This window comes from Xenopus laevis, chromosome 6L (genome assembly GCF_017654675.1).
Source record: "Xenopus laevis strain J_2021 chromosome 6L, Xenopus_laevis_v10.1, whole genome shotgun sequence".
In the NCBI taxonomy this organism is placed as follows: Eukaryota; Metazoa; Chordata; class Amphibia; order Anura; family Pipidae; genus Xenopus; species Xenopus laevis.
In genome coordinates, this window is record NC_054381.1 from 57,358,621 (window position 1) to 57,430,709 (window position 72,089).

General features: G+C 40.5%; 1 protein-coding gene and 3 long non-coding RNA genes across 16 annotated transcripts in view; 2 read left to right on the forward strand and 2 right to left on the reverse strand.

The window, feature by feature from the left end:
- Nucleotides 1-5,728: 5,728 nt before the first annotated feature.
- LOC108705484 lies at nucleotides 5,729-26,594 on the reverse strand. Of its 3 annotated transcripts, none has more exons than XR_005961866.1 (6): nucleotides 26,463-26,594; nucleotides 24,514-24,613; nucleotides 22,251-22,345; nucleotides 21,160-21,321; nucleotides 19,782-19,856; nucleotides 5,729-6,297 (listed from the first exon to the last, which is right to left on the reverse strand). It is a non-coding gene; the product is annotated as an uncharacterized LOC108705484 (long non-coding RNA). The 3 variants fall into 3 exon arrangements; XR_005961868.1 differs by lacking the exon at nucleotides 26,463-26,594 and adding an exon at nucleotides 26,214-26,451 and having other exon boundaries at nucleotides 5,738-6,297; XR_005961867.1 differs by lacking the exon at nucleotides 26,463-26,594 and adding an exon at nucleotides 26,182-26,451 and having other exon boundaries at nucleotides 5,738-6,297.
- Nucleotides 26,595-30,024: 3,430 nt separating this feature from the next.
- LOC121394861 lies at nucleotides 30,025-34,758 on the forward strand. Its single transcript, XR_005962043.1, has 3 exons — nucleotides 30,025-30,693; nucleotides 32,353-32,396; nucleotides 34,252-34,758. It is a non-coding gene; the product is annotated as an uncharacterized LOC121394861 (long non-coding RNA).
- A 31,568-nt stretch (nucleotides 34,759-66,326) lies between these two features.
- Nucleotides 66,327-69,889, forward strand: LOC121394633. Its single transcript, XR_005961879.1, has 2 exons — nucleotides 66,327-66,675; nucleotides 69,792-69,889. It is a non-coding gene; the product is annotated as an uncharacterized LOC121394633 (long non-coding RNA).
- Nucleotides 68,470-72,089, reverse strand: part of LOC121394632 (CCR4-NOT transcription complex subunit 10-A-like) — an 18,531-nt gene continuing 14,911 nt past the window's right edge. For 10 of the 11 annotated variants that reach the window (XR_005961871.1, XR_005961878.1, XR_005961875.1 and 7 more), the window contains 2 exons: nucleotides 70,141-70,252; nucleotides 68,470-70,053 (listed from right to left, as the gene is read on the reverse strand). Coding sequence is in view for 1 of the 11 variants with exons in the window: in XM_041566085.1 (XP_041422019.1) it covers nucleotides 70,196-70,252 (57 nt within the window). In the remaining 10 variants the exon portion in view is untranslated. Of the gene's footprint in view, nucleotides 70,253-72,089 lie in introns of all 11 variants that reach the window. The other variant, XM_041566085.1, reaches the window with a different exon arrangement.

The window sequence follows — 72,089 nt, forward strand, 5'->3', positions numbered from 1 at the left end:
AATGGAGTTTGGATAATTCACAATTCAAATTTGAGAGTTTTGACCATAAAAAAATTAGAGACTTAGAATTTTTTAATTCAACCCTTAATAAATCTGCCCCATAGAATCGATTTATGGCCCATCAGTTACTCAGACTATAGATCTACAAGTGACCCTAAACAAGATAGTAAACACAATACAAGGGGCTTCAGAAGCATTGGGGGCCTAACAGTGATCCTAACTGTTCTGATAATCTTACTGAAAGGTTGGCAATAGAAAAGGACAGTAGAATTTTCCGTGGGGCCCAGTACCCTTTACTTTTGTCACTTCTGCACTGTTATTCCACTGTTGGACTGGTCTGCAAGCCAAATAAAATTCAATTTTATTTCTAAAATATGCCTATTATACCTATAATATTTAACACTAACTGCATCCTATTGTCGCAAGGGTGGGCCTTTATTTCAGGTTCTTTGGTGGGCCATAGGAGACCCAGTTTAACACTGGCAGTAACGTAACTAGAGGGGGGCGGGCCCTGGCGAGGGACACGCAGCCGGGCCCCCCTGCCCCGTCCGTACACTATTTTCTGCCGGAATCCAGTGGCGCGTGAGCTGCCGGGGGGCCCTGAGGGGGTGTGGACCCAATTGCACCCCCTGATCCTCCGGTAGTTACGCCACTGCTGATAGGTGTTTATTCTGAAAGAATTTGTAGTGGTAATTCATGGCCATCTACAATTTATTGTGTTATAACATCAAAAGGTCGTAAACAAAGTAATTTTAGTTACGTACAGCAGCAGTGCTTGATAAGGAACAATCATGTAATAAATAATAATGTCATTTGTTAGAAATACTGAATGTGTAAAGTGCTTTGCATATTTACAACAGAAATTTACTGGAACACTGGGGGCACATTTACTATTGGTTGAATATCGAGGGTTAATTAACCCTCGATATTCGGCCGTCGAAGTAAAATCCTTTACCGCAATTTGTTTGTTCGAATGATCGTAGGAAAAATCATTTGCGAAGTAGGTGGTCGAAGTTTTTTTTAAAGAGACAGTACTTCGACTATCAAATGGTCGGATAGTCGAACGATTTTTAGTTCGAAACGTTCGATTCAAAGTCGTAGTCGAAGGTCGAAGTAGCCAATTCGATGGTCGAAGTAGCCAAAATTTGAAGTATTTTTTATTCTAATACTTCACTCGAACTTAGTAAATGTGCCCCTGGGTGTGTTCAGTAAAACTACATTATATAACTATTTCTAGAAGTTTGCATCTGTGGGCCTTTAGGTGAATACGTTAAAGACTGAGATCACCCTAAAACTTTGTTTAGTGAGCAAAATAAAAAAGACTCAGTTCTACCCTATAGTTCTATATAGATTATATGTCTGTGATAAAAGGATTGTACTGGCACTGAGTGAATCCAATCCAAAGTACAAAGTGTGTATAAGGTTGACATCTAGTGGTAAAGAAACCACCACAAAATTGCTAACATATGCCAAGTCCTGCCTGTATTTATAGTAATCTTTTAACACTAAGGAGGTTATTTACTAAACTCTGAATGCCAAAATCACGAAAAATTTATGATTTTTTTCATACAAAATAGGACTTTTAAAAAATCATGAATTTTTCTAAATTGATAAAACCCTGATGATAGAAAAGTCCAAATCAGAAAATCTGGCATCTCATACCGGTCGAGGTTGCATATAAGTCCCAATGATTTTTTGATGTGCACTGGGTTTCGTGCAATACCCCAAAGTTTTCCATGTGGAAAAAAGTTGCTAATAAAGTGCTGACGATGGTGTAAAACCAAGGGGAAAATGTGATTTTCAACTTTGATGCTACAGATCTTACTGATTTCTACAGCATCTTTAGATGGAGTAATTTTGATTGGTTGCTTAAAGTTGAGAGAGAATTGCAGTTGAGTGTGAGTTTACTGAAAGAGGTGTGTCTGTTGAGGAACTAAATAAGAGTGCCAACAACCAATCAGAATATTTATGTTTGGCAAAGGGCTATTGCCAGAAATGGACCACCTGTGCAATTTCAAGCTTGGGAGATGGAGTGCAAAACACTAGGATTCTCCATTGATGTTAATCATCCTTGCCGGACCCTACTGGTGCACTTTCGGGTCAAGAGATTACTGCTTGGAAACATGACAGTGAGCATTACAAGGCAATAATCGTCTGGCCCACTAGTGTGCAGGTGCAAAAAGATTATCATCAAAACCAATACCTAGCATTTTCTGCTTATTTTATAAGCAATATCTAGGTATATCTATAAAAATGTACAGTGGTGTGAAAAACTATTTGCCCCCTTCCTGATTTCTTATTCTTTTGCATGTTTGTCACACTTAAATGTTTCTGCTCATCAAAAACCATTAACTATTAGTCAAAGATAACATAATTAAACACAAAATGCAGTTTTTAAATGAAGGTTTACGTTATTAAGGGAGAAAAAAAACTCCAAATCTACATGGGCCTGTGTGAAAAAGTGATTGCCCCCCTTGTTAAAAAATAACTTAACTGTGTTTTATCACACCTGAGTTCAATTTCAAAGGTTATAAAGCCATTTCTAAAGCTTTGGGACTCCAGCGAACCACAGTGAGAGCCATTATCCACAAATGGCAAAAACATGGAACAGTGGTGAACCTTCCCAGGAGTGGCCGGCCGACCAAAATTACCCCAAGAGCGCAGAGACAACTCATCCGAGAGGCCACAAAAGACCCAAGGACAACATCTAAAGAACTGCAGGCCTCACTTGCCTCAATTAAGGTCAGTGTTCACGACTCCACCATAAGAAAGAGACTGAGCAAAAACGGCCTGCATGGCAGATTTCCAAGGCGCAAACCACTTTTAAGCAAAAAGAACATTAAGGCTCGTCTCAATTTTGCTAAAAAACATCTCAATGATTGCCAAGACTTTTGGGAAAATACCTTGTGGACCGACAAGACAAAAGTTGAACTTTTTGGAAGGTGCGCGTCCCGTTACATCTGGCGTAAAAGTAACACAGCATTTCAGAAAAAGAACATCATACCAACAGTAAAATATGGTGGTGGTAGTGTGATGGTCTGGGGTTGTTTTGCTGCTTCAGGACCTGGAAGACTTGCTGTGATAGATGGAACCATGAATTCTACTGTCTACCAAAAAATCCTGAATGAGAATGTCCGGCCATCTGTTCGTCAACTCAAGCTGAAGCGATCTTGGGTGCTGCAGCAGGACAATGACCCAAAACACACCAGCAAATCCACCTCTGAATGGCTGAAGAAAAACAAAATGAAGACTTTGGAGTGGCCTAGTCAAAGTCCTGACCTGAATCCTATTGAGATGTTGTGGCATGACCTTAAAAAGGCGGTTCATGCTAGAAAACCCTCAAATAAAGCTGAATTACAACAATTCTGCAAAGATGAGTGGGCCAAAATTCCTCCAGAGCGCTGTAAAAGACTCGTTGCAAGTTATCGCAAACGCTTGATTGCAGTTATTGCTGCTAAGGGTGGCCCAACCAGTTATTAGGTTCAGGGGGCAATTACTTTTTCACACAGGTTTGGATTTCTTTTCTCCCTAAATAATAAAAACCCTCATTTAAAAACTGCATTTTGTATTTACTTGTGATATCTTTGACTAATAGTTAAATGTGTTTGATGATCAGAAACATTTTGTGTGACAAACATGCAAAAGAATAAGAAATCAGGAAGGGGGCAAATAGTTTTTCACACCACTGTATGCATCTAGAATTAAATGGAAATGGGGGAATAGCCTATGAACCTCCCCCTAGCCTATGTCCTAAAGCCCTGCCTCCCATATTCCCTAAATATTGTTCTTATCTAGTGTTATACTTGCTGGCTTTTAATTGTCACATATTCAATTTCGTTTGTTTTTCAAATTTTGTATGGAAAGCAGGGGGTACAGCCATGATTTAGATATGGATACTTTGGCTACAGAGAAGTTACTTTCTAGATCAGGGCACAAAGTTCCAAACCAATATCAAATTGCTGTAATACATTGCTACCATATATTTAGGACCATGCACTCCCTGCAATCCCTGAAATATAAACTATGTTTATTAGTTGTGGTGCAATTAGCTTGGTCCAGTATTTAACTTTGCTCCATATAAATACTGTATCGGTTTTGGGGGAAATCTATTATCAGGTGTCTTTAACCATTGGGACACACAGGGCATATCAGACTGCCTCCCTTTTAAAGTCCTCACTCTTTCACTTTCTATCTAGACCAAGTCAGGGGACAATATATTTACAATTCTTACAGTAAAGGTTTGAGGATCCATCCTGAGTAGGCATCACAAACATAATTAAGAGGATAATAATCATCTGTTTAGGCAATACATTTATCATTATGTTTATTATTGTAAGTCTACAGATTTTGCAGATACAGTAATCAAACATCAGAAGAATAAATACTTAGTTCTGGTAGAAATAAGTTTCATGCTTCCAGTGACCATTGCATAAAAAAAGAAAAACTAGTAGCCTCATTGGCGAATTGTCTTGCATTAAGTGGCACGCTGGCTTTAGAGAGCTGGGAAAGGGATTATGGAGCATCAAATGAAAAATCCATCCCTGATGTTGCAGGACTAGAGTTCACTCTATTTAACCTTTGATAATACTGTATGTTGATATATGTTGTTGATGTATAGTGTTCAGCAACATTTGCCATAGAAACTTTTTTGTCACCTTTGATGAAAGGAGATAGGTCCATTGTTCTCTCTCTACTGAAAATGCAGTAGAACCCCCGTTTACATTTTCAGGGGACCAGAGAAAAATCCAAGAAAATGTAAAATCAGGGAAATACAATATGCAATACATATTAATGGGACTTCAAATACACAGTGTAAAATACGGCAAAACTTAAAATGAATGTATGTAAAATGGAAGTTTCACTGTATTACTGTAACCCGCCCCGTCGGTCGCCCTTCTATGCCTACCTCAGGACACGCTGACTGGCGGGTTCGGGTTGAGCTTACTGCACATAGACGCCCAGTGAATATGCACTCTGAGCGTCTCCTTTCGGCGCATGTGCACCAGGCGAATAGACACACAGCACGTTCAAACTCTGCGCATGTGCACCTGGTCCCTCTGATTTTGACTCCTGCCTGCCTTTGACTTTCGATTCTGCTAAACCCCATTCGTCTCCGCTAATTTTGGTTTTGACTCCTGCCTGCCTTTGACTCTGGGCCAAATTTACTAAAGTGCCAAACTGCTAACGCTAGCACAAATTCACCAGCGTGACGTCATTTTGACGATTTACTAAGCGCAAATTCGCTAGCGAAGTGGACCTACTCTAGCTTTACTTCGCACCCTTACGCCAGGCAAAGTTGCGCTATGGCGAAGGGACGTAACTACGCTAATTCACTAACTTGCGCATTTTACTGAACATTACCTCTTGCGCCAGACTTTACTTCGCCAGGTCAGACCAGGCGAAGTTCAATACAATAGATAGGAGTTTGTCCCAAAAAATGCTGGCGTCTTTTACTTTTTTAAGGGTGATAGTATGAAAAATAGCATAAATTTCTCTGGAGGTACCCTCCTTCCCCAACATATGGCAACTCAACAATACAGTGGGAGAACACCTTTATTTTATTCTTTAAAGGTTTCCTGGGCTTGTGTAGTGTAATTTAGTTGCTGCAGCATATACGTCCATTATATTTTAACTTTGCGCCATATGCAAATTAGGCATCGCTAGCGTAACTTGCTTTGCTTGACGAAGTAACAGTAGCGCAACTTTGCTACCGTTCGCCTCCCTGAGCGCAACTTCGCATTTTAGTGAATTTGCGTAGCGCTGGCGAAACTACCCCATGCGAAGTGCAGCGAAGCTGTCGCTGGTGCAACTTCGGATCTTAGTGAATTTGCCCCTCTGATTCTTGCTGCCTGTCCTGAACCTTGCCAGGCCAGCCTTCATTCTACGCCTTATCCTTGTCTGCACTATTGGTATCCTTGACGTGTTGAGGTTTCCTGTTGATTCTGCAGCAGAAAGTCCGGGACCCTATAGAATAGAATAGAAACACAAAGAATGAAAGACCAATGGTTCATTTGTAGTGATGAGTGAAAGGCAATCTTCTTTTTGCAAGCAAAGATTTCAGGCATCTTCGGCTTTCAAGTGATTTGCATCCCATAGTGGTCCACGGTGCTGTCTCCACCCACACGGGCTGGAAGTTCTTCAACAAGATCAATGAGCCTATTTGTGTCAGTAAAAGTTGGAAATCTTCGGACACCTCGTTTGTTTATACCATCTTCATCTGCAAAGCCTCCTGGCTTTGCCATTGAGTTTGCAATGAGCACAGCAAAGAATACACAAAGAAATTTTCCCTTGAACATGCTGAAAGGAAGAGTAAAAAGTCAAAATCTATAACTTAAATAATGTTTATTTGTGCTTTCAATTTAAATCAATAAGACTTACTTTGCATGCATCATGCTTCATAATACTGACTTTTTCATTTTTACAAACCCACAGACACGTTATATGCTGATTTTACATTGTCAAATGCAGTTATTAAATCCTCTACTCATAGCAGTAGCACCAATCCATTTCTGACTTTAACCCAGTTAGGTGAAAGATGTGAAAATGGGGGGAAAATCACAAGGAGAGTATTATAGAGCAGGTCTTGGTAGTTCATCACATGAAAACACAATGTCCACTGAAACACTTGTTATCATTCATATATACTGTATACACTTGATCAGATTCTAGAGGTACAAGTAGATTATATTTGTAAATGAATGAAAATTATATTTTCATTTAGATTTTCCAGTCTGATTTAAACACTATAGACAACCTGCAGCATGTGACAGAATTATAAGAAAACACTTACGTTACCAAAGGTTATTGCTTTTCAAAAACAGCTTTGGCCAGGTGCACAGGACAGATAATAATACTGCCCCTTTGCTGGTTTTAAGGCCTCCATACATGGGCCGATAAAAGCTGCTGACAGACCGAGTCGGCAGCTTATTGGCCCATGTGTGGGGCCATCCGACGGGCTTTCCCGATCGATATCTGGCTGAAAGTCGGCCAGATCTTGATAAAGGGCACGCAACTCCCGAAACATTGTGTAGTCCACAAATAAAATTGAATCACATCAGTATTGCTTGGAGTGCTCTCCTTAATTACTGGATTTGAGATATAATTTAAGGGATAGTGGCTCCCTGGATAAGGATTGATGCACTTTTGCGTGATTTCGTCAGAGGCAGAGCGTTAGAATATCCCCCTGGAAGTTTCATGTTGAAAAATCCCGTCAGATCACGGCGCATCTGTTCGTTTATGCGGTCCCGGCAATCCTAACGCCTGTATCAGATGCATTACGATCGTATCAGCCCGATATCGCCCACTTCAATGTGGACATATCAGGGAGTGATCCGCTCGTTTGACGACATCGTTTTACTTTGAAAACAGCAAGTAAGTTGCAGGTAAAACTTAGTCCCTTTATAAAATGTATAATGAAGCAATAGAATTCTTAATGAATCAGATGAAAATTGAGCGTAGGACTGGCCAGATATGGGATGACTTTGACGTAGTTGGCCAGCTTAAATATATTGCAATATATGGACAAACAATCCCTTTTTTGTTTAAAGGGTAAGGTATTTTTCAGTAGCAGTATGCACAAAATGTCTCTGTCTTAAATATATTGATAATGGGTGAGTGCAGACTGCAGAGGACTCTTGTATTTGTCTTTACGTCTATGGCCACCGTAAGTCTTATATAGTATCTTATATTTTAATTTATTTTCACAAGCACAGGCAGATGAGAAATCACACAACACACATTGCTTGATTAATGAGGCATCACCCAACACACTAATAGCTTGAGGCTAGCAACTCATGACAAAGTAATTTTGCTCCATAAAAAAAGAGAGCTTCTTCCTAATTCAGAAGTTTGTGGCAAAATGACTTTTTTTGTGTATGTGTGTACCACTATCTCACTGTCCCTATCCTTAAGGCCAGTTCTCTATTCTCTTTACACAGGTATATCCTTATTTGGAAGCCTCAGAAATACGGGAAGGCCTTCTTTTTTAATCAACGTGTGTCCTCTAATTTGTCAGAGATAACTCCGAGAGCAAGGGTCATATATAGCATTCAGTAAGGACCCTCATTATAGAGAAAAATATTTTCTAATAAATTAACACAGATTCTCCTAGAAACTGTTGTATATGCTATATCCATGATCTGATACTAAAAAAAAAAAATGGAACAAATGATAGATCCAAAAAAGCACAAACCTGGCTCCAACTTTTTTGTGCTCACATTAATCCATGTAGTCTTTAGGAACTAAAGGAACTTTAGGAACTATACTCTTTAGTACAAAAAACTAGTATAACTTTGTGTTTAGCACAATGCAATTTGCACCAAAATGGAGCACAAATGTTTGCCTCTCCGTGTATGCAGTGATACCAAATCCTATATACAGACTATTCCACTATCCATCAAAGAAGAGTCTTGTAACAAGACACCCCAATGTTTTGCAATAATATGTTTGATGTTTCACACTTCCTTAGAATACGTAATACAAAAATCCAAGTACCTTGGATTCAGAAATGTTTGTATGCTTCAAATGGTTAGATTTAATATTATACTGTACCTCAACAGGTATGCTCTATCTAATGTCACAGCTTTATAAAATACTGCCTTTACCAGTGGTGGATAAATGACATGTGGGGCCCCTAGGCTACATCCATACATTCTTGGTCACTGCTGGGTCTGGATGCATACAGATCCAGGCACGCGTGCATCCAAGCTCTGTATACTATGCCAGGCTTTGGCACATGCCAGTGACAACACTGAATGTACACGCATCCAAGAGCATACATGCACGTGCCTTGCCTGCCTTCTTCTCCTAGCTGGTGCACCAAACCAGACCTGTTAAAGGAGAAGGAAAGGTCTTTTTACTTGGGGTGCCAAAAGTTAAGCACCCCCAAGTGATCACATGCTCTCACCTGATACCCCAGTCCAGTGCACTTATTGGGAGAAAACTGAACTGGCCCAGGATTCTTCCAGCAAGCACCACAGAGCGATCATCTTCTGGCCTCTTGTTTTTTCTCGCAGCTGTGCATGCGCAGTAGAGAAAGAAGCCAAACTTTTTTTTTAATGGAAAAAGCCAGCTATTTCGTTCTACTGCACATGCATTTGCCCTGGGAATTTAAGAAAAAAAAGCCAGAAGACTATCGCTCCCTGGTGCTTGCTGGAAGAATCCCAGGCCAATGCAGTTTTCTCCCGATAGGTTCACCGGTCTGGGGTGTCAGGTAAGTACATGCGATCACTTTGGTGATCACAGGTTTCTATAGTTCTTTATGTTCTTGTATTGGTCATCTGAACTTGATGCGGTATAGACATAGGTGCAAATTGGCAAGTTTAGAGTCTTATTGCACATATAGGGGAGGCGAGGGGAGGCGTCGGTGGGGACGACCCGTGTGCCTGCTTCACTTTCTTGGCACACAGGTCGCTCCATTGCCCTCTTGCTTGCTCTAGGTTCATCCTGGAGCAAAGTGAAGGTACCCACTGGCGATTGTTTTTTAATGCTGACTTTAAATAGTTTTGCACTTTGTCTACATCCACATCTTTTTTTACACATGACCAAATATATTGAATGTTTTAATTATTGTCTTTGATATATTTTATGATATAACTGTGTTATGGGTATTTTTTAGCAAAAAAGGTTTTTGCATACCAGGTTTATTTATTGTGTGTTCCATTTATTGATGTTAAAAAGTATGGAGAGTGTGCTGGATTGCTCCTGTAGCCAATTTGATGCCATGTATTGGGAGGTCAATCTGGTGGTCCTCATGCTACCGTGGATTGACTGCCAGTCAGTCTGGGTGTGTGACCGTGCCATCCTGTACTGACTAAGAATAGGGACGGTGCTGGGTTAGTGTTAGGGAGGTCAATACCACACCCCCATCCCAACCCCAATCCTTAAAACAATCCCAATCCCACAGCCAGTCTGGGTGGTGAAGCCAGCCATCCGCAAAGACTGTCTTAGAGTTAGGGACTTGAATTGGGCACAGTGTTAGGGGCATGGCATCAAATTGACAGGAGTCACGCACACTTTTCGTCCCCCAATAATTCAAATTTTAGATGCAGAGTGTATCCTTTTGAGGTTTCTATAGTTCTTTATGTTCTTGTATTGGTCATCTGAACTTGATGCGGTATAGACATAGGTGAAAATTGCCAAGTTTAGAGTCCTATTGCAGATATAGGGGAGGCAAGGGGAGGCATCGGTGGGGGCGACCCGTGTGCCTGCTTCACTTTCTTGGCACACAGGTCGCTCCATTGCCCTCTTGCTTACTCTAGGTTCATCCTGGAACAAAGTGAAGGTACCCACTGGCGATTTTTTTTAATGCTGACTTTAAATAATTTTGCACCTTGTCTACATCCACTTTTTTTTTACACATGACCAAATATATTGAATGTTTTAATTATTGTCTTTGATATATTTTATGTTATAACTGTGTTATGGGTATTTTTTTGCAAAAAAGGTTATTGCATACCAGGTTTATTTATTGTGTGTTCCATTTATTGATGTAAAATAGTATGAAGAGTGTGCTGGATTGCTCCTATCTTATTGCACATATAGGGGAGGCGAGGGGAGGCGTCGGTGGGGGCGACCCGTGTGCCTGCTTCACTTTCTTGGCACACAGGTCGCTCCATTGCCCTCTTGCTTGCTCTAGGTTCATCCTGGAGCAAAGTGAAGGTACCCACTGGCGAATATTTTTTTAATGCTGACTTTAAATAGTTTTGTGCCTTGTCTACGTCCACATCTTTTTTTACACATGACCAAATATATTGATTGTTTTAATTATTGTCTTTGATATATTTTATGATATTACTGTGTTATGGGTATTTTTTAGCAAAAAAGGTTTTTGCATACCAGGTTTATTTATTGTGTGTTCCATTTATTGATGTTAAAAAGTATGGAGAGTGTGCTGGATTGCTCCTGTAGCCAATTTGATGCCATGTATCGGGAGGTCAATCTGGTGGTCCTCATGCTACCGTGGATTGACTACCAGTCAGTCTGGGTGTGTGACCATGCCATCCTGTACTGACTAAGAATAGGGACGGTGCTGGGTTAGTGTTAGGGAGGTCAATACCACACCCCCATCCCAACCCCAATTCTTAAAACAATCCCAATCAAACAGCCAGTCTGGGTGGTGAAGCCAGCCATCCGCCAAGACTGGCTTAGAATTAGGGACTTGAATTGGGCAAACTGTTAGGGGCCTGGCATCAAATTGACAGGAGTCACGCACACTTTTCGTCCCCCAATAATTCAATTTTAGATGCAGAGTGTATCCTTTTGAGGTTTCTATAGTTCTTTATGTTCTTGTATTGGTCATCTGAACTTGATGCAGTATAGACATAGGTGCAAATTGCCAAGTTTAGAGTCTTATTGCACATATAGGGGAGGCGTCGGTGGGGGCGACCCGTGTGCCTGCTTCACTTTCTTGGCACACAGGTCGCTCCATTGCCCTCTTGCTTGCTCTAGGTTCATCCTGGAGAAAAGTGAAGGTACCCACTGGAGATTTTTTTTTAATGCTGACTTTAAATAGTTTTGGGCCTTGTCTACATCCACATCTTTTTTTACACATGACCAAATATATTGAATGTTTTAATTAATGTCTTTGATATATTTTATGATATAACTGTGTTATGGGTATTTTTAAGCAAAAAAGGTTATTGCATATCAGGTTTATTTATTGTGTGTTCCATTTATTGATGTAAAAAAGTATGGAGAGTGTGCTGGTATGCTCCTGTAGCCAATTTGATGCCATGTATCGGGAGGTCAATCTGGTGGTCCTCATGCTACCGTGGATTGACTGCCAGTCAGTCTGGGTGTGTGACCGTGCCATCCTGTACTGACTAAGAATAGGGACGGTGCTGGGTTAGTGTTAGGGAGGTCAATACCACACCCCCATCCCAACCCCAATCCTTAAAACAATCCCAATCCCACAGCCAGTCTGGGTGGTGAAGCCAGCCATCCGCAAAGACTGTCTTAGAGTTAGGGACTTGAATTGGGCACAGTGTTAGGGGCATGGCATCAAATTGACAGGACCCACGCACACTTTTCTTCCCCCAATAATTAAAATTTTAGATGCAGAGTGTATCCTTTTGAGGTTTCTATAGTTCTTCATGTTCTTGTATTGGTCATCTGAACTTGATGCGGTATAGACATAGGTGCAAATTGCCAAGTTTAGAGTCCTACTGCAGATATAGGGGAGGCGAGGGGAGGCATCGGTGGGGGCGACCCGTGTGCCTGCTTCACTTTCTTGTAAATGTATAGGGTACAGAGCCTTAAAGGAGAACTTAACTCTAAAAATAAATATGGCTAGAAATGCTGTACATTATATAATACATTTATTGCACCAGCCTAAAGTTTCAGCTTTGCAATATCAGCAATGATCCAGGACTTCAAACTTGTTACAGGGGGTCACCATCTTGGAAAGTGTCTGTGACACTCACATGCTCAGTGGGATCTGAGCAGCTGCTGAGAAGCTAAGCTTAGGGGTTGTCGCTAATTATCAAGCAGAAAATGAGACTTGGCCTGTAATATAAGCTGATGCTACAGGGCCAATTTTTAAATTCTGATGCTAGTTGCACTGGTTTCTGTGCTGCCATGTAGTAATTATCTGTATTAATTACTAATCAGACTTATATTGTGATATTTGATATTTATATTCTGTGTGTACAGTATATTATGAGTGGGTCCCTAAGCTCACTAAGCTCAGTAAGTGACAGCAGCACAGAGCATGTGCAGTGAATCAGCAGAAACGAAGATGGGGAGCTACTGGGACATCTTCGGAGGCACAGATCTTCCCTGATAAAGGGCTGTGGTTTCCTTGGGCTGGTATAAAAGCCCAAAACATAATGTACAACATTTCTAAACTACATCTTTAGTTACACTCTAATTCTCCTTTAAGTTGCCTTGTCACAAAAAGAGGCAATCATTAAACATGTACAGTGAGAAATAATGAGCTTTATATTGGCTGCATTCCCTTTGACATCTGAATAGATGGCCCGTCCTGTTTTGATGCTCATGCAGTTTTATATGCAGTGGGTATTAAGTTGTTTACAGGCACTTCTGTGGTGCTGGTGTTGTACCAATTTCAATCTTGCACCAGAAAGCATAGGAAACGCCCATGTCTAGAACAGGTATGGCATTTTCATAGTGCTAGGAGTGTACTTAATACCCCCTGCTCTTGAAATGCAGCATTCACCATTACCCTAATGTGCTTTAAGTTGCCAGAGGTTCCTGTTATTTTTGTTACCCGTAATGGAGCCTTGTGTAACTATAAAACACTTTAGCAATGTCTAAACAGCGACTGCTGAACAACCTTCTGTTCATTGTTTGTGGGGTGGGAGATGCGACTGCATGCATAAAGTACAGCTTGCTATACATTTACTGATAAAATTGTACAACGTTTGGTATGATTTTAAACATGGGTATGCTAACCTGATGATCCTAACCAACAGCCATGTACTGTGGATATTGGTCAGTGTGAGGATTTGGCTGGTTTTAAAAATTCCAGCATGTCAGCTGTGACTCCTCTTCACTTCCAACTGTTAGTGCAAATGAACGGAAAAAAATAATTGAGGCCATACCACAAATGGCCCCTTGTACAGAATGTGTTTGTATAGCCAATGAGCGGATCTGTCAGATACCAAGCAAAATCAACCTGTGTGCATGGCTACCTTAATCCGAGCACTATTGAACTGGAAAATGAGTATAACTGTGGGATTGTGTACATGAAAATAGTACATGGTCCCAATAACACTTTCAATAAGCGCTGCTTATTGGTCACTGCCTGGTAACCAATCAGTGAAAACCAGGAGAGCTGCAAAGCAGGAAGTAGTGCTTTGTTTTGTTACACATCCAGTCCCACCAGCCTCTATACATTACATTTTTGGCTAATTATATTAGAAACATTTTTTTATTTTGCACAGCCTATTTATTTACACAGTTTTTTTTTTTTAATACTGAACTGTTCCCAAGAATACACAGATTGTTGCCTAACCGGGCTTAATCCGACACCAAGTCCATGCAGAATTTTCTTACACTCCCTCCTGTTCACTTAAAGGGATTCTGTCATGATTTTTATGATGTAGATTATATTTCTAAATTACACTGTTTACACTGCAAATAATTCACTCTACAATATAAAATTGAATTCCTGAACCAGTACATGTATTTTTCTTCATTGTAATATTGTTGTGTAGGCAGCCATCTCAGGTCATTTTGATTTGTCATGTGCTTTCAGAAAGAGCCAGCACTTGGATGGATGGAACTGCTTTCTGGCAAACAGTTGTTTCTCCTATTCAATATAACATGGATTTTATTATTGAGTGCTGTTCTTAGATCTACTAGGCAGCTGTTATTGTGTGTTAGGGAGTGGTTATCTTGTTACCTTCCCATTTTTCTGTTGTTAGGCTTCTGGGGTGAAGAAGGGAGGAGATTGATATTACTCCAACTTGTAGGACAGCAGTAAAGAGTGAAAGAAGTTTACCACAGCATAGATCACATGACTGGGGGCAGCTGGGAAACTGACAATATGTCTAGCCCCATGTCAGATTTCAAAATTAAATATAAAAAAATCTGTTTGCAATTTTAAAAAATGGATTTCAGTGCAGAATTCTGCTGGAGCAGGACTATTAACAGATGTGTTTAAAAACAAAACAAAAAAAAAACATTTTTTCACAACAGTATCCCTTTGAAATAATTCAATAGGGCCATAGCAATAACCATTGTCTGTTTCAGACAATGATCGGATCATCCCTATCAAACAAGCATATCTTAAACTGTATGTCCATTTAAGAATGGCAAACAGTCATCAGTCAATGCTTTAGTTGTACTCTCAATTCTGGGGAAAAAATCAAATATATCCCATTAAAGGCTGTGGAGCTCTACTGGGGGAACCAAAAACCCAAGGTGGCCGTACATGGGCAGTGCATGGAGAATTGTGCAGAGATACACTGGCACACAAGGCAATTAAAGTGCAGGGTTACCCCTTGCGGTTTATTTTGTGCGAACGTGCACGTTCGCACAAAATAAACCGCAAGGGGTAACCCTGCACTTTAATTGCCTTGTGTGCCAGTGTATCTCTGCACAATTGTCGTATTTGGGGGTTGCCGTACCCTCTTACACTGTGCACCAGGCTATCTGAACAAAAGAAGGAGTGTGCTCAGCTTTACTCTGTTCCAGTGCATGGAGAATCCAGAGGGCCTCTCAGACAGCTATCTGCCCAAAAATCATCCAGATCTCGATTGGGCAGGTTTGATTTTCCCGCCCGATCTTTGCATATGCAAATTAGGGTTCGGATTCAGTTCGGTATTCTGCCTAATTTTTCGAGAAGGATTCGGGGGTTCGGCCAAATCCAAAATAGTGGATTCGGTGCATCCCTACCTCTTACATGCTTTTAGAGACTTCATTTGAATGTAGGCTCTCACCTTATACTGTGGTAAATTAATTTTGAATCAGTAAAATATAGCAGTCAAAAAACTCCCCCCTTTTAAATATGCAAAAGAACAATATTGCAGGTAGTTTCCTACCACTAGGAAACTGTAGTTCATAGCAGTAACAAGCACCAAAGGCAAACCACATTGCTTATTTAGTAGTTTATGTTACTAAATTAATGAACCTAATTCAATTACATAATTATAACTTTGTGTTTTTGAATAGATTTGCAAATACATTTCCCTGATGGACCAAAGAATTACTGTTAAAGAAACATTTCCCTACATGTGCAGATTGTTCTTGATAATAAAGTGCTTAAAGGGGAAGGAAACCTCCTCGGCGCTAACCCCCCACCCCCCCTCCCGTGTATTGCCCCCGGGAAAGAAAGAAAGAAAGAAAGAAAGAAAGAAAGAAAGAAAGAAAGAAAGAAAGAAAGAAAGAAAGAAAGAAAGAAAGAAAGAAAGAAAGAAAGAAAGAAAGGAGGATTAGCACAAGGAGTGTCCAGTAGGGGTGTTTTTCAAATTGAGGGTTGATTGAGAAGTTAAGTATAACTCAGATATATTCTATACAATAATGTTCTGTTATACCTGTACGGTTATATAAACTAGTAAGGAAAATAGGAAATGAACTGCCTATCAACTAAAAATGTATTTGCCATTTGTATTTCAGTATTCTAGAAAAAATGCTACTGCTTCGGTTTAGGAAGGCATTATTTAAATTCAACAGAAAACCAAAACATTAAAATGTTACTATGTAAACATTGTTTTTGGGTGGAGGACCCCTTTAGTTTGTATAAAGAACAGGTCAGGTTCTGACAAAATCAAAAGTAATGAAGACTAAACCTAGGCAGAATAGCACAAACGTATCTACTAAACAGGTTAACATATATAAATATGATGAAGAAAATACTGTATGTGTGGCATATATGAACAAAGCAAAAGCTATACCACAATGCCACTAAGCTGAGGCCTGTAAATAGAACAGCCTTGTATTATTGCCATTTCGGGTAAGATATTTATTAGTGTGTAAGGAAAAAAATCAATTGTGCAATTCCATGCAAGGAAACAAACATACCATGTCGCAATAGCTTTTCCTATGCCTGCCATGCAATTAAATTAATTTATGAGGTCTTTTGTCAAACAAGGATCGAGACCTATTATGACTGTTCAAGGCTTTTTTTACACTATGTAAAATAAAAATAAAAGTGGAGAAGCAGGAGAGACAATATTTGACCCCCCAAAAATTTGACATGCATAAAACTGCCATTTGCATAAACCACAGTATAGCTAGCAGAATTACACACATTTTTCATAGTTGGATTACAAAGAACATGACGATTCATGCACACAAGGTTCATTATATTTCCAGCTGCTTCAAGATATTAGCAACACATTCTTTCAAAAGTCTTGTGAAAAATCTGTTTGTTATATTCTGTTATAGTGAACATTTCCAATATTACTTTTCTAATACTGATTATTAAAGGGAACCCTCCACCCGAAAACTCTTCTTTGCACAAAGAAACAAAATGTGTATCTAAGAAAGCTTCCAATATACATTCATTTAGGGGCAGATTTATCAAGGGTCGAATTTCAAATTTGAAAAACTTTGAAATTCGAATTCAAAAAGACCAACAGAAATTAAATCAAAGTTTTTTTTAGCCAGTTTAAGGTGAACCAACTGACCCTGGCTGCAAAAAAATAAATAAAAATATTGCTCAGTGTGGCTGTTACTTTTTATTACTTATTTTTCTATTCAGACCCGCTCCAGAATATCACTCTCTGCATCATATTAAAGTTAGTTTAAAGGTGAACAACCCCTTTAAAACAAATCAGAATGGGTTCTACTCGAGGGGGCAGATTTATCAAGGGTCGAATTTCGAGTTTATGGGAGTTTCTAAAAACTGCCATCAACAATTTATAAACGGTGAATAGGATCGACCTGCAACTTTTAATCAAATCTAATTTAATTTTTTTTTTTTTTTTCAAAAGTCCACCAAATTACTCCAAATTGATTGTAGAAGGTCCCCCATAGGCTAAAACACCAATTCGGCAGTTTTAAGATGGCAAATAGTCGAATTTGAATTCTTAAAAGGTACACTACATGATAAATTGCAAAAATACAAATTTGGACTATTCCCTAGTCGAATTACACTGAAACAAACTCGAAATTTTCAATTCGACCCTTAATAAATCTGCCCCTAGATCTTTTGATCTCTAAATCTAGATCAGTTGACCTGCAATATTGCTTCACGGGTGCAGAGAATATAAAGTCAGACACATATTGTTTTTTGCGTGTAATAATTTTTTTTGTTATTCATTGTTATATAAGAAGTTTCTCCATTTGCTCCCTCAAAAGCCATGTAACCCCATAAAGGTTACTTAGAGGTTCGCCTATTCTGTGACATGATTTTGTGACTCTGCTTGGTAACTGGTTTTGCTGAAGCTTAAATACAAAAGTAAAAAAATAATATAACTAGGATGACTTAAAAGACTGCAGAAAAGCAATAAGAGTTGCTTGACTGATGAGCAGTACTAAAACGTTTTTGGTTTTATCTATACCAATATATAGTGAATAAAGTAGCCCTACTGTAAAATATAAGGATATTATAAGTTACAGAGGAGTTCCATGACCATATAAAAGCACAAGGCCGAAGCACAGGTCATAGAACTCCCAGGTGACTTCGAATACCCTCAAATTTTGCAACAGGGGGTACTTTATTTATTATAATACATACGTTTCAGTGAGTCATGTGACAGAAACGACATCACTAAGCCCCAATTATAACTGATAAAGTGCCGTTTATAAGGATAAAATTTACAGGATATTCATGGATCTTGTGTACTATATATAGTGGATAATGCACCCCCTACCGTAATTTATAAGTCACCGAGGAGTTACGTGACCATATAAAAGCACGAGGCCGCAGGCCGAGTGCTTTTATACAGGTCACGTAACTCCGAGGTGACTACAAATATCTTTATAAATTTCGGTAGTGGGTGCATTATTCATTATAATCTACACACACACATAATCTATGCACACTTCAGTTTATTTCCGTTCCATTTTCCCCTATGCTTTACATAGTCCCTGTACCTGTGTTGTAGTTGCATTTTTGTCCTCCTTTGATATGAGTGACTGTGGCATGCTGACTATATATGCCATATTTCTGCAGGCTGTTGCAGTGGAGGAAAGGGAAAAGAGATAGAGGGTGGAAAGTGCACGGGCACAGAAGAACAAAGGGTTAAAGCAGCAGTGTGAGCAATACAGACAGGAGATTGATGGTGAATGTGGGAGTTGGAGAGGCAGAGGGACTTTGGGCCGGTAGGACAGAGTGAGCAAGACATGTTGTTGACCGGAGATTTATAGATGGAGGTGGGGAGCGACCGGTAGAACAAAACCATAGTGACGTGGGAGGAACAGAGGGAGCGTGACAGGAGATGGAGGGGTGAGTGGAAGAGGGAGAGAGATCGAGGATCACCGCATGAATTTTTTAAAAATTGCAACTGCAAAGAGGAAGCGGCTCTCAAACTCTCAATGGTGTTGCTATGCTCCCAAAGCTAATGTTCTGTGATAGGGGGGTTGTGCACGTGAGCAATATCATGGCAGATTACCTAGCTTCTAGCCTTTCCATGCTTCAAGATAGAGTAACCACCTATAAATCTGTGCTCTCCTTAGAATCGGACCATTTGTTTTCCAGATTTGACATGAACTGTAGTTTCAATGCCGGCCTGTAGATGAGGTGGGGGTTGAAAGACGGAGAGAGACTCTGCCAGTGTAACCGGAGATTAAGGGGGCGGGGCGGAAGAGAGACACAGAGGGAGCGTGACAGGAAATGGAGGGGGGAGCGGAAGAGAAAGACTCTGAGGAAGCATCGGCAGAGGGCGCAAGACCTGGGAGGCAGTGAGAGGGAAGGCTACAGCCGTAGTGAAGAAGGAGTAGCGACTGTTTGAAGTAAGGGAGGGAGAGGGAGGAGGAGGAGGGGGGGAATGTGATGCGAAGCTGGAGGAGAAGCTTCAGGGACAGCACGCCAGTAATGATTGCTGTCTCTTTAAGATATAAACGGCGCGTTCTGACGCAATAACGCGCCGTTTATAAGGATATAATTTACAGTCTGGCCCATAGGGAATTAGCTGGTTTGTAGATTATATGTATATAATACACAAAAGCTATGAATAGCTTGTAAATTATATCCTTATAAACGGTGAGTTCGGATGTCATTTCTGTCACATGACTCACTGAAATTTGTGTATTTTGTGGTGTCAGTAATTTAATCGATTCCATTTCCAGACAGGATTCTCCACCCTGCCCGCTCTGACTGAACATTTGGAGAGTGGGGGGAACGCTCAGATTTAGAATTAGTGAATCTTTACCTTGTCTGTGTGGTGTAAACGGTCCTGTAGGGCTTTGAGGAGACGATTTAGGTGTTTTCAGACAAATACGCCTACCTAGAATGTCAGTGGCAACGAAAGCATCATAGGAAAGAAAGTGTGCAGAAAAACATAGAATTGGTTAAAAAGCAAGATATTAAATAGAATGAAAAGACAATTGAAATGTGTTAAGAACATTTGTACCAACAACACACTATACTGGAATAAACATGGAGTCTTCACATCTATATAAAGCGTATTTATTTAGTGCCATTAAATAAATGGAAACACAGCTGTCCAGAAAACGCCACATGAATCTAAAGCTTTTATCTACCTGACACAAAATTGCCATTGTTGATGGAAAACATTTCAGCACTTCATAATTGTACATCAAAATTACATTTTAAGAATTACTATCAAAGATTAGAAAGGTGAAAAATAAACACACTACAGGATGAAAGATAATGTATATACACAAATAATCCTATAAAATATAAAGATTTATTTCTTAAGGGTCAGGCCACACAAGGTTTTTTTGGGGAGATTTGGTCGCCTGGAGACTAATCGCAATGTTTTTGGGGCGACCAATCTCCCCAAACGCCTTCCCTGAATCTGCTCCGGCTAAAATGAAAAAACGCCGGCGCTAATCACACGCGGCGGTTCGTTTTATCGAAGTCACCTGAAGTCAACTTCCGGAAAATGAACCGCCGCGTGTGATTAGGCTCCCTGCTTTGGAGTCTGAATATTGATCAGGGAGGATACTGGATACTGTACTGCTTGGGAAAAACCAAGGATACACGAGTACTATTACTACATGCGATAACCCTACTGCTATCTTGTGAGTAGGCAAATTTAGCCAAAGATGGTGAAGGTGCCCTTTGGGAAAATACATAATTGTATGTGACACTGGTGGAAGAATTAATTTAGAGGAAACTTTATATTAAATATTCACTTCACCTTTCCAAACACTGGGTGTCTCAAACAAATCAAAAATACTACACCATATTTTCTGTCTGTATTTGTTTCTACTCTCTCCGTTTGCTTTAGGCGCTGATCCAAAAACATTGTGTTTTTTTTTTACAAAAGATTGGCGGCACTGGTGATTATTTCAATATGTCATTTTAAAAGGGGTGTTGACAATTTACACGTTTTGCATTGTAATTACTTAAATCCACTTAGTTTTAAAACAACAAAATTAAATCCAATGTAAATCTAGGTTCTAGCAATAAAACATAAAAACTTTCAAGGGGTAAATACTTAACGGTCTGGAAATTGAACATTTTAAAGAATTTACAAGAAAGTCTACTAATTCTTAAATCAAAACACAAGACTACCTTTCATATGAGTGTTTCTTATTTGAAGTTTAGGTACATTTTATTACCTCATTCCTTAATGGTTAAGTGTTTGCTTCAACAGCTCAGTAGTTGTTTGGCCACTCTTATACAACTCAGCTACAGCAGGAGTTCAGGATTACTTTATAATCATCTTTGTTGATTTCTTTAAGTTCTCCTAGATGCTGTAGACAGGCTTCATAATTACCAGCCTATAAAATACAAATAAAACAAAACATAATGGTGTTACAGATGTTAGCAGACATATGTCAGAATGCATATTTAGTACCAAAACCATCACCGTCTCTCCCCAGCATAATTTAAATTTCTGTTGAGGGTCAGTAACTCACTACAAATCCCCATTCAAGTCAGACTGCATTTTTGGGACAGTAAAGAAGTGCTGTTGCTAGCTGGCATGAGTAGGTACCACTACTTGCTTACTATCTGAAAGCTCCAGGGTGGGAGAATTGCTTTGGTACAGTAGTAATATAATTGGGAACATAAACTGCTGATTGTAGCGCCTCATTTTCTATTTCTCCAACAACTGATCTTCAGTTGTGTTGTTTTTTTTACACAGCGAAGCAAGGATCAAATATTAGTAAAAATTAAAAACGCAAATTAGTTCAGTTTAGATATAGTTTATATACTCCTAAAGATATCATGTACATTTGCAGCACTTCAACTTGGTGGCATCACATACATATGACATTTATATAAGCTACCCATCAACTTAGATTGTGCTGCCAGTGGTAACAGGGTGCGGTAACATAGCATAATGATGGAAACAAAAGAAAAAAAAAAAAAAATCAAACCACGGTGTATATGTGATTTTTAAAACATTTGCAGTAAATCGATAGGTGAACCTTGTTCGAATAGGTATTGTTTTTAAAACCTGTTTTTTTTAGGTGTCTGCTTGTACTACACCTTATCTAACTGTATAAAACAGAGTAACCAAGAAATAAGATGTTTACACATGGAATTAATCTAACTAGGAGAGAAAATATTGTAGACAGATATAGGCAAAATTGTTATATTTTATGTAGATGCAAATTGAAAGTATCTGATGAACACACTGTATATTCCAAATTTTCGAAAATACCAATAGCTGCATTGTGTGTGCGTGAAAATGTACAAGACTTACTGTAAATGCTTGTAATGCACTTCTTGATAATTCCTTCTCAAGGTCAGATATGCTTGACCAATCAGCAGAGCCCTTGTGTTTTTCAACTCCCTGTTCTAAGTATCAAGCAAAGAAAAATCATTTAAAACCCCCTTGATGAGGAAAGAAGAAAGTCCAAATCTTATTCTTTTATACATATAATACAAAAGAGCCATGATTATCCTGTAAATTCTAGTGTTATAAATCATGCTTCATTATATCATCAGTTACAATCAATGCAAGTTGTGTTGTATGAATTACTGAAATTTGTCTATTATAACAAACAATGCACCACGGGTTATAAAATATAAAGATATTAGAAGTCACCTCTGAATACCATGACCTGTATTAAAGAACTCATACTTCAGCCTCCATATGGAACACCTCAGTGACATATTCTTATATTTTACAATAGAGTGTTCTTTATTCCCAGTATATCAAATAGTAAAGTTTACAGCATCCTTCTTAACTGGGAATAGTAAGTAATTTAAAGGACAAGGAAAGGCAAAAAAATAAAATCCCATTTTTACTTTCTTTAATGAAAAAGAAACCGATCTCCAATATACTTTAATAAAAAAAAAATGTGTACCGTTTTTATAAGAAACCTGACTGTATGCAGTGAAATTCTCCCTTCATTTACTGCTGTGGATAGGAATTGTCAGATGGTCCCTAACTGCTGAGCAGGGAAACAATCATACTTATGAACAGCAGGGGGAGCCCCGCCTTACTTACCAGTCATGCAGAATTCAAGCAGCTTTGTTTATGACGATCCCTAAGCAGCCCAGACCACACTGAGCATGTGCAGGGTCAGGAAAAGATGTTTAACAAAGTTACAAGATGACAGCCCCCTGTGGCCAACTTTGAAAGCATAAATCATTGGTTTGATTAGCCTTTGTGGTGCAGTAAGTTCAGGCTTATGTTTAGTATACAAAATACAGCATTTCTAGCCTTATTCTATTTTAGACTTTCCTTGTCCTTTAAAGTTTGTAGTTCACTGTCCAAGCACTAATTTCTGTTTAACTGCTTCCAAATAGTACATCAGAAATATTTTTTCAAATGCTGTCTACTGTTTATTTTTGTATCTTTATACAGGCATTCAATTGGGTGTTTCTGATTTACACTAAGCAAAATAATTATTATCATTATTTTATTAATAACATGTATTTATAGAGCGCCAACATATTGCGTATTACTGTGAAGTAAATGTGATTATACAACTAAATCACATGAATTATATTAATTATGTATGTAACTCCATATGTTCTATATATAGAATAATTATATTCTATATATAGAACATATGGAGTTACATACATCACAATCAATACAGGTACAAAAAGGTGAGGAAGGCCCTATGCATAGGCATAAAGTCTAAAGGGAAAGGAGTAATACACAAGGTGCGGGAGTGGGCAAGATTGAATTAAGTGGGTGAGAAATGTGGTACTGTATGTAGTGTTGCGTTTGGTAGTTAAGCAGAGTGAGGGTAGGCTTCTCGAAAGAAGTCCGTTTTAAGAGATTTCTTGAAAGCAGAAAGGTAGAGAGAAAGTCAGACAGACCGTGGGAGAGAGTTCCAGAGGAGGGGTGCAGCCCTTGCAAAGTCTTGAATGCGAGCATGTGAGGAGGTAATGAGAGAAGAGTTGAGTAGCAGGTCAGTAGAGGAGTGTAGTAAGCGGTTGGGTGAGTATATAGAGATGAGTTCAGAGATGTAGGGTGGGGCAGAGTTATGAAGTGCTTTGAAAGTCATTAATTTGAATTTGATTCTGAAAGGTAACAGAAGCCAGTGCAGGGATTGACAGAATGGCGAGGCAGAGGAGGAGCGGTTACTGAGGTATATGAGCCTCGCAGCAGTGTTCATTATGGACTGGAGAGGTGACAGTCTCTGGAGGGGAAGGCCAATTAAAAGAGAGTTACAGTAGTCTAGACGTGATAGGATGAGAGAGTGAATACAAATTTTGGCAGCATCTTGGGTGATAAATGATTGTATTTTGGATATGTTCCTTAGGTGGAAGTGACATGATTTAATAAGTGACTGGATATGAGGAGTGAATGACAATTACAATGTTAACAACCATAGCTGCTGAATGGCAGTTACAAACATCTAAAGCTCATTGTAAACACACTAAACTTTAATTATAATACTCTGGTTGTGTTATATACAATTGATTTGTGATTATTGCAAATAACATTAGAATAAAAGCAGCAATACCACTTCTTTTATAAATCTTTACAGTAAAAGAACCTGTACCTCCTGCTTTGTCTGCAGCCATTCTTGAATCTTCTCTGATATAGTCTAGGACTCCTCTGTGAGTAACTTCTTGGACTAAGAGGTTCCTTCAGTGTTTTTCCTGAGACAGCAAGCAGAAAAAGCTCAAGAACACACTTTAGGCAGAAATTTTAAATTAACAAAATGTCACATATCTGTTTCAAAAAACATTCAAGAGCTCTCCAGTGTTACGGTTATACTTCCCCCAAATAAACTATTTGTTTACACATAATATAGGAAACTGTTAAAGCAGAGGAGCAGCTTTAAAATAATATTGTGTATCAGATAACTCAAAAAAGTGTACTGAAATGGATAATTATCTCTGACAAATATAAAATAAGGCGATGATCACTAAAAAGAAATGTAACAATAATCCACTTAGTATCTAGATTTTAAATGATGAGTGTGTTTCACTGGGGGGTCTGCAATAGGAACCAAATTTTCAGAATACTTAGCAGGCTCTTAAATAGGAAGTTCATCTAGGCGGGTAAAAAAACATTATCTAACTGGGTTTTTAAAACAGAATATTTTTGTACACAGGCTTGTTTACTTTGCATGATTCTGGAGCAATTTCAGATCAAACTTAGATGTCTGACATAAAGCAGGCATGCCATCTGCTAGTTGATGGCAGTAGTTTGCATAGTAATCCGCTTTTCTGGCTCTCTAAACTATTTAAAAAGGGCCTATGCCTGCACCCCTTAGGAAGGACAATGTCTACTTTCTGTTAAAGTTATAGGCACACAGGCTGAAGGCTCCGGCTGTTGTCAGTCAGCGTATTTTTGCAGGCAGAGAAACAAATCTGCTCCCTGTCTCTGCTCCATTGATTTGAATCTGATCAGCCAGTATGTGCTCACACACAGCGGAGGAGGTCAGCCTGCAAATATCTTCTTCCGTGTATTTGGGCTGAACTCAATCTTAGCTGTGCAGCGTGTGAGCACACACAGACGTATCATCCACTGTTCCCAACACAAACGAGCCAATCTCTGAACTGAATGAAAAATATCAGATGCGGGGAGCAGTTGAGAAGAAACAAGTCGCTTATAGAAGCAAGATCATTTGGGGTAAGGCTACCAGTGTCAGGCAGTTTGGCAACACATATTCATGCAACGTAAAACACATGAATTATTATAATATTATGTATGGAGGCACATAATCACTTAGGACTTGGACCCCCCACGCGAGCATTTATTTAAATGATAATGATGTAACATTCTATATATGCGCTTGAATGCTTGATGCAGATGAAACGCACAAAGTGAAATATAAAAGGAGGAAAACATGGATTTTGACTAGTGTTTTATTCAGGAGGAATGAGCTTCCCTCTCCTCTGTAATTGCCAACACCTTCCTCTCTCCCAAAGCTGATGTGACAATTGCTCAAGTAACTCTTTGGCACGTGGTACAGCACTGATAGCACTTGAGTTGCAGCAATACAGCAGCACACAGCGTTGCACTATTCCCCGGCTGCTCACTGCACACTATATTGTGGGACTGATTTGTATGTCCATAGCTATGCTGCACGCAACTAAACCAATTGCTCTCTTACAAGGGCCCAATTAGCTTTATACATTTTCACTCTCCTTCATGCAACGTCACACTGATCACAGGGTTAACGCTGTAAATAAAACACACAATATATGACAGTACATACACAGAGGCTTCTCTCACTACTGCACCACATACTTTCCAACACCCTGGGGTGTCCGCCATCGGGAGCGGCCCAGTCTACCAGCGCTCGGGAGGTTTTAGGTGTTAAGGGGGCTTGGCTGCATTTACTTGGATTACCGGGCCCACTGCTGTCAGCGAGCTGCAGATTTTGGGAGGGAAGGTGGTTGCTAGGGGCCTGTACGTTCTTTCCCCTAAACAGCCTTCATACTGCCCCCCCAGTCCCGCTTTTCCTAACACAGCCCCCAGTCCCGAATCGCTACTTACTGTTTAGAGCAAGCGCCTAGCTCCCCACGTCTTACAGAAGATCCCAGCGCCGCAAGTCTCATCACGCGAGACTGGCGTCACAACTACACGTAAGCGCAGTGACGCATCACGTAGCTAACTTGTGGGAGGGACTATTCGCCGTAATTCAATTAATACGCAGAAGCTTCCTTCAAAATGTAATCCGTCTCTGCTCGTACCGCCTACTTCTTATTGGGGAAAAAAAAAGAATGAGAACATTTATTTCTATTTCTTTTTTGTGGGGTCTCACACCATGCCCTCTACTGCTACCCAGACTTATAGTTTCTAAAGAAGTCATTTATGTTTTTTGCTCAAAGTTTCGACTTGTGCCAAAGAACTAAAACAAATCCACGGAATGTGTAAGCTCTGGGGTTCAGTGTTGGGAACCCAGTAAAGCCATGTCGCGCCCCTCCCGCGGCCGTGCGCAAACAAGGGCGAGTGTGCGCAACCGGGGACGAGTGTGCGCGGCCTGCGCAAACGAGCGCGGACGCGCCTGTATTAGTCCCCACTTAACCTTTTTCAGTGCTGGGGGTGGGCTGCTTATGAGGTACGTGCCTGGTGCCCCTCAAGCTTGCGGCCTAGTCACGTGCTTCTTCACCCCACCCCCAGTTACAGCCCTGCTGGGATGTGTACAACATGGAAATTTGTCCTCAATCATATTTTCTAGGGTGCTCAGTGTATTTACGTATCACATTATTTAAGAACACAATATATTGCACACCTAAGCAAAATATAAGACCTAACCTATTTTATTTTTTATAAAACCCATTACGGCTCCATGACAAACCAAAAGCTTTTTATTTTTTCCTCAAAAGTTACATTGTGACACTTTATGTCCTTTATCAGTTAAAGGGTTTCACTTTTATAATATCTTTTTGTATGATATAGAGCAGGGCTGTAATGCGGCCTGTGACCCCTCCTTGTGTGGCCCCCACATCAAAGTCTGCCTGCTGTGTCCACTTACCATGTGTAAACTTTAAATCATCACAGAGATTAACTGACCCCTGCATTGTTTAAAACCCTTTAAGTGACACAGAATGTAGAATCTAGGTTCTGTGGAAAAGTCACTTTAAATGCCGCATAACGTAGATTCTGCAGCACTTCTGGGTTTGGGAGCGGAGGAGCGGCTTGTTGTGAAGATTGAACTAACTGTGTTTGGCCTAAATACCTCTTAAATCTGGATGCTGGCGAAAAAATAGACCGCATTGTGAAAAGTCCAGACTGTGACACTATAGGGACCCTGATATATACGCTTAAACATTGTGGAAATGTGAGTGCAATAATTTTATATGTATTTTATTATTAAAGAGGATTTTACACTATTCTAAGCGCATTCCTTTAGAGCTATTGGAACATTGGAGGGAAAAGAGCAGACTGTCTGTGAAGGCCTTAACTATACCTGAAGGCCCATAAGAATTTTAAATGTTTGTAAGTACCCACCTAAAAATCACACTGGTTGGATAAAAGGTGATGGTAACAACTTTAAAGGTGAAGGAGAAGGAGTATCCCCCTTTATAGAGCGTGTGACCACCCAGAAACAAAAAATACTACACTATATTAGTCAATTGTCCCTTTTGTCTATCCTCAAGCTGTTTTTAGTGCTGGTCCATTGATATGCACAATACTTCATTGTTACATCCGAAGGAGAACAGATACTGGGCACCGGCAGAGGAAGTGGTCTACAGGACCCTAGATCATTTCTTATACTTATTAAAGGCGCAGTATTTCAGTTTTTTTTAGCTATGGGCCTTGGCTTGAAATCAACGGTGTAAGTGGTTCCAAAACATTTTTGATACTCTGCAGCTATATGGATCCTAGGATCCCTTTAGTAATCTGCACTGAAGGGACATTGACTAAAATAATCCACTTTTCATAGATCAAAACTTATGGAGCAACAATATACAAGTAGAAAACACTACGGGGCACATGTACTAAGGGAGTGAATTCGAAGTGAATTTTCAAATTTAAAAACTTCGAATTTCGAAGTAATTTTTGGGTACTTCGACCATCGAATAGGCCAAATTCGACTTCTAATTTGATTCGAATTGAAAATACTTCAAATATTCAACCATTCGAAAATTGAAGTACTGTCTTTTTAAAAAACTTCGACTTCGACACTTCACCACCTTAAACCTGCCGAATTACTATGTTAGCCTATGGGGACCTCCAAGAGGGACCTCCATAGAGCAGGTGGAGATGCAACATGCTGCATTTTTCCTGTTTTCGGCGCCTACATGCGCCTGTGTGAGTACAGCCCCATTGGAAAAAATGTAATGTATCTATTCCTGCGCTCCCCTGCGGCTGAACGCAGAAAAACTGAACGCAGGGGAGCACAGCTACAACCGCTCGTTAGTAAGAGCCCTTACTATTTACATATTTGATTGTGGACACCCCAGTCCCTGTAAACTCTTGGTTATTTCCACTAATTTCCTAATTCTGCTTATTCTTAGATATGACATAACCATTATTATCTCTTGAAAACACAGACAAACTGGTTTTGGTATGACTATAACACCCATGTGTCACAGTCACTATACTTTTATTAACTAAAATGGGAAGCAGTCCTTGGAAAGTCCCTGTCTTTTACTACAATACAAGTATTAATAAGCTGCCACAATAAAAATGATGGTTTTAATTATATAAGCTTTAGCTTTAGTCGACACATAAGGAGAGTCAATCAAAGTATTATCAAAGGTCTAGAATATGAAGACTTTACAACTCTAGTTGATCCTATTATTCCAGGGGCCTCAAAAATAAAAGTTTGCTAATGATCAGTAAGTTATTTTTTGTAGTAAAGAAAGCTCTGCCTGCAGGGAGGACTTGACTACAGAAAAACAGGTAACATAGCAGAAACACACTCGGTAGAAATAAACCACTTTTTCCAATTACTTTCTATCTACTTTTTTCCAATATTGAGGTGTATAGTGTAATTTCTCACCTTCTAAAGCACCTCCGGGAGGGGGTCAACCAACCATGTAAACTGTTCTAAATCGATACATTTAGTTGATTCATTTAGTTAATTCATTTTTTATCTTTGTTCCTGCTGAGCAGAATCACTGTGTTTCATTAAAGGCAGCTGTTTGAATTGTTACAGTAGTTGCTAATGCTCCAGAGATGCTGCTGAAAAATATATCAACTAAATATTCCACAATTGTAAAAAAATTCAAAATTCAAAGTAATTGTTTGGATACTTTGACCATCGAATAGGATACTAAGACTTCAAATTTACTTTGAATTAGTTTTGAATTAAAATAGTTGGAATATTCAATTATTCGATAATCGAAGTACTGTCTCTTTAAAAAACTTCGACTTCAATATTTAAACCTGCCGAAGTGCTATGTTAGCCTATGGGGACCTTCTAATGCATTTTTCTTAGTCTTTACACATTGAAGTAAAATCGTTCGGTCATACGCTAAAATCGTTTGAATCGTTCGTTTTGAACGATTTAATCGTTCGATCGAACAATTTTACTTTGATCGCTCAATCGCCAAATTTGGTGAAGAATCCTTCGACTTCGATATTTAAAGTCAAAGCATTTTAATTCGATGGTCGAATTTCGAAGTATTTTTTACTTAGAAATTCGACCCTTGATAAATCTGCCCCTAAATGTTATTTTTGGTTCTATTACCAAAACAGGAGATTGGGCAACAATGGCTCAACCTGTCCCATACTATCTCATACAATGTATTATAATGCCTGTAACACCAAATACAACTTGTTTAGCCAAAAGTTTGAGAAGTTTTAATGTGGCAATGCCTGCCAATGTGTGGCAAATTGGAATGCTTTTTTTTTTTAAACAGCATAATCAATAGACCGTCTGTGTTTGATTGCTGTGGCTTGTGGCAATGGTCAGAATGCAACTACCTACCCTGGATTGCTTCCCATGCTGTTTATTGATTCTAATGCTAGAGGAATTGTGGCCCTTTCCTTTATGAAGAAGCACTGATAGATAATATTCCTTGATATGCCCAAAAAAAGTATATGGTTTATAATGATTTTGATTAGATACATCCTACTATTTTCCTACCGGCTTTTTCTATAATTGATCATGTCACCACTGATGTCATAATGGTCACTCCAGATAAACAACTTGCTTACTCAATGCGTGATCATGTGACCACTGATGTCATAATGCTTGCTCCAGATAAACAATAGCTGATATCTGTTAGTTGTGTCAGTGTGAGAGAGGAAGCTGAAGAGTGCAGATGTGCAGGTAAGAGACCTTCAATATTTTCATATTTTTATGAGATTTTAAATACATGAGGGCATCATGGCAATCCACACCACATAGGTATTGTGCTAAAAGAAGATCCAGTGTTCCCCACACCACAGTTCCTCCAAAAGGACTAATTCAAAACATGGGTTAGTTATGAGTTGAATGCAGGGGAGTTAAACAGCCATTATAGTCAGTTGAATGCACCCGATTATCCCCCCCCCAACTGCTAATATTTAAATAGTATAAACTGTAAAAAAAGTAGTTAAACATGTACAATCTTTTGAGCGCACAAAAAGTGAAGTTTGTAAACATCCTGCAATACTTCAAATGAGTCAGAATAATGACATAAAAAAAGGAAAGCAACAGCCTCTCTGGTAGAGGTAGAAGTAGAAATCACCATGTCTTGTTTAACTGTCTGGGAAGGTAACCTCTTGGGGTAATAACCTTCCTCAGCATGGCAAGTTTTGTGCTTCTGTTTGCTATGTCTGTGATTATTTGGGACCATGTAGTAATTCTGTTACTGACACTTTACCATTAATTTGATCATTCCTATTTGGCCCAGCATGTGGGTGGCCTAATCAGGCTTAGATATGCTCATTCAGTGACCAGTCCTAGTGAGCGGATATTGCAGTGTATGGCCAGCGTAACTGTATTCAGTTGTGTATTCACAGGATTTGCATAAGAGACCAAACAACACACAGTTTACAAGGTTATTTTGTGTTATTTCATAACAGTCTATAATTTAAAGGGTATTTTTTGAAACCCCAGCCTAGGAAAGGTCAAGGGTGTCTGCTCTCTCTGGCATATACATTTACTGCTGTGGCATGTACATTTAGTAAGGCGAGTCAGTCCATCAGATAAAATAGCCAGCAGTGCCTTACATTCAAGAGAAATAAAAATTTTCATGTGGACTGAGAGTGGACAAACTTTTTAAAGTAGCAGGAAGATGTGTACAACAAATTCCTTTACTTTGGCTGCCAACAACCTACTTTATAGGTGGCTGGCAAAGGGGTTAAAATAATGACAAAAGTGTAGAATTTATGTTTAAGCATTCTGTTAGCTAGGGGAAAGCTGCATTATTACCAGAGAAGTGTGGTGGTTTAGAAGGGCAAGGGTTAAAAGATCCAAATAGAAGGCATGATAGTATATTACTTACATTGAGGGGAGGAATAGGCAAAGGTGGGCTTAAAGCAGAAACAAAGAGGTAGCAGAAGGACAGGAGCAGGAGAGGGGCTGAGAATAGGCAGCAAACTTAGCTGAAAAGCTTTGGGATGGTCCATTTTTGAAAGATTGCTAATCCCAGGATTTAAGTCTTGCTTAAATTTGTGGCAGCTTTTAAATGGAAATCTTAAGAAACGTGTTTATATAACAAAGAACAAAACAAAAGAATATATATATATATGAATTTATATAATAATTCTAATGCTAGAGGACTTGTGGCCCTTTCCTTTATGAAGAAGCACTGATCGATAATATTCCTTGATATGCCCAAAACATTCTACTATTTTCCTACCGGCTTTTTCTATAATTGATCATGTGACCACTGATGTCATAATGGTCACTGCAGATTAACAACTGGCTTACTCAATGATGTCATAAGGATGGCATTGATGTCATAATGCTTGCTCCAGTTAAACAATATCTGGTATCTTTCAGTTGTGTCAGTGTGAGAGAGGAAGCTGAAGAGTGCAGATGTGCAGGTAAGAGACCGTCAATATTTTCATATTTTTATCAGATTTTAAATACATGAGGGCATCATGGCCATTCACACCACTTAGGTATTGTGCTAAAAGTGGATCCAGTGTTCCCCACACCACAGTTTCTCCAAAAGGACTGATTAAAAACATGGGTTAGTTATGAGTTGAATGCAGGGGAGTTTAACAGACATTATAGACAGTTGAATGCATCAGATTATCCCCCCTAACTGCTAATATCTGCTATTCCTCCCTGAATTTGCACTATTTCTATTATGGAGTCTGTACATGCCACATACTTTGAATAACCTATGAAATTGGGTATTAAACTGTTCAATGAACCCCATGCATTCATATTTAGGATGTTTAATCTGGTTACTTAATCACCTGTATAAGAAAGGATATTGTAAATTGGAAACTTTAAGGATATTTTTTAAAAATTTCAAAATGTTTTTATAAAAGCTGATCATTTTAGAAAAGAACTGCAACTTCTGGAGTCGAAAGACATATTTACCCATTTTGTATTAGTCAGAATCTTTTCTTTCCAAAAACCTAGTTTCCTAGGGTTAATCTGTGTTCAGTTACAGGCTTGTCATTAGTATTATGGCATGGACACACATGCTGATCTTTGCCAGGGATTTTAAAATATCTGACCACCACATAAATACGCTAGGGTAAGTTACCATCAGTATCTATGCAGCAGTCGGCTTTTATTTATAAACCATGGGCGAACCATGCCGAAAACATGGCAAAGATCTGCATGTGTGTCCATGCCCTTAAGAGCAGTGACAGGTGATGAGGGGCATTTGTCTGCCAGTGCTCTCCCCTGAGAACAAATGCTAAGGGCCTTAATGCTGTACTAGCATTTAAAGTGCCTGCCATTTCTGTGAATTGAACCCCTTTTGCTTCATTTTCATATTTGCGTGTTCTCTAGGTACTAATGACCATCTGTACATACCCCTAAATGAAGTTTATTATGTTCTCTGAATAGGGATACAATTGGGAACCTTTATCAAATGGTAAAAATCAGAGCTCAACCTAGTTTTCCAGATGGAATACACAGCTCTTTATTCACTTGTTTACAGTTTAATGAGCATATTTTATACAGAGCAAATCTCATCATAATCCTGCACAGGTGAATAGAGAGCTGGGAAGTTCCTTTCTGGCGAACTGTGGTTTATTCTATTTGCCCCTAAATTAATTTAAAAACACAATATGGTTATATTTATCAAATAATAAATACAATTTACCTTAGTTCACCAGAAGGGAACACTCCCGTTCTCTATTCTTTTAGGGGTATATTTTTGAAATGGGGGAATAGAGTAAACTTTGTTTTAACCCCTTGATATGTAAGTTCCTAAAAATCCTATATGAGTGAAAAGAGAACTAGTGATCTGTGGCAAGCTTTATTTTTATGCTTTATTATATTTATCCCTATGACTCTCTAAATTGCTAGTTCTTTATACTGATTTAATCAGTGTACAACCTTACTTGTGAGATTTATACACAACTCTGTTAACTGAGTGGGCCCCTTGCTTATCATAAATAGTGATCAAGGGCAATTCAGAGGTGGCTTGCTGCTGCCGCTGCCTCTCTCCCCTCTAGCGCTAGAGGGGTGCCCAGAGTGACCATGATACTAGCGCAGAAACTTAATTATACTCTATGTGCTAGAAGAGCCACATTTCTGGCTTGAAACTGGCTCTTAAAGTTACCAAGAGTGGTAAGTTTCAGCCTGAGGCAAGTTTCTCAACTTGCCTAATTGGTTTAGTTATGATTTTGTTTCTGTTTAGATGTGGGGGCAATATCAGTGCATTATCTATATATTTTCAAATATTGGATACTTTATTTTGTTGAAAATTAGGCTGTTTGAGGAGCATCTGTAAAGAAAATTGAGAACAGTGAGGAATGGTATTGGCAAGGAAAGATGTTTATGTGTGTCAGAACACCCACGCATACCCCCCGGGATGAAGTATTCAACTGCAGGAATATCTGTCCAGCAAAATCATTCCTATTTAGTAACGTTAGTGGTGGTAGCAGGTTTATGATAGTAAAGTTTATGATGTAGTTGTTGTTAGTGTTTTTTATGCATAAACTGTAGGTATGTTTATTCTTTATATATAGAGCATTAGCGCATAGAGGTGTAGTAACTGAATGGATTTTTTATGGGTCACTTTATACCCTTGGAGGGGGTAATACTGCTGAACTGTGTAGATGAGGCTTCTGTACCTTGTTTGATCTTGCAGTTCTGGATTTCTGTTGATGTAATACATATTATCTGTGGTGTTTATATCTTTCTTTATATATATTTTAATAGTTTGCAGAATTTTTAATAGTTTGTAGTATTCTCCTGTTGCAGCCTATAATGTGTATAACTTGTATAGCATTAGTCGAGAGCATACATGCACAGGGAGCGGTGGCATTGGAGGAGAGTGAACCTCACACAGGTCTTGGCCCACTGTAACATGTGGAAGTAAAATAACTGGACTATGCTGAAATTCTACAGAATTTAGCAACTCTCTTTAAAATTCAAAAATATCATCCCATTTGGGGCTGAACAGTCTGGAAACAGATACAGCACTATGATAACATTTTCACAAAGGGCTGCGTCCGTGCTGAAAAAATTACAATATGAATTAGGATTTGTGTTTATGTCTTTGGTCTAGTTTCTGATGAATTTTGTGTATCAATTTTTGTGTTAGAGCAAATAAAATCTATGGATTGTTAATTTCTTTAAAATTCATGAAAGAGCTTAAAGTGATTGTTCAACTTTGACGTAACTTTTAGTAAGATATAGAGAGTGATATTTTGTTGCAATCTACAGTTGAATTAAATTTTTTTACGGTTTGTGGTTTTTGTGTTATAGCTTTTTATTCAACAGTTCTCCAATTTGAAGTTTCAGCAGTCTAGTTGCTAGGGTCCAAAATACCCTAGCAACCATGCACTGATTTGAATAAGAGACTGAAATATGAATAGGAGAGGCCATGAATAAAAAGATGAGCAATCACATTTGTAGCCTTACAAAGCATTTGCTATTTTATATTTGGTTAGTGACCCCCATTTGAAAGCTGTAAAGAGTCACATATATCTTATATCTTTTGATATAACTGTCTTATGGGTATGTTTTTGCAAAAAAAGTTATTGTTTGTCCCATTTATTGATTTAAAAAAGTATGGCGATTGTGCTGGTATGCTCCTGTAGCCAATTTGAGGTCAATCTGGCGGTCCTTGTGCTGCCATGGTTTGACTGCCAGTCAGTCTGGGTGTGTGACCATGCCATCCTGTACTGACTAAGTATAGGGACAGTGTTAGGTTAGTTTTAGGGAGGTCAATCCCACACCCCCATCCCAAGCCTGAAAACAATTCCACACCCACAGCCAGTCTGGGTGGTGAAGCCAGCCATCCGCAAAGACTGGCTTAGAGGTAGGTACTAGAATAGGGACAGTGTTAGGGGCATGGCATCAAATTGACAGGAGTCACGCACACTTTTCACTACCCAATAATTAATTTTCTTTATCTTAAGATAAAAATTCAAAACGTAAGTATATTTATGTTCACTAAAAATGCTTTTAGATGCAGAGTGTATGCTTTTGCGGTTTCTATAGTTCTTTATGTTCTTCTATTGGTCATCTGAACTTGATACGGTATAGACATAGGTGCAAATTGGCAAGTTTAGAGTCTTATTGCACATATAGGGGAGGCGTCGGTGGGAGCGACCCGTGTGCCTGCTTCACTTTCTTGGCACACAGGTCGCTCCATTGCCCTCTTGCTTGCTCTATATTGAATGTTTTAATTATTGTCTTTGATATATTTTTTGATATAACTGTCTTATGGGTATGTTTTTGCAAAAAAGGTTATTGCATATCAGGTTTATTTATTGTGTGTTCCATTTATTGATGTAAAAAAGTATGGAGAGTGTGCTGGTATGCTCCTGTAGCCAATTTGATGCCATGTATCGGGAGGTCAATCTGGTGGTCCTCATGCTACCGTGGATTGACTGTCAGTCAGTCTGGGTGTGTGACCGTGCCATCCTGTACTGACTAAGAATAGGGACAGTGCTGGGTTAGTGTTAGGGAGGTCAATAACACACCCCCATCCCAACCCCAATCCTTAAAACAATCCCAATCCCACAGCAAGTCTGGGTGGTGAAGCCAGCCATCCGCAAAGACTGTCTTAGAGTTAGGGACTTGAATTGGGCACAGTGTTAGGGGCATGGCATCAAATTGACAGGAGTCACGCACACTTTTCGTCCCCCAATAATTCAAATTTTAGATGCAGAGTGTATCCTTTTGAGGTTTCTATAGTTCTTTATGTTCTTGTATTGGTCATCTGAACTTGATGCGGTATAGACATAGGTGCAAATTGGCAAGTTTAGAATCCTATTGCAGATATAGGGGAGGCGAGGGGAGGCATCGGTGGGGGCGACCCGTGTGCCTGCTTCACTTTCTTGGCACATAGGTCGCTCCATTGCCCTCTTGCTTGCTCTAGGTTCATCCTGGAGGAAAGTGAAGGTACCCACTGGCGAATGTTTTTTTAATGCTTACTTTAAATAGTTTTGCGCCTTGTCTACGTCCACATCTGTTTTTTACACATGACCAAATATATTGATTGTTTTAATTATTGTCTTTGATATATTTTATGATATTACTGTGTTATGGGTATTTTTTAGCAAAAAAGGTTTTTGCATACCAGGTTTTTTATTGTGTGTTCCATTTATTGATGTTAAAAAGTATGGAGAGTGTGCTGGATTGCTCCTGTAACTAATTTGATGCCATGTATCGGGAGGTCAATCTGGTGGTCCTCATGCTACCGTGGATTAACTGCCAGTCAGTCTGCGTGTGTGACTGTAACATCCTGTACTGACTAAGAATAGGGACGGTGCTGGGTTAGTGTTAGGGAGGTCAATACCACACCCCCATCCCAACCCCAATCTTTAAAACAATCCCAATCCCACAGCCAGTCTGGGTGGTGAAGCCAGCCATCCACAAAGACTGGCTTAGAGTTAGGGACTTGAATTGGGCACAGTGTTAGGGGCATGGCATCCAATTGGCAGGAGTCACACACACTTTTCGTCCCCCAATAATTCAAATTTTAGATGCAGAGTGTATCCTTTTGAGGTTTCTATAGTTCTTTATGTTCTTGTATTGGTCATCTGAACTTGATGCGGTATAGACATAGGTGCAAATTGCCAAGTTTAGAGTCCTATTGCAGATATAGGGGAGGCGAGGGGAGGCGTTGGTGGGGGCGACCCGTGTGCCTGCTTCACTTTCTTGGCACACAGGTCGCTCCATTGCCCTCTTGCTTGCTCTAGGTTCATCCTGGAGCAAAGTGAAGGTACCCACTGGCGATTTTTTTTAATGCTGACTAAATAGTTTTGCGCCTTGTCTACATCCACATCTTTTTTTACACATGACCAAATATATTGAATGTTTTAATTATTGTCTTTGATATATTTTATGATATAACTGTGCTATGGGTATTTTTTTGCAAAAAAAGGTTATTGCAAATCAGGTTTATTTATTGTGTGTTCCATTTATTGATGTAAAAAAGTATGGAGAGTGTGCTGGTATGCTCCTGTAGCCAATTTGATGCCATGTATCGGGAGGTCAATCTGGTGGTCCTCATGCTACCGTGGATTGACTGCCAGTCAGTCTGGGTGTGTGACCGTGCCATCCTGTACTGACTAAGAATAGGGACGGTGCTGGGTTAGTGTTAGGGAGGTCAATACCACACCCCCATCCCAACCCCAATCCTTAAAACAATCCCAATTCCACAGCCAGTCTGGGTGGTGAAGCCAGCCATCCACAAAGACTGGCTTAGAGTTAGGGACTTGAATTGGGCACAGTGTTAGGGGCATGGCATCAAATTGACAGGAGTCACGCACACTTTTCGTCCCCCAATAATTCAAATTTTAGATGCAGAGTGTAACCTTTTGAGGTTTCTATAGTTCTTTATGTTCTTATATTGGTCATCTGAACTTGATGCGGTATAGACATAGGTGCAAATTGGCAAGTTTAGAGTCTTATTGCATATATAGGGGAGGCAAGGGGAGGCGTCCGTGGGGGCGACCCGTGTGCCTGCTTCACTTTCTTGGCACACAGGTCGCTCCATTGCCCTCTTGCTTGCTCTAGGTTCATCCTGGAGCAAAGTGAAGGTACCCACTGGCGATTTTTTTTAATGCTGACTTTAAATAGTTTTGCGCCTTGTCTACATCTACATCTTTTTTTGCACATGACCAAATATATTGAATGTTTTAATTATTGTCTTTGATATATTTTATGATATAACTGTGTTATGGGTATTTTTTAGCAAAAAAGGTTTTTGCATACCAGGTTTATTTATTGTGTGTTCCATTTATTTGATGTTAAAAGTATGGAGAGTGTGCTGGATTGCTCCTGTAGCCAATTTGATGCCATGTATCGGGAGGTCAATCTGGTGGTCCTCATGCTACCGTGGATTGACTGCCAGTCAGTCTGGGTGTGTGACCGTAACATCCTATACTGACTAAGAATAGGGACGATGCTGGATTAGTGTTTAGGGAGGTCAATACCACACCCCCATCCCAACCCCAATCCTTAAAACAATCCCAATTCCACAGCCTGTCTGGGTGGTGAAGCCAGCCATCCACAAAGACTGGCTTAGAGTTAGGGACTTGAATTGGGCACAGTGTTAGGGGCATGGCATCAAATTGACAGGAGTCACACACACTTTTCGTCCGCCAATAATTCAAATTTTAGATGCAGAGTGTATCCTTTTGAGGTTTCTATAGTTCTTTATGTTCTTGTATTGGTCATCTGAACTTGATGCGGTATAGACATAGGTGCAAATTGGCAAGTTTAGAGTCTTATTGCATATATAGGGGAGGCGAGGGGAGGCGTCGGTGGGGGCGACCCGTGTGCCTGCTTCACTTTCTTGGCACACAGGTCGCTCCATTGCCCTCTTGCTTGCTCTAGGTTCATCCTGGAGCAAAGTGAAGGTACCCACTGGCGATTTTTTTAATGCTGACTTTAAATAGTTTTGCGCCTTGTCTACATCTACATCTTTTTTTGCACATGACCAAATATATTGAATGTTTTAATTATTGTCTTTGATATATTTTATGATATAACTGTGTTATGGGTATTTTTTAGCAAAAAAGGTTTTTGCATACCAGGTTTATTTATTGTGTGTTCCATTTATTGATGTTAAAAAGTATGGAGAGTGTGCTGGATTGCTCCTGTAGCCAATTTGATGCCATGTATCGGGAGGTCAATCTGGTGGTCCTCATGCTACCGTGGATTGACTGCCAGTCAGTCTGGGTGTGTGACCGTAACATCCTATACTGACTAAGAATAGGGACGGTGCTGGGTTAGTGTTAGGGAGGTCAATACCACACCCCCCATCCCAACCCCAATCCTTAAAACAATCCCAATCCCACAGCCAGTCTGGGTGGTGAAGCCAGCCATCCGCAAAGACTGGCTTAGAGTTAGGGACTTGAATTGGGCACAGTGTTAGGGGCATGGCATCAAATTGACAGGAGTCACGCACACTTTTCGTCCCCCAATAATTCAAATTTTAGATGCAGAGTGTATCCTTTTGAGGTTTCTATAGTTCTTTATGTTCTTGTATTGGTCATCTGAACTTGATGCGGTATAGACATAGGTGCAAATTGCCAAGTTTAGAGTCCTACTGCAGATATAGGGGAGGCGAGGGGAGGCGTCGGTGGGGGCGACCCGTGTGCCTGCTTCACTTTCTTGGCACACAGGTCGCTCCATTGCCCTCTTGCTTGCTCTAGGTTCATCCTGGAGCAAAGTGAAGGTACCCACTGGCGATTTTTTTTAATGCTGACTTTAATTCGTTTTGCGCCTTGTCTACATCTACATCTTTTTTTGCACATGACCAAATATATTGAATGTTTTAATTATTGTCTTTGATATATTTTATGATATAACTGTGTTATGGGTATTTTTTAGCAAAAAAGGTTTTTGCATACCAGGTTTATTTATTGTGTGTTCCATTTATTGATGTTAAAAAGTATGGAGAGTGTGCTGGATTGCTCCTGTAGCCAATTTGATGCCATGTATCGGGAGGTCAATCTGGTGGTCCTCATGCTACCGTGGATTGACTGCCAGTCAGTCTGGGTGTGTGACCGTGCCATCCTGTACTGACTAAGAATAGGGACGGTGCTGGGTTAGTGTTAGGGAGGTCAATACCACACCCCCATCCCAACCCCAATCCTTAAACAATCCCAATCCCACAGCCAGTCTGGTGGTGAAGCCAGCCATCCGCAAAGACTGTCTTAGAGTTAGGGACTTGAATTGGGCACAGTGTTAGGGGCATGGCATCAAATTGGACAGGGAGTCACGCACACTTTCGTCCCCCAATAATTCCAAATTTTAGATGCAGAGTGTATCCTTTTTGAGGTTTCTATAGTTCTTTATGTTCTTGTATTGGTCATCTGAACTTGATGCGGTATAGACATAGGTGCAAATTGCAAGTTTAGAGTCTATTGCACATATAGGGGAGGGCGTGACAGGGTCACGGCACACTTTACCCCGATGCCCATCAATCACCAATAATTCAAATTTTCAGAATGCAGAGTGTATCCTTGTTTGAGGTTTCTATTAGTTCTTTATGTTTTGGTATTGGTCAATGTCTGAAACTTGATGCGGTATAGACCACTAGGTGCAAATTTGGCAAGTTTAGAAGTCTTATTGGTACATATAAAGGATGGCTTATGTCAATATTCAGGGGGAGGCCGAGGGGAGGCGTCGTGGGGGACGAGAGCGCAGTAGAGCCTGGACTATCCAACTTATCTCAATCGGCACGACAAGGTCGGCTTACAGTGTACCAGATTGCGACTCTCCTCGCCTTGCTATAGACATTTGTACAACTTAACGTTAGCAGTCGCTCTGGAGTCAACACTGTGTAGGTAACCAACTGTGCGTATTTGTTTTGATCTATTCTAAATGACTGAGTTTTGCGGCCTTGGTCTAACAATCTACATCTTTTTTTTGGCAACATTCGACCAAATATATTGAGATGTTTTAATTATTGTCTTTGATATATTTTTATGATTATAACTGTGTTATGGGAATTTTTTAGCAAAAAACAGGGTTTTTTTGCAATACCAGTTTATTTATTGTGTGTTCCATTTAATTGAATGTTAAGAAAGTATGAGAGTGGTGCTGGAATTGCTCCTGTCATGCCAATTTGCATGCCCATGTATTGGAGGTCAATCTGGTGGTCCTCAATGCTACCGTCCATTGAATGACAGGTGTCAGTTCTAACTCATGTATCCAGTCAGTCTGGTGTGTGTGTGACGTGCCATCTGTACTGACTAAGAATAGGGACGGTGCCTGGGTTAGTGTTAGGGAGGGTCAATACCACACCCCCATCCCAACCCCAATCCTTAAAACAATCCCAATCCCACAGCCAGTCTGGTGGTGAAGCCAGCCATCCGCAAAGACTGTCTTAGAGTTAGGGACTTGAATTGGGCACAGTGCTAGGGGCATGGCATCAAATTGACAGGAGTCACGCACACTTTTCGTCCCCCAATAATTCAAATTTAGATGCAGAGTGTATCCTTTTGAGGTTTCTATAGTTCTTTATGTTCTTGTATTGGTCATCTGAACTTGATGCGGTTATAGACATGGTGCAAATTGCCAAGTTTAGAGTCCTACTTGCAGATATAGGGGAGGCGAGGGGAGGCATCGGTGGGGGCGACCCCGTGTGCCTGCTTCACTTTCTTGGCACACAGGTCGCTCCATTGCCCTCTTGCTTGCTCTAGGTTCATCCTGGAGCAAAGTGAAGGTACCCACTGGCGATTTTTTTTAATGCTGACTTTAAATAGTTTTGCGCCCTTGTCCTACATCACATCTTTTTTTACACATGACCAAATATATTGATGTTTTTAATTATTGTCCTTTGATATATTTTTATGATATACTGTGCTATGGTATTCTTTTGCAAAAAAGGTTTTTGCATACCGGTTTATTTCTTGTGTGTTCCATTTATTGATGTAAAAAAGTATGGAGAGTGTGCTGGTATGCTCCTGTAGCCAATTTGATGCCATGTATCGGGAGGTCAATCTGGTGGTCCTCATGCTACGTGGATTGACTGCCAGTCAGTCTGGGTGTGTGACCATGCCCATCCTGTACTGACTAAGAATAGGACGGTGCTGGGTTAGTGTTTAGGGAGGTCAATACCACACCCCCATCCCAACCCCAATCCTTAAAACAATCCCAATCCCACAGCCAGTCTGGGTGGTGAAGCCAGCCATCCGCAAAGACTGTCTTAGAGTTAGGGACTTGAATTGGGCACAGTGTAGGGGCATGGCATCAAATTGACAGGAGTCACGCACACTTTTCGTCCCCCAATAATTCAAAATTTTAGATCAGAGTGTATCCTTTTGAGGTTTCTATAGTTTCTTTATGTTCTTGTATTGGTCATCTGAACTTGATGCGGTATAGACATTAGGTGCAAATTGGCAAGTTTAGAGTCTTATTGCAACATATAGGGGAGGCGAGGGGAGGCGTCGGTGGGGCGACCCGTGTCCTGCTTCACTTCTTGGCACACAGGTCGCTCCATTGCCCTCTGCTTGCTCTAGGTTCATCCTGGAGCAAAGTGAAGGTACCCACTGGCGATTTTTTTTAATGCTGACTTTAAATAGTTTTGCGCCTTGTCTACATCTACATCTTTTTTTGCACATGACCAAATATATTGAATGTTTTAATTATTGTCTTTGATATATTTTATGATATAACTGTGCTATGGGTATTTTTTAGGAAAAAAGGTTTTTGCATACCAGGTTTACTTATTGTGTGTTCCATTTATTGATGTAAAAAAGTATGGAGAGTGTGCTGGATTGCTCCTGTAGCCAATTTGATGCCATGTATTGGGAGGTCTATCTGGTGGTCCTCATGCTACCGTGGATTGACTGCCAGTCAGTCTGGGTGTGTGACCGTGCCATCCTGTACTGACTAAGAATAGGGACGGTGCTGGGTTAGTGTTAGGGAGGTCAATACCACACCCCCATCCCAACCCAATCCTTAAAACAATCCCAATCCCACAGCCATTCTGGGTGGTGAAAGCCAGCCATCCCGCAAAGACTGGCTTAGAGTTAGGGACTTGAATTGGCACAGTGTTAGGGGCATGGCATCAAATTGGACAGGAGTCACGCACACTTTTCGTCCCCCAATAATACAATTTTAGATGCAGAGTGTATCCTTTTGAGGTTTCTATAGTTCTTTATGTTCTTGTATTGGTCATCTGAAACTTGATGCTGTATAGACATAGGTGCAAATTGGCAAGTTTAGAGTCTTATTGCACATATAGGGGAGGCGAGGGGAGGCGTCGTGGGGGCGACCCGTGTGCCTGCTTCACTTTCTTGGCACACAGGTCGCTCCCATTGCCCTCTTGCTTGCTCTAGGTTCATCCTGTAGCAAAGTGAAGGTACCACTGGCGATTTTTTTTAATGCTGACTTTAAATAGTTTTGCGCCCTTGTCTACATCTACAATCTTTTTTTGCACATGACCAAATATATTGAATGTTTTAATTATTGTCTTTGATATATTTTATGATATAACTGTGCTATGGGTATTTTTTAGGAAAAAAGGTTTATTGCATACCAGGTTTACTTTATTGTGTGTTCCATTTATTGATGTAAAAAGTATGGAGAGTGTGCTGGATGCCTCCTGTAGCCAATTTGATGCCATGTATTGGGAGGTCTATCTGGTGGTCCTCATGCTACCGTGGATTGACTGCCAGTCAGTCTGGGTGTGTGACCGTGCCATCCTGTACTGACTAAGAATAAGGGACTGTGCTGGGTTAGTGTTAGGGAGGTCAATACACACCCCCATCCCAACCCAATCCCTTAAAACAATCCCAATCCCACAGCCAGTTCTGGGTGGTGAAGCCAGCCATCCGCCAAAGACTGGCTTAGAGTTAGGGACTTGAATTGGTCACAGTGTTAGGGGCATGGCATCAAATTGACAGGAGTCACGCACACTTTTCGTCCCCCAATAATTACAATTTTAGATGCAGAGTGTATCCTTTTGAGGTTTCTATAGTTCTTATGTTCTTGTATTGGTCATCTGAACTTGATGCGGTATAGACATAGGTTGCAAATTGGCAAGTTTAGAGTCTTATTGCAATATAGGGGAGGCGAGGGGAGGCGTCTGGTGGGGGCGACCCGTGTGCCTGCTTCACTTTCTTGGCACACAGGTCGCTCCATTGCCCTCTGCTTGCTCTAGGTTCATCCTGGAGCAAAGTGAAGGTACCCCACTGGCGATTTTTTTTAATGCTGACTTTAAATAGTTTTGCGCCTTGTCTACATCTACATCTTTTTTTTGCACATGACCAAATATATTGAATGTTTTAATTATTGTCTTTGATATATTTTATGATATAACTGTGTTATGGGTATTTTTAGCAAAAAAGGTTTTTGCATACCAGGTTTATTTATTGTGTGTTCCATTTATTGATGTTAAAAAAGTATGGAGAGTGTGCTGGATTGCTCCTGTAGCCAATTTGATGCCATGTATCGGGAGGTCAATCTGGTGGTCTCATGCTACCGTGGATTGACTGCCAGTCAGTCTGGGTGTGTGACCGTGCCATCCCCTGTACTGACTAAGAATAGGGACGGTGCTGGGTTAGTGTTAGGGAGGTCAATACCACATCCCCATCCCAACCCGATGCCCAACCCCAATCCTTAAAACAATCCCAATCCACAGCCAGTCTGGGTGGTGAAGCCAGCCATCCGCAAAGACTGGCTTAGAGTTAGGGACTTGAATTGGGCACAGTGTTAGGGGCATGGCATCAAATTGACAGGAGTCACGCACACGTTTTCGTCCCCCAATAATTACAATTTTAGATGCAGAGTGTATCCTTTTGAGGTTTCTATAGTTCTTTATGTTCTTGTATTGGTCATCTGAACTTGATGGCGGTATAGACATAGGTGCAAATTGGCAAGTTTAGAGTCTTATTGCACATATAGGGGAGGCGAGGGGAGGCGTCGGTGGGGGGCGACCCGTGTGCCTTGCTTCACTTTCTTGGCACACAGGTCGCTCCATTGCCCTCTTGCTTGCTCTAGGTTCATCCTGGAGCAAAGTGAAGGTACCCACTGGCGATTTTTTTTTAATGCTGACTTTAAATAGTTTTGCGCCTTGTCTACATCTACATCTTTTTTGCACATGACCAATATATTGGAATGTTTTAATTATTGTCTTTGATATATTTTATGATATAACTGTGTTATGGGTATTTTAGCAAAAAAGGTTTTTGCATACCAGGTTTTATTTATTGTGTGTTCCATTTATTGATGTTAAAAAGTATGGAGAGTGTGCTGGATTGCTCCTGTAGCCAATTTGATGCCATGTATCGGGAGGTCAATCTGGTGGTCCTCATGCTACCCGTGGATTGACTGCCAGTCGTCTGGGTGTGTGAACGTGCCATCCTGTACTGATAAGAATAGGGACGGTGCTGGGTTAGTGTTAGGAGGTCAATACCCACACCCCCATCCCAACCCCAATCCTTAAAAACAATTCCCAATCCCACAGCCAGTCTGGGTGGTGAAGCCAGCCATCCGCAAAGACTGTCTTAGAGTTAGGGACTTGAATTGGGCACAGTGTTAGGGGCATGGCATCAAATTGACAGGAGTCACCGCACACTTTTCGTCCCCCAATAATTCAAATTTTAGATGCAGAGTGTATCCTTTTGAGGTTTCTATAGTTCTTTATGTTCTTGTATTGGTCATCTGAACTTGATGCGGTATAGACATAGGTGCAAATTGGCAAGTTTAGAGTCTTATTGCACATATAGGGGAGGCGAGGGGAGGCGTCGGTGGGGGCGACCCGTGTGCCTGCTTCACTTTCTTGGCACACAGGTTCGCTCCATTGCCCTCTTGGCTTGCTCTAGGTTCATCCTGGAGCAAAGTGAAGGTACCCACTGGCGATTTTTTTAATGCTGACTTAAATAGTTTTGCGCCTTGTCTACATCTACATCTTTTTTTGCACATGACCAAATATATTGAATGTTTTAATTATTGTCTTTGATATATTTTATGATATAACTGTGTTATGGGTATTTTTTAGCAAAAAAGGTTTTTGCATACCAGGTTTATTTATTGGTGTGTTCCATTTATTGATGTTAAAAGTATGGAGAGTGTGCTGGATTGCTCCTGTAGCCAATTTTGATGCCATGTATCGGGAGGTCAATCTGGTGGTCCTCATGCTACCGTGGATTGACTGCCAGTCAGTCTGGGTGTGTGACCGTGCCATCCTGTACTGACTAAGAATAGGGACGGTGCTGGGTTAGTGTTAGGGAGGTCAATACCCACACCCCCATCCCAACCCCAATCCTTAAAACAATCCCAATCCCACAGCCAGTCTGGGTGGTGAAGCCAGCCATCCGCAAAGACTGGCTTAGAGTTAGGGACTTGAATTGGGCACAGTGGTTAGGGGCATGGCATCAAATTGACAGGAGTCACGCACACTTTTCGTCCCCCAATAATTACAATTTTAGATGCAGAGTGTATCCTTTTGAGGTTTTCTATAGTTCTTTATGTTCTTGTATTGGTCATCTGAACTTGATGCGGTATAGACATAGGTGCAAATTGGGCAAGTTTAGAGTCTTATTGCACATATAGGGGGAGGCGAGGGGAGGCGTCGGTGGGGGCGACCCGTGTGCCTGCTTCACTTTCTTGGCACACAGGTCGCTCCATTGCCCTCTTGCTTGCTCTAGGTTCATCCTGGAGGCAAAGTGAAGGTACCCACTGGCGATTTTTTTTAATGCTGACTTTAAATAGTTTTGCGCCTTGTCTACATCCACATCTTTTTTTGCACATGACCAAATATATTGAATGTTTTATTATTGTCTTTGATATATTTTATGATATAACTGTGTTATGGGTATTTTTTAGCAAAAAAGGTTTTTGCATACCAGGTTTATTATTGTGTGTTCCATTTATTGATGTTAAAAAGTATCGGAGGAGTGTGCTGGATTGCTCCTGTAGCCAATTTGATGCCATGTATCGGGAGGTCAATCTGGTGGTCCTCATGCTACCGTGGATTGACTGCCAGTCAGTCTGGGTGTGTGAACCGTGCCATCCTGTACTGACTAAGAATAGGGACGGTGCTGGTTAGTGTTAGGGAGGTCAATACCACACCCCCATCCCAACCCCAATCCTTAAAACAATCCCAATCCCACAGCCAGTCTGGGTGGTGAAGCCAGCCATCCGCAAAGACTGGCTTAGAGTTAGGGACTTGAATTGGGCACAGTGTTAGGGGCATGGCATCAAATTGACAGGAGTCACGCACACTTTTCGTCCCCCAATAATTCAAATTTTAGATGCAGAGTGTATCCTTTTGAGGTTTCTATAGTTCTTTATGTTCTTGTATTGTCATCTGAACTTGATGCGGTATAGACATAGGTGCAAATTGCAAGTTAGAGTCTATTGCAGATATAGGGGAGGCGAGGGGAGGCATCGGTGGGGGCGACCCGTGTGCCTGCTTCACTTTCTTGGCACACAGGTCGCTCCATTGCCCTCTTGCTTGCTCTAGGTTCATCCTGGAGCAAAGTGAAGGTACCCACTGGCGATTTTTTTAATGCTGACTTTAAATAGTTTTGCGCCTTGTCTACATCCACATCTTTTTTTACACATGACCAAATATATGAATGTTTTAATTATTGTCTTGATATATTTTATGATATAACTGTGTATGGGTATTTTTTAGCAAAAAAGGTTATTGCATATCAGGTTTATTTATTGTGTGTTCCATTTATTGATGTAAAAAAGTATGGAGAGTGTGCTGGTATGCTCCTGTAGCCAATTTGATGCCATGTATCGGGAGGTCAATCTGGTGGTCCTCATGCTACCGTGGATTGACTGCCAGTCAGTCTGGGTGTGTGACCGTGCCATCCTGTACTGACTAAGAATAGGGACGGTGCTGGTTAGTGTTAGGGAGGTCAATACCCACACCCCCATCCCAACCCCAATCCTTAAAACAATCCCAATTCCACAGCCAGTCTGGGTGGTGAAGCCAGCCATCCGCAAAGACTGGCTTAGAGTTAGGGACTTGAATTGGGCACAGTGTTAGGGGCATGGCATCAAATTGACAGGAGTCACGCACACTTTTCGTCCCCCAATAATTCAAATTTTAGATGCAGAGTGTATCCTTTTGAGGTTTCTATAGTTCTTTATGTTCTTGTATTGGTCATCTGAACTTGATGCGGTATAGACATAGGTGCAAATTGGCAAGTTTAGAGTCTTATTGCACATATAGGGGAGGCGAGGGGAGGCGTCGGTGGGGGCGACCCGTGTGCCTGCTTCACTTTCTTGGCACACAGGTCGCTCCATTGCCCTCTTGCTTGCTCTAGGTTCATCCTGGAGCAAAGTGAAGGTACCCACTGGCGATTTTTTTTAATGCTGACTTTAAATAGTTTTGCGCCTTGTCTACATCTACATCTTTTTTTGCACATGACCAAATATATTGAATGTTTTAATTATTGTTTTGATATATTTTATGATATAACTGTGTATGGGTATTTTTTAGCAAAAAAGGTTATTGCATATCAGGTTTATTTATTGTGTGTTCCATTTATTGATGTTAAAAAGTATCGAGGGTGTGCTGGATTGCTCTTGTAGCCAATTTGATGCCATGTATCGGGAGGTCAATCTGGTGGTCCTCATGCTACCGTGGATTGACTGCCAGTCAGTCTGGGTGTGTGACCATGCCATCCTGTACTGACTAAGAATAGGGATGGTGCTGGTTAGTGTTAGGGAGGTCAATACCACACCCCCATCCCAACCCCAATCCTTAAAACAATCCCAATCCCACAGCCAGTCTGGGTGGTGAAGCCAGCCATCCGCAAAGACTGGCTTAGAGTTAGGGACTTGAATTGGGCACAGTGTTAGGGGCATGGCATCAAATTGACAGGAGTCACGCACACTTTTCGTCCCCCAATAATTCAAATTTTAGATGCAGAGTGTATCCTTTTGAGGTTTCTATAGTTCTTTATGTTCTTGTATTGGTCATCTGAACTTGATGCGGTATAGACATAGGTGCAAATTGGCAAGTTTAGAGTCTTATTGCACATATAGGGGAGGCGAGGGGAGGCGTCGGTGGGGGCGACCCGTGTGCCTGCTTCACTTTCTTGGCACACAGGTCGCTCCATTGCCCTCTTGCTTGCTCTAGGTTCATCATGGAGCAAAGTGAAGGTACCCACTGGCGATTTTTTTTAATGCTGACTTTAAATAGTTTTGCTCCTTGTCTACATCCACATCTTTTTTTACACATGACCAAATATATTGAATGTTTTAATTATTGTCTTTGATATATTTTATGATATAACTGTGGTATGGGTATTTTTTAGCAAAAAAGGTTATTGCATATCAGGTTTATTTCTTGTGTGTTCCATTTATTGATGTAAAAAAGTATGGAGAGTGTGCTGGTATGCTCCTGTAGCCAATTTGATGCCATGTATCGGGAGGTCAATCTGGTGGTCCTCATGTTACCGTGGATTGACTGCCAGTCAGTCTGTGTGTGTGACCGTGCCATCCTGTACTGACTAAGAATAGGGACGGTGCTGGGTTAGTGTTAGGGAGGTCAATACCACACCCCCATCCCAACCCCAATCCTTAAAACAATCCCAATTCCACAGCCAGTCTGGGTGGTGAAGCCAGCCATCCACAAAGACTGGCTTAGAGTTAGGGACTTGAATTGGGCACAGTGTTAGGGGCATGGCATCAAATTGACAGGAGTCACGCACACTTTTCGTCCCCCAATAATTCAAATTTTAGATGCAGAGTGTATCCTTTTGAGGTTTCTATAGTTCTTTATGTTCTTGTATTGGTCATCTGAACTTGATGCGGTATAGACATACGTGCAAATTGGCAAGTTTAGAGTCCTATTGCAGATATAGGGGAGGCGAGGGGAGGCGTCGGTGGGGGCGACCCGTGTGCCTGCTTCACTTTCTTGGCACACAGGTCGCTCCATTGCCCTCTTGCTTGCTCTAGGTTCATCCTGGAGCAAAGTGAAGGTACCCACTGACGATTTTTTTAATGCTGACTTTAAATAGTTTTGCGCCTTGTCTACATCCACATCTTTTTTACACATGACCAAATATATTGAATGTTTTAATTATTGTCTTTGATATATTTTATGATATAACTGTGCTATGGGTATTTTTTTGCAAAAAAGGTTATTGCATATCAGGTTTATTTATTGTGTGTTCCATTTATTGATGTAAAAAAGTATGGAGAGTGTGCTGGTATGCTCCTGTAGCCAATTTGATGCCATGTATCGGGAGGTCAATCTGGTGGTCCTCATGCTACCGTGAATTGACTGCCAGTCAGTCTGGGTGTGTGACCGTGCCATCCTGTACTGACTAAGAATAGGGATGGTGCTGGGTTAGTGTTAGGGAGGTCAATACCACACCCCCATCCCAACCCCAATCCTTAAAACAATCCCAATCCCACAGCCAGTCTGGGTGGTGAAGCCAGCCATCCGCAAAGACTGGCTTAGAGTTAGGGACTTGAATTGGGCACAGTGTTAGGGGCATGGCATCAAATTGACAGGAGTCATGCACACTTTTCGTCCCCCAATAATTACAATTTTAGATGCAGAGTGTATCCTTTTGAGGTTTCTATAGTTCTTTATGTTCTTGTATTGGTCATCTGAACTTGATGCGGTATAGACATAGGTGCAAATTGGCAAGTTTAGAGTCCTATTGCAGATATAGGGGAGGCGAGGGGAGGCATCGGTGGGGGCGACCCGTGTGCCTGCTTCACTTTCTTGGCACACAGGTCGCTCCATTGCCCTCTTGCTTGCTCTAGGTTCATCATGGAGCAAAGTGAAGGTACCCACTGGCGATTTTTTTTAATGCTGACTTTAAATAGTTTTGCTCCTTGTCTACATCCACATCTTTTTTTACACATGACCAAATATATTGAATGTTTTAATTATTGTCTTTGATATACTTTATGATATAACTGTGGTATGGGTATTTTTTAGCAAAAAAGGTTATTGCATATCAGGTTTATTTCTTGTGTGTTCCATTTATTGATGTAAAAAAGTATGGAGAGTGTGCTGTTATGCTCCTGTAGCCAATTTGATGCCATGTATCGGGAGGTCAATCTGGTGGTCCTCATGTTACCGTGGATTGACTGCCAGTCAGTCTGTGTGTGTGACCGTGCCATCCTGTACTGACTAAGAATAGGGACGGTGCTGGGTTAGTGTTAGGGAGGTCAATACCACACCCCCATCCCAACCCCAATCCTTAAAACAATCCCAATTCCACAGCCAGTCTGGGTGGTGAAGCCAGCCATCCACAAAGACTGGCTTAGAGTTAGGGACTTGAATTGGGCACAGTGTTAGGGGCATGGCATCAAATTGACAGGAGTCACACACACTTTTCGTCCCCCAATAATTCAAATTTTAGATGCAGAGTGTATCCTTTTGAGGTTTCTATAGTTCTTTATGTTCTTGTATTGGTCATCTGAACTTGATGCGGTATAGACATAGGTGCAAATTGCCAAGTTTAGAGTCCTATTGCAGATATAGGGGAGGCGAGGGGAGGCGTCTGTGGGGGCGACCCGTGTGCCTGCTTCACTTTCTTGGCACACAGGTCACTCCATTGCCCTCTTGCTTGCTCTAGGTTCATCCTGGAGCAAAGTGAAGGTACCCACTGGCGATGTTTTTTTAATGCTGACTTTAAATATTTTTGCGCCTTGTCTACATCTACATCTTTTTTTGCACATGACCAAATATATTGAATGTTTTAATTATTGTCTTTGATATATTTTATGATATAACTGTGTTATGGGTATTTTTTAGCAAAAAAGGTTTTTGCATACCAGGTTTATTTATTGTGTGTTCCATTTATTGATGTTAAAAAGTATGGAGAGTGTGCTGGATTGCTCCTGTAGCCAATTTGATGCCATGTATCGGGCGGTCAATCTGGTGGTCCTCATGCTACCGTGGATTGACTGCCAGTCAGTCTGGGTGTGTGACCGTGCCATCCTGTACTGACGAAGAATAGGGACGGTGCTGGGTTAGTGTTAGGGAGGTCAATACCACACCCCCATCCCAACCCCAATCCTTAAAACAATCCCAATCCCACAGCCAGTCTGGGTGGTGAAGCCAGCCATCCGCAAAGACTGGCTTAGAGTTAGGGACTTGAATTGGGCACAGTGTTAGGGGCATGGCATCAAATTGACAGGAGTCACGCACACTTTTCGTCCCCCAATAATTACAATTTTAGATGCAGAGTGTATCCTTTTGAGGTTTCTATAGTTCTTTATGTTCTTGTATTGGTCATCTGAACTTGATGCACTATAGACATACGTGCAAATTGGCAAGTTTAGAGTCCTATTGCAGATATAGGGGAGGCGAGGGGAGGCGTCGGTGGGGGCGACCCGTGTGCCTGCTTCACTTTCTTGGCACACAGGTCGCTCCATTGCCCTCTTGCTTGCTCTAGGTTCATCCTGGAGCAAAGTGAAGGTACCCACTGACGATTTTTTTTAATGCTGACTTTAAATAGTTTTGCGCCTTGTCTACATCCACATCTTTTTTTACACATGACCAAATATATTGAATGTTTTAATTATTGTCTTTGATATATTTTATGATATAACTGTGCTATGGGTATTTTTTTGCAAAAAAGGTTATTGTATATCAGGTTTATTTATTGTGTGTTCCATTTATTGATGTAAAAAAGTATGGAGAGTGTGCTGGTATGCTCCTGTAGCCAATTTGATGCCATGTATCGGGAAGTCAATCTGGTGGTCCTCATGCTACCGTGGATTGACTGCCAGTCAGTCTGGGTGTGTGACCGTGCCATCCTGTACTGACTAAGAATAGGGACGGTGCTGGGTTAGTGTTAGGGAGGTCAATACCACACCCCCATCCCAACCCCAATCCTTAAAACAATCCCAATTCCACAGCCAGTCTGGGTGGTGAAGCCAGCCATCCACAAAGACTGGCTTAGAGTTAGGGACTTGAATTGGGCACAGTGTTAGGGGCATGGCATCAAATTGACAGGAGTCACGCACACTTTTCGTCCCCCAATAATTACAATTTTAGATGCAGAGTGTATCCTTTTGAGGTTTCTATAGTTCTTTATGTTCTTGTATTGGTCATCTGAACTTGATGCGCTATAGACATACGTGCAAATTGGCAAGTTTAGAGTCCTATTGCAGATATAGGGGAGGCGAGAGGAGGCGTCGGTGGGGGCGACCCGTGTGCCTGCTTCACTTTCTTGGCACACAGGTCGCTCCATTGCCCTCTTGCTTGCTCTAGGTTCATCCTGGAGCAAAGTGAAGGTACCCACTGGCGATGTTTTTTTAATGCTGACTTTAAATAGTTTTGCGCCTTGTCTACATCTATATCTTTTTTTGCACATGACCAAATATATTGAATGTTTAAATTATTGTCTTTGATATATTTTATGATATAACTGTGTTATGGGTATTTTTTAGCAAAAAAGGTTTTTGCATACCAGGTTTATTTATTGTGTGTTCCATTTATTGATGTTAAAAAGTATGGAGAGTGTGCTGGATTGCTCCTGTAGCCAATTTGATGCCATGTATCGGGAGGTCAATCTGGTGGTCCTCATGCTACCGTGGATTGACTGCCAGTCAGTCTGGGTGTGTGACCGTGCCATCCTGTACTGACTAAGAATAGGGACGGTGCTGGGTTAGTGTTAGGGAGGTCAATACCACACCCCCATCCCAACCCCAATCCTTTAAACAATCCCAATCCCACAGCCAGTCTGGGTGGTGAAGCCAGCCATCCGCAAAGACTGGCTTAGAGTTAGGGACTTGAATTGGGCACAGTGTTAGGGACATGGCATCAAATTGACAGGAGTCACGCACACTTTTCGTCCCCCAATAATTACAATTTTAGATGCAGAGTGTATCCTTTTGAGGTTTCTATAGTTCTTTATGTTCTTGTATTGGTCATCTGAACTTGATGCGGTATAGACATAGGTGCAAATTGGCAAGTTTAGAGTCTTATTGCACATATAGGGGAGGCGAGGGGAGGCGTCGGTGGGGGCGACCCGTGTGCCTGCTTCACTTTCTTGGCACACAGGTCGCTCCATTGCCCTCTTGCTTGCTCTAGGTTCATCCTGGAGCAAAGTGAAGGTACCCACTGGCGATGTTTTTTTAATGCTGACTTTAAATAGTTTTGCGCCTTGTCTACATCTACATCTTTTTTTGCACATGACCAAATATATTGAATGTTTAAATTATTGTCTTTGATATATTTTATGATATAACTGTGTTATGGGTATTTTTTAGCAAAAAAGGTTTTTGCATACCAGGTTTATTTATTGTGTGTTCCATTTATTGATGTTAAAAAGTATGGAGAGTGTGCTGGATTGCTCCTGTAGCCAATTTGATGCCATGTATCGGGAGGTCAATCTGGTGGTCCTCATGCTACCGTGGATTGACTGCCAGTCAGTCTGGGTGTGTGACCGTGCCATCCTGTACTGACTAAGAATAGGGACGGTGCTGGGTTAGTGTTAGGGAGGTCAATACCACACCCCCATCCCAACCCCAATCCTTTAAACAATCCCAATCCCACAGCCAGTCTGGGTGGTGAAGCCAGCCATCCGCAAAGACTGGCTTAGAGTTAGGGACTTGAATTGGGCACAGTATTAGGGGCATGGCATCAAATTGACAGGAGTCATGCACACTTTTCGTCCCCCAATAATTAAAATTTTAGATGCAGAGTGTATCCTTTTGAGGTTTCTATAGTTCTTTATGTTCTTGTATTGGTCATCTGAACTTGATGCGGTATAGACATAGGTGCAAATTGCCAAGTTTAGAGTCCTATTGCAGATATAGGGGAGGCGAGGGGAGGCGTCTGTGGGGGCGACCCGTGTGCCTGCTTCACTTTCTTGGCACACAGGTCGCTCCATTGCCCTCTTGCTTGCTCTAGGTTCATCCTGGAGCAAAGTGAAGGTACCCACTGGCGATGTTTTTTTAATGCTGACTTTAAATAGTTTTGCGCCTTGTCTACATCTACATCTTTTTTTGCACATGACCAAATATATTGAATGTTTTAATTATTGTCTTTGATATATTTTATGATATAACTGTGTTATGGGTATTTTTTAGCAAAAAAGGTTTTTGCATACCAGGTTTATTTATTGTGTGTTCCATTTATTGATGTTAAAAAGTATGGAGAGTGTGCTGGATTGCTCCTGTAGCCAATTTGATGCCATGTATCGGGAGGTCAATCTGGTGGTCCTCATGCTACCGTGGATTGACTGCCAGTCAGTCTGGGTGTGTGACCGTGCCATCCTGTACTGACTAAGAATAGGGACGGTGCTGGGTTAGTGTTAGGGAGGTCAATACCACACCCCCATCCCAACCCCAATCCTTAAAACAATCCCAATCCCACAGCCAGTCTGGGTGGTGAAGCCAGCCATCCGCAAAGACTGGCTTAGAGTTAGGGACTTGAATTGGGCACAGTGTTAGGGACATGGCATCAAATTGACAGGAGTCACGCACACTTTTCGTCCCCCAATAATTACAATTTTAGATGCAGAGTGTATCCTTTTGAGGTTTCTATAGTTCTTTATGTTCTTGTATTGGTCATCTGAACTTGATGCGGTATAGACATAGGTGCAAATTGGCAAGTTTAGAGTCTTATTGCACATATAGGGGAGGCGAGGGGAGGCGTCGGTGGGGGCGACCCGTGTGCCTGCTTCACTTTCTTGGCACACAGGTCGCTCCATTGCCCTCTTGCTTGCTCTAGGTTCATCCTGGAGCAAAGTGAAGGTACCCACTGGCGATTTTTTTTAATGCTGACTTTAAATAGTTTTGCGCCTTGTCTACATCCACATCTTTTTTTACACATGACCAAATATATTCAATGTTTTAATTATTGTCTTTGATATATTTTATGATATAACTGTGCTATGGGTATTTTTTTGCAAAAAAGGTTATTGCATATCAGGTTTATTTATTGTGTGTTCCATTTACTGATGTAAAAAAGTATGGAGAGTGTGCTGGTATGCTCCTGTAGCCAATTTGATGCCATGTTTTGGGAGGTCAATCTGGTGGTCCTCATGCTACCGTGGATTGACTGCCAGTCAGTCTGGGTGTGTGACCGTGCCATCCTGTACTGACTAAGAATAGGGACGGTGCTGGGTTAGTGTTAGGGAGGTCAATACCACACCCCCATCCCAACCCCAATCCTTAAAACAATCCCAATCCCACAGCCAGTCTGGGTGGTGAAGCCAGCCATCCGCAAAGACTGTCTTAGAGTTAGGGACTTGAATTGGGCACAGTGTTAGGGGCATGGCATCAAATTGACAGGAGTCACGCACACTTTTCGTCCCCCAATAATTCAAATTTTAGATGCAGAGTGTATCCTTTTGAGGTTTCTATAGTTCTTTATGTTCTTGTATTGGTCATCTGAACTTGATGCGATATAGACATAGGTGCAAATTGCCAAGTTTAGAGTCCTATTGCAGATATAGGGGAGGCGAGGGGAGGCATCGGTGGGGGCAACCCGTGTGCCTGCTTCACTTTCTTGGCACACAGGTCGCTCCATTGCCCTCTTGCTTGCTCTAGGTTCATCCTGGAGCAAAGTGAAGGTACCCACTGGCGATTTTTTTTAATGCTGACTTTAAATAGTTTTGCGCCTTGTCTACATCCACATCTTTTTTTACACATGACCAAATATATTGAATGTTTTAATTATTGTCTTTGATATATTTTATGATATAACTGTGTTATGGGTATTTTTTAGCAAAAAAGGTTTTTGCATACCAGGTTTATTTATTGTGTGTTCCATTTATTGATGTTAAAAAGTATGGAGAGTGTGCTGGATTGCTCCTGTAGCCAACTTGATGCCATGTATCGGGAGGTCAATCTGGTGGTCCTCAGGCTACCGTGGATTGACTGCCAGTCAGTCTGGGTGTGTGACCGTAACATCCTGTACTGACTAAGAATAGGGACTGTGCTGGGTTAGTGTTAGGGAGGTCAATACCACACCCCCATCCCAACCCCAATCCTTAAAACAATCCCAATTCCACAGCCAGTCTGGGTGGTAAAGCCAGCCATCCGCAAAGACTGGCTTAGAGTTAGGGACTTGAATTGGGCACAGTGTTAGGGGCATGGCATCAAATTGACAGGAGTCACGCACACTTTTCATCCCCCAATAATTCAAATTTTAGATGCAGAGTGTATCCTTTTGAGGTTTCTAAAGTTCTTTATGTTCTTGTATTGGTCATCTGAACTTGATGCGGTATAGACATAGGTGCAAATTGGCAAGTTTAGAGTCTTATTGCACATATAGGGGAGGCGAGGGGAGGCGTCGGTGGGGGTGACTCGTGTGCCTGCTTCACTTTCTTGGCACACATGTCGCTCCATTGCCCTCTTGCTTGCTCTAGGTTCATCCTGGAGCAAAGTGAAGGTACCCACTGGCGATTTCTTTTAATGCTGACTTTAAATAGTTTTGCGCCTTGTCTACATCTACATCTTTTTTTGCACATGACCAAATATATTGAATGTTTTAATTATTGTCTTTGATATATTTTTGATATAACTGTCTTATGGGTATGTTTTTGCAAAAAAGGTTATTGCATCTCAGGTTTATTTATTGTGTGTTCCATTTATTGATGTTAAAAAGTATGGAGAGTGTGCTGGATTGCTCCTGTAGCCAATTTGATGCCATGTATCGGGAGGTCAATCTTACATATTTACATAGTTAAATTGGGTTGAAAAAAGACAAAGTCCATCAAGTTCAACCCTTCTAAATGAAAACCCAGCATCCATACACATATCCCTCCCTACTTTTAATTAAAATTCTATATACCCATATCTATACTAACTATAGAGTTAAGTATCACAATAGCCTTTGATATTATGTCTGTCCAAAAAATCATCCAAGCCATTCTTAAAGGCATTAACTGAATCAGCAATCACAACATCACCCGGCAGTGCATTCCACAACCTCACTGTCCTGACTGTGAAGAACCCTCTACGTTGCTTCAAATGAAAGTTCTTTTCTTCTAGTCTAAAGGGGTGGCCTCTGGTACGGTGATCCTCTTTATGGGTAAAAAGGTCCCCTGCCATTTGTCTATAATGTCCTCTAATGTACTTGTAAAGTGTAATTATGTCCCCTCGCAAGCGCCTTTTTTCCAGAGAAAACAACCCCAACCTTGACAGTCTACCCTCATAATGTAAGTCTTCCGTCCCTCTAACCAATTTAGTTGCACGTCTCTGCACTCTCTCCAGCTCATTTATATCCCTCTTAAGGACTGGAGTCCAAAACTGAACTGCATACTCCAGATGTGGCCTTACCAGGGACCTATAAAGAGGCATAATTATGTTTTCATCCCTTGAGTTAATGCCCTTTTTTATGCAAGACAGAACTTTATTTGCTTTAGTAGCCACAGAATGACACTGCCCAGAATTAGACAACGTGTTATCTACAAAGACCCCTAGATCCTTTTCATTTAAGGAAACTCCCAACACATTGCCATTTAGTGTATAACTTGCATTTATATTATTTTTGCCAAAGTGAATAACCTTGCATTTATCAACATTGAACCTCATTTTCCAGTTTGCTGCCCAGTTTTCCAGTTTAGAAAAATCACTTTGCAAAGTGGCAGCATCCTGCATGGAACCTATAGTTCTGCACAATTTAGTATCATCTGCAAAAATAGAAACAGTACTTTCAATGCCCACCTCCAGGTCATTAATAAACAAGTTGAAAAGCAAGGGACCTAGAACAGAGCCCTGCGGTACTCCACTAACAACACTGGTCCAATTAGAAAATGTTCCATTTACCACCACTCTTTGTAGTCTATCTTTTAGCCAGTTCTCTATCCAGGTACAAATACTATGTTCCAGGCCAACATTCCTTAATTTAACCAGTAACCTTTTGTGTGGCACTGTATCAAATGCTTTAGCAAAGTCTAAGTAAATCACATCCACTGCCATCCCAGAATCGAGGTCTCTACTTACATTCTCGTAAAAAGAAATTAAGTTAGTCTGGCAAGATCTATTACGCATAAAACCATGCTGGCACAAACTCATAGTATTATGATTTGCTATGAAGTCCAGTATCTTATCCTTTATTAACCCTTCGAAAAGCTTTCCTACCACTGACGTCAGACTAACTGGCCTATAGTTTTGAGGCTGAGAACGGGATCCTTTTTTGAATAGAGGCACCACATTAGCAATTCGCCAGTCTCTCGGCACTATGCCAGATCTCAATGAATCCTGAAAAATTAAGTAAAGAGGTTTGGCAATCACAGAGCTAAGCTCGCTAATTACCCTGGGATGAATACCATCTGGCCCTGGACCTTTGTTAATCTTAACATGTTCAAGTCTCTTTTGAATTTCTTCATGTGTGAACCATGCATCATTAGTTGTATTACTAGAATTGGGACTATTAAGAAGGAAACCTGCACTTACTGGTTCCTCATTTGTGTAGACAGATGAAAAATATGAGTTCAGAATCTGCGCTTTTATTTTGTTTTCATCAACCAGCTGACCCCCCTCTGATAGTAAGGGTCCCACCCCTTCCTGCTTCATTTTTTTTACTATTAACATATTTAAAAAATAATTTTGGATTTTTTTTACTGCTTGCTGCAATATCCTTTTCTATAGCAATTTTAGCTTGCCTTATAGCTTCTTTGCATGATTTATTGGCCTCCTTGTACCTTATAAATGTTTCGGCTGTCCCAGCCGAAACATTTATGGTCCTCATGCTACCGTGGATTGACTTCCAGTCAGTCTGGGTGTGTGACCGTGCCATCCTGTACTGACTAAGAATAGGGACGGTGCTGGGTTAGTCTTAGGGAAGTCAATCCTATGCCCCCATGCCAACCCCAAACCTGAAATAAATCCCAATCCCATAGCCAGTCTGGGCAGTGAAGCCAGCCATCCGTTTAGACTGGCTTAGTAAAATAAATATAATAAAAATAAATATAATGAAAAGAGAGATGCAGCATTGGTCTTTTTTTTTAAAAGATTTTGGTAGCTGTGCTGAGCAATTTCCGGTTGTGGAGTGATTTCACGATTAGTTATCTTGGATATATGTTGAAAGATTTCAGTCCAGTATGGTCTTTTTGTCCTTATACAGCTTTCAGATGTGGAGTAGGGGACCTGGATCTTCACATTTTTTTTAGCAGAGTTTGGGAGTATTAGGGTGTACAGTTTGTTTTTTAGCTGAAGTTCAGTACCTCTATATTGGGTTTAATGGAGAATTCAACCCATTATGAAAACAACCCTTACCCTCCACTCTACATAGACCCCCCTCCCTCCTCCCCTCAGCCTAACTGTCTCCCCAGGGAAATGCACCATACTTTATATTATGGGTTTATTTCTTAAAGGGTTGAATTCTCCTTTAGGAGAGCTGATGCTAAATGGATACAGTACTATAATGGAAAACAATATAAAAGAATATCAAATCATTTTAAACTTATAGGAGGTTTGTAAGCAAATCTTTGCATGCTTGCATCATAGCAGAATGATGATGGTTAACCATATTTTGATAAAAAGGAATCCTGATGTGTTTGCTTTTCCCTGTTTTCCAGTTTATTAGCTAGTAGTGTTATTGCTCCCAAGAGACACTGCAAATGTAATAGGCAGCTTTAACATTGTTAACATTGTTCTTTATTGAAGTCTTTGGAGGGGTAACTCTCACAGCAGTAGGACACATACATCAAGAGTTCTATTTATCAAAGGTCAGGTTTTCGAAACCACGATTAAGCTCAAAAACTGTAAAACTATGAATGGCATGTAATTTATTAAAAGATTCAAATACAAACAGTATGAATTGAAAATAATAAGCTAAAACATATGAATACCTCGAAAACCTCAAAAAATTTAGTTTTTCATAAAATTCCTAGTGAAAAAAATGTCTAAAACTCTGAATTGATTTAAAATGTGCCAATAGGATTAGCATAGCTCCCATTGACTTCTATAGGACCTCAATAACTTGCCTGCCAAAGTTTTTGTATTAGTGATTTTTGTGTTTTTTACAACAAACAGAAGAAATGTTAGAGATGGAATTGAAATTGTATGTATAAAAACCTTCCTTATGTAAAATCAATAGCAAGTAATGCACTTAAATGTTACAATAAATACACTTGTTATAAGTGCATTTTAAAACCACTAACCACAGTCCCTTTGGCAGCAAACAAATTTTCCCTTTCAACCCCACTTTCTTTCTCTGCTCACAATCAGACTCTGGGAGTCTGGGAATCTGCGTCACTTCTGATATGTCTGTGCCTGACTTGCTTTATGGCACCTTTTGAAAAGGAGCATGCCTCAGGCATAGAGGTGGGAGAGGCAATTAATTCACTTTCCATTCTGCACATCCTACATGTCTCTACTCTCCTCTCATTCCCCCTCCCTTCTCAACATCTAATTGTGTAGCCTGTGCATGGCCATATGGCACATAAGATATTGGGATGATGCAACGCTTGCCTTAATAACAGTGTTCATGAAATGGGACCTGCCTGCTTGCTGTGATTGTGAAGTCCAAAACTGAAGGAAACAGGATTTAAATAATTTATATAGTTTAAGTAAAGTTGATTTTGCTTGACAAACAGTAAAAATGAATTGGGAACTATTTCTTAAAGCAGCAGGTCCCCTTTAATGTCCGGTCTGGCATTTCAGTAATCCAGGTGCAGAATCTGTGTTACAGTTTGCTACATGAGTTGATACATTTCTCAGCAGCATCTGTGGGAATATTACCAACTATCTGTTGCCTTTCATGAAACTCAAGGATTCTGCTCAGCAGGGCCAACGATAAGAAATATATCAACTAATGTATCAATTTAGAACAGTTTACAGAGTCTGAGCCCCTCAAAGAGCTGTTTTAGAAATACATAAGGTTTCATTCATTCAACCAGATACCACACAGTTAATGACTGCCTATTTAGATGATTTCCATCATCTCCAATTACAAAATTTGAAAGGATGCACACTAATGCTGAAATCTTATATTAAAGGGTTGCTCACCTTTAAATTAACATTTAGTATGATGTAGAGAGGGACACTCTGAGGCAATTTTCAGTGGTTTTCATTTGTTATTATTTGTAGTTTTTGAGTTATTTAGCTTTTTATTCAGCAGCTCTCCAGTTTGCAATTTCGGTAATCTGATCTGCTAGTGTCTAAATTACCCTAGCAACCATGTACTGATTTGAAAGCTCTGAATTACGGAAAGGCCATCTCCCATAGACAATTTTATCCAATTTTGAAAAATGATTTCCTTTTTCTCTATAATAATAAAGCAGTACCTTGTACTTGATCAAAACTAAGATATAATTAATTCTTATTGCCAGCAAAATTAGCCTATTGGGTTTATTTAATGCTTACATGATTTTCTAGTAGACTTAAGGTATGAAGATCCAAATTACGAAAAGATCCATTATACAGAAAGCCTCTGGTCCCAAGCATTCTGGTTAACAGGCCCCATACCTGTATTGCACAAGCCTCAGACACGATAAAAAGACTGTGAGCTCTACAGAGCTGTGTCTTTATTTGTGAACTGGCTACAAAGTCCATTTCACATGAATTGCAGACATTATATTGTCAAATGCAGATGTGAGTTCTAATATTATAGTAATTATTTTGGAGAGTAAATACAATTCCAGCTTCTCCCCATGTCTGTATGTTTGGGATGGTTTAGTTACAGTGACCTTTTATGGTCCAAGTGTAGTGGTCCAAGGTGAAGTGGTTAGGGGGAGCTTCTTTCTAGAAAGACATTTCAGAGTTCAATTCTAGCTTCTTCACACATCTGTCCTTTGGGGGTTTGGTTACAGTGGTCATGGTTCTTAATGCACCTGCCACAAATGTGCATACACCACATTACATGTTTGATGATGTAATGGTAAGTGTGGCTGATTTATAAGAAGAAGGTTGAGAGTTTAATTTCAGCTTAGTACCATATGTGTCTTTTTGGATGGTTTAGTTACAGTGGAATGTAAAAAAATGGAGATGTGGAAGCACTCTAAAGGCAAAGTAATAGTATATTTAAGTATAATGGAAGTTCTAGTTTTAATGCACATTCCCTGGTCCCCTGTCTCAAAGTTTACAAAACAGGGGTTTTTAGTTACAAAGTTATGATCATAAAGTTGAAAAGCCACCATACCACGTCAAGGTAAACCCCATATGGCGGTCCCTAACTTGTTTGCCTTTCGGCCATAGTATAAAAAGTCTTACTGCAGAGTAGCATTCAGTATAATCAGTGTAAAGGATCTAATGGGGCCCTATACTTTTTAAAAATGGGCGTTGGTTGGACAATTCCTCTCCCTTAAAAGCCGCATACTGGCGGGGGAGGATAGATCCTTTACACTGAAACCAAGGTTCAACAGACACTGATTACACAGAATGCTACTATGCAGTAAGACTTTTTATACTATGGCCGAAAGGCAAACAAGTTAAGGACCGCCATATGGGGTTTACCTTGACGTGGTATGGTGGCTTTTTAACTTTATGATCATAACTTTGTAACTAAAAACCCCTGTTTTGTAAACTTTGAGACAGGGGACTAGGGAATGTGCATTAAAACTAGCACTTCCATTATACTTAAATATACTATTACTTAGCCTTTAGAGTGCTTCCACATCTCCATTTTTTTAGTTACAGTGGACTTTATTCATCATGAAGGGTAATATGACACCAAATTTGCAGACCAAAGTGAAGTGCTTTAACCGTGCAGTGGTTAAGAGGCTTATATATGAAGAAGTTTGAGAGCTTATGTCCAGCTTCTTACAACATATGTCTTTTTGGGATGGTTTGGTTACATTGACCTTTGCTCTCCATAAGGACAACCTGTCACTAAATTTGCCTATGCAAGTGTGGATTTTCAATGGTGTATTGGTTAGGGGGCTACAACCTTTTAAGAAAAAGGTTGAGAGTCAGTTTCAGCTTTTTCCCACATCTATCTTTTTGGGATGGTTTGCCTACAATTGCCTTGGTTCTTCATGAAGGACGACCAAATTTGCTTATCCAAATGTAGAGCTTCAACAATCTAATGGTCAGGGGGGCTGCTTCATAAAACAAAGGTTAATAGGTCAATTCCAGCTTCTTCTTTTTTTTTTTTGGCATGGTTTACTTACAGTGGCCTTCAAAATTTGCTTAAACAGTTAGAGAGAGAGATACACGGTGTATCTCTACCCCCCAATAAAGAAGTATTTGCCGTCCAGTTGCTGCCTTGGATTTGTCCCACACCTCTAAACTTTTATAGATGGTCATTGAACCCTGTATGCTATGTGGTGTAGGCATTTGCTTTAATCACCACTCCACCAGCTGGGCCCCCCATATTGCATCTTACTTACTGAGCAACTTCTTGCTCCCCTGTGTTGCACTTTCCTCATTTCAGCTGTAGGAGTAGACACACTGAATTATTGTCAATGGGGCTGTACTCACACAGACGCATGTATGCACCGAATGCAGGTAAAACGCAACATGCCGAGTCCCAAACTGTGTTTGGCTCTTACATACGTCTCTGTGAGTACAGCCCCATTGACAATAATTCAGTGCGCTGCGGCTGAATGGAGGAAAGCGCAACTCAGGGGAGCGCACAAACAAACGCCAGTGTGTAACAGCCCTTAAGTATGCAAGTCTGCCTTTCCCAGCAGCCAATGCTCTTAAAGGCACATTCAGCTACAACTAAGTTGAAACTATTAACAAAAAAATACATTTATATACATAAACATTTTGTGTAGTGTGATGGCTTGGCCCTGCATGGCTGCCAGTGGCACTGGGACACTAGTGTTTATCCATGATGTGACACAGGACAGAAGCAACCGAATGAATTCTGAGGTGTTCAGAGACACTGTCTGCTCAAATCCGGCTAAATGCAGTCAAATTGATTGGGAGGCATTTTATAATGACCCAAGACATACAGCCAAAGCAACCCAGGAGTTTATTAAAGCAAAGAAGTGGAATATTCTTGAATTGCCAAGTCAGTCACCTGATCTGAACCCAATTGAGCTGCATTTCACTTGTTGAAGACTAAACATCGGAGAGAAAGGCCCACAAACAAACAGCAACTGAAAGCCACTGCAGTAAAGGCCTGGCAGAGCATTAAAATGGAGGAAACCCAGAATCTGGTGATGACCATGAGTTCAAGACTTCAGGCTGTCATTGCCAGCAAAGGGTTTTCAACCAAGTATTAGCAATTAACATTTTATTTTCAGCTTTTGAATTACTTTTGTGTCCCTGAAATGAAGTGATTGTGTTAAAAAAGGCTTTAGTTTCTCACATTTATATGCAATCTTTTTGTTCAACCCACTGAATTAAAGCTGAAAGTCTGTTGTTCAACTGCATCTGAGTTGTTTCATTTAAAATTCATTGTGGTCATGTACAGAACCAAGATTAGAAAAAAAAGTTGTCTCTGTCCAAATATTTATGGGCCTAACTGTAGATCTTTTATTTCATGGGGGATTGGGCATTCACCATCAATAGTCACAAAATGATGAGATGTAAATAAAATCACACAAACACATCATTTGTTTATTGTTAGATCTCCAAGCAAAAATGTCATTTTTCTGCATAATGAAAAAAAAAACATAATTTTTAGCAACATTTCTATACACGTGTATTACTTTCCTCTTTTTTGTAAATGCAGCTGAAACAATATAAAGTTCTATTATTTCAGAAGTCAGGACCGAGGGGGGCAACGAATATTAAATCACATATAAAATGTAATAATATATAAGAGTAAAATCCTTAGAATGAAACTTCCATGCATCACACTAAAAGCAGTATTTGGAAGTCCCATTTAACTCGCTGCTTTTGAGTATCAGCCCTCACATTCATTATGGCCAATATCAGATCAGAGTCCCGAGACTCCTGTCACACACCGACCCCCAATCGGTGCAATCCCTGTACTACATGAATCGTCCCCTGCTCATAGCTTGCTGAAGGTAAATCCCTCATTAAGGCATCAGCTAGCTAGAGCCTAGAGGATGAAGAAAACAACGTGTAAGGCGTCATGCCATATGGACGAATCGAACCCACGCTTGTTACGCTGCCACACCTCCATTACGTCACCTCCGCTATGCATGGTACTGTAAGCCACGCCTTCTTCTGCCTCCCGCCGTCTCTCCTCCTCCTATATGGGACCGCGCCTAGTCTGCTGTACAGCGAAGGGGCGGCACCAGAGAGACGGCGGATATCATCCTCCTGCTCACCAGAAGAGCACGGGTGGTAGAGGATGGCATCCGGGCGTACCAGCTCTTACTCCTCTCCATCCTCCAGTTTTAACGCTGGCTATAGGCAAAATTAAAGCGGGGCTACGGCCAGTGAGGACGGGCAGAACCTCTGGTTAGTGTTCCCCATCTTTGTTATTGGCACAAACCGCTGTCTTCATCTTATAATAATGGGCTGCAGTCTGCTCTGCTGGTATTAGGCTATAGTGTCCTTTTGCCCGTGGTTGTATTAAAGGGCTGTGTATGATCTATGGGGGATTGCATTATGAGCGCCACATGGATGCTCTGAATGATAATTGCCGTATTCAGGGAGCTGGTAGCGCTCTGCTTGTTTTCTTTGCTTCCCTGTACGGCATTGGTGTTTGCTTGGTGCACTTGCTTTTGCATTACCCCTGTGGCAGTGAGTGAGTTAAAGCGGTATAAGTGGGCGGAGAAGAAGGTGACTGACAGAAGCTGGGCGTGGCGTTCTCCTGTCATCATTAGTGATGCGCACACAAACGCGAGAGCTGAGACGGGGTTACGCTGACAGATGGGTTTGTTTGGTAACAATGACAGGGCAGGGTGCAGTGTTAACGCTGATTAACAGCATTTATACCCAGCAATGGGCTGAATCTGTAATGTGTTATAGTACAACTCAAACACTCGTACTTGACTGCAGAGAGCAACCTGTGCAGTGTTCCAACTCCCCACGCCTCTCACCCACCACAATGTTCCTTTTGCTGATCATGTGCATCTGGTTGATCAGTGCTTGCTAGGCCATGTGTCTATTCACTCACTCCAAAACTTCTCATTGCGTTTCTCTATCAATATGTACGTCAAATACAAATGGAACAATGACACGTTTTTCTTAAAATAAATATAGGTATGGGATCCATTATACAGAAACCTCCGAATTAGGAAAACTCAGTCTCCCATAGATTCCATTTTATCCAAATCTAAATGTTTAAAAATGTTTTTTTTTTGTAATAATAAAACAGTAGCTTGTACTTGATAGAATTAATTGTATCTTAGTTTCTTATTGGAAGCAAAACCAGTCTAAAACACATTTTTTGGTGTTACTGTTCCTTTAACGTTTACATGATTTTCTAGTAAGACATAAGGTATGAAGATCAAAATTACAGAAACATCCACTATCTGTAAAACCTCAGGTCCCAGGCATTCTGGATAACAGGTCCCATACCTGTATATTAAATATATATGTGTGTTTTGGAAAACCCAATGTCCGAGCCGGCCAGATGCCAATACCAAATATCCATAGGTTTATGGAGAGTTCTGAAAACGATAGTAACTGACCTTGGAAGAGCACAGTTTTGAAAGTACAGGTATGGGACCTGTATCCAGAATGCTCGGGACCTGGGGTCTTCCAAATAATGGATATTTTCCTAATCTAGATCTTCATACCTTACGTCTACTAGAAAATCACTTAAACATTAAATAAACCCAATAGGCTGGTTTTGCTTCAATAAGGATTAAATATATCTTATTTGGAATCAATTACAAGGTACTGTTTTATTATTACAGAGAAAAAGGAAATCTTTTTTTAAAAATTTGGATAATATGGAGTCCATGGGAGACAGCCATTCTTTAATCCTGAGCTTTCTGGATAAAGGTTTTCTGGATTACGGATCCCATACATGTACAAATTATGACTAGTTTAAAATAGGTCAATATAACTTTCTACTCTAAATGACCAAACTGCAAAGCTTTGCTAAAGTTATTGTTTTGTTTTTACCAAGTTTCTTAAAATGGTTTCCCAATGATCTGCAGTGCAGTGAGAAGTCATCATGAATATAAATTTCACTACACAGTTTGCATAGGATTACAAAACTATGCGACATATAGAGACTCCCAAAATCAAAATAGTGACCACAATTATTATTACCGGGGAAAAAAAAAGTCACAGACCGTATACTTCCTTTGTTTCTTTATTACAGTTGTTCTGTAGCTAAGCAATTGGCTGACAAGCACACAGCATTTTTCTATTTTTTTTTTTTAAAAAAAAAGTTAATTTAAAAACAAAAAACTAAAATAAAGTGCCTGAGATTCCTTCCATATGCAAAATACTAAAAGATAGAAATTTCAGCCAACGTGTCTGTACGTGATGTTTGAGTCAAATGTATAAAAAAAAAAAAGAAATATCACAAATACATTTATTTTCACTGCTGTGTGGGTGTTGGCTCTTAAACTTGTGTGTTTTATTTTCCCCTCTTCTGATATGAATCACTTTGGCTGATGTTCTGCCAGTCTATAAACTCATGCATCTGATTGGCCAAAAGGAAGACTGCACTTTAACAAATGCTTGTGTATTTGCTGTATTCCTTTGCTCTTATCAAGACATATTGCCTCTTTAATAAGTAATACGATGCATGAACATGGAGAGCTCAACCTAATCCCAACACACTTGTAAGTGTAGGGTGCTTATCCAGAAGACCCTTCCCTCGCATAAGGGTCAATGGGTAAATGACAAAAGAAATTCGGATGCACACCTGTAAGTTGCAATTGTGTCCAAACGGTGATTTATTTGAAGCCCAGAGTATACAGCACAAAGGGGCAACTTTTCGGACCCCTCCGGGTCCTTTATCAAGCCTCTTGATAAAGGACCCGGAGGGGTCAGAAATGTTGCCCCTTTGTGATGTATACTCTGGGCTTCAAATAAATCACCGTTTGGACACAATTGCAACTTACAGGTGTGCATCCGAATTTCTTTGGTCTTTAATAAGTAATAACCATATGAAAGGCAGTGGAAAACACTTAAGACAATCCAATATATCTATGACGTATACTTCCGGGAAGATGAGAAGGGTGTCTAGTAAAACTAAGCAAGGTGGGAACTGTACAACCTGTAAACATATACAGTAGTTCTTGTGGGGTGCAGCAGCAGAGCAATGAGAAAGGACTCTTGTCTAAGGAGCTCCACTCTCCAGGCAACCTAAAACCTGTGCAATTCTGTGTCAAGCAGCTAAAACAGGTCATTGGGACCCACAGAGGATCATAATGGAGCAAAATAAAGTAAAAAGCACAGTAACACATCTCTGCTGCTTTTCTTAAACTGGACTAGGCATCATAATGAGGCCTTTACTAGCCTCAAAAGCTAATGAGATCAAATTGCAGACACTAATAAACATATCACAGTAGATACAGCATTTGCCATTGGACATGAGTTTGTTTAGCAGTGGCAGGACATGCTAAGTGTATCAAACGCATTTCTCATCTTGTTTTCTTTCTGTGCAGGTCCTCCATTCTGAGTGAAGTCTCAACACGGTCACGCTCTAAGCTACCGTTTGGCAAAAATGTGCTGCTACTCGGTAAATAAAGGATATTTCTGTTTATCTTCATGCCTCAAAATAATATCTATGTTAATGGAGTAGCAGTATAACAAGAATTTTCATTGTATTCAAATTCTACTGTGGCCTCTTCTTTCATTTGGATCAGAAATGCTCTATTTTCTGCCATTCTGTCCTTGGACTGCTGAGGTAGTGAGATATCACCCACACTGAAATAAAGATAATATAAACATAAGAAGGGTGTGATCATACCATATGAAACATGTATAATAATTGTATCCATCTAGGAGCCTAACCGTAAGTAAAGCAGTGGCTCGTTGGATGTTGCTCCCAGTGACCTTCAAGCAGGTGTTACGTTTGAATTCCTGGCTTGATGATGAGCTTTAGCTGCTTAAAGGAGAATTCAACCTGTAATAAAAAAAAATAAATGTTTGACTTATACCTGTGATGTGACCACTTGTTAAGCTTGAGAAAGGGCACAATGCATGCCCGAAACGTTGCTGGTGGAAACATTGTTACGAACAGGTAACCCGTTGCATTTTTTGTAATTTTTAATACACTATTTTTCACTTTTTGACTAAAAGAGTGCTGCCTTTTTCTTGTTTGGACTAAAAAAATAGTACCTGAAAGTCTAGTAAATTGTGCAAGTGAGTCAGTTGTGTTTAACTCAGCGCCTTCACACAAAAGACCCATGCAAGCCGGTAACTTTCTAATAAAAGAGCAGGGTTAAGAGGAGATTCTGTCAGTCACATCACAAGTGTAACTGTAAATATCACTTTCACTTTAGCCCTTATACTTGACTTGGTCTGGCCAGCTTACTCTGTCGCTCCTTAAAGAGGAAGTGTTCACAATAAACAATCTTTATTTAGTGTGATGGCTTTTCCGTTTTATATGCAGGACAGCAGACCAAGAAATGCTTGTTTTAGCAGGCAAATTAACTCATTGGAAAATGTCCCTTTACACTATACAAGCGTAACCCTCTATTCACAAGTGTGGGCCTGTAAGCACTGCAGCAGAGATCAATGATGAATACTGAAATAACTAATAACCTGTGTTCATGGTTTGTTACACCACCACTGGGTTCAAAACCACAAGCCAGAATGACATCAACTGAATGTTAAAAAGAGGGCACTGCAATTCAAAGGTATGTTTAAATGTATAGGGTACAGAGCCTTAAAGGAGAACTTAACTCTAAAAATAAATATGGCTAGAAATGCTGTACATTATATAATTCATTTATTGCACCAGCCTAAAGTTTCAGCTTTGCAATATCAGCAATGATCCAGGACTTCAAACTTGTAACAGGGAGTCACCATCTTGGAAAGTGTCTGTGACACTCACATGCTCAGTTGGATCTGAGCAGCTGCTGAGAAGCTAAGCTTAGGGGTTGTCGCTAATTATCAAGCAGAAAATGAGACTTGGCCTGTAATATAAGCTGATGCTACAGGGCCAATTTTTAAATTCTGATGCTAGTTGCACTGGTTTCTGTGCTGCCATGTAGTAATTATCTGTATTAATTACTAATCAGACTTATATTGTGATATTTGATATTTATATTCTGTGTGTACAGTATATTATGAGTGGGTCCCTAAGCTCACTAAGCTCAGTAACTGACAGCAGCACAGAGCATGTGCAGTGAATCAGCAGAAACGAAGATGGGGAGCTACTGGGACATCTTTGGAGGCACAGATCTTCCCTGATAAAGGGCTGTGGTTGCCTTGGGCTGGTATAAAAGCCCAAAACATAATGTACAACATTTCTAAACTACATCTTTAGTTACACTCTAATTCTCCTTTAAGTTGCCTTGTCACAAAAAGAGGCAATCATTAAACATGTACAGTGAGAAATAATGAGCTTTATATTGGCTGCATTCCCTTTGACATCTGAATATATGGCCCGTCCTGTTTTGATGCTCATGCAGTTTTATATGCAGTGGGTATTAAGTTATTTACAGGCACTTCTGTGGTGCTGGTGTTGTACCAATTTCAATCTTGCACCAGAAAGCATAGGAAACGCCCATGTCTAGAACAGGTATGGCATTTTCACAGTGCTAGGAGTGTACTAAATACCCCCTGCTCTTGAAATGCAGCATTCACCATTACCCTAATGTGCTTTAAGTTGCCAGAGGTTCCTGTTATTTTTGTTACCCGTAATGGAGCGACATGGAGCCTCGTGTAACTATAAAACACTTTAGCAATGTCTAAACAGCGACTGCTGAACAACCTTCTGTTCATTGTTTGTGGGG